Below are 71,692 nucleotides of genomic sequence, written 5' to 3'. Positions count from 1 at the left end.
TCCACACCTTCCTATCCACCTGTGGGCTAACCTGTTTTCCAGAAAAAAGGTTCTGGAAGCATTGAAGCAAAGGAGGGGACACCACAGAAGCTGAGGATAGTGTCATGTGAATGCTCCCACTGCAGTTTGAGAGCTGAGGTGGAGCAAATCCGCTGGGTGGAAGCAGCTCTGTCAGAGACAAAACCAGAAAAGAACCATTTGAAGCAGCACAAACACACAACACTCTCATACTCCATCCTCGTGAGGGAACTGACCCTAACAAAGGATGCCCCCAGAACTTCCTGCTACTCAGGGAAGTGGTGAGTGCGAAATGATATCCTATTTATTTCCCCCCTGTTTTTTTAATTGCATGACTAGAGGAAATTGGAGAGGGAGGAGCTGGAGCGAGAGCGCGAGGAGGCCCAAAAAGAAGTGGAAATGTTAGAAAAAATGAAAGAGGAAGAACTTTTGATCCAGCAGAAGCTTGAAGAAGAGAGGCAGGTAAAAGGACGAAGCCACAAAAAGGTTGTGTGCATCTCTCCCCCCTTAGGATGGCGTCTTCAGCTTCCAAAGGTTGCAAAGATGTGGGCTGTTGAACACACTTTCTTGCAGGATATTCTGCTTCAGACTGTCAATGCTTGAATGCGTGCTTGAATGGGCTTCCGTATGACTTCATGGATGCTGCAGAGTAGGGGGTTGGGAAGAAGGGTTTAGGTCTATTCCTAATAAGCTAGTTTTGAATGCATCAGGAGTTCCAGGAGTTTGAGCTAGGTGAAGAGTGGGGGTGAGAGAGGGATGAGTGAGTGAGATGATTGGTTGATGACTGAGAGTGTGGGCGGAGTGAATGCAGTTTAGACTGGGAGAGAGAGAGAGAAAAGTCAGTCCGAAGAAAGCAGGCTAGCTGTGGGCTGCCTGAGTATATTGAAGTATTTATGAGAGAAATATAAGCTGTGTGGAACCTGAACTGAGCATGTTTGTGAAAGGACACTCAGTCAGGGAAAGAGAGGCCAGCTGTGTGCTGCCTGAGCAGGTTTATCACTGAGAGATTTCTGTCTTTCGGTGCTACACCTCTGAAGATGCCAGCCACAGCTGCTGGTGAAACTTCAGGAACTACAATGCCAAGACCACGGCTATACAGCCCGGAAAACCCACAACAACCATCGTTCTCCGGCAGTGAAAGCCTTCGACAATATATTGGAATATAATATTCCTGGTGGCAGCAAACTACCCAGAGGGTGTTAAGGGAAAGATTAAAAGAAAAATCTACCCTAGAGAAAGTAAAGGTCATAACAGGCAGTAATAAGGATGAAATTGCTTCTCCTCTGAATGCTTCAGAACTAAGAAGTGACTAGTTTAAATGGAAAGACAGCTAGACACCTTGTTGGAGGAAATATAAATGGGTGTGTGTTGGAAGTGGGGTTGCCAAGTTGAGAAATTCCTGGGGATATAGGGGTGGAGCCTGAGGCAGGCATGGTTGGGAATGGGCTTCAGTGGAGTACAATGCTGTAGACTCCACCCTCCAAAGCAACCATTTTCTCCAGGGGAACACTTCCCTGCAGTCTGCAGATAGGGCTGCCAAGCCTCCTGCTATGGTGGGAGGCCTCCTGCAGGTAGCTTCATTTGCCTGCTGCCACTCTGAGTGGCAGCAAGAGAAATTTTATTTTACCCAGAAATATCAGCTATGTTACAATGTCACTTCCGGGAAAAACCTAGAAGTGAAATAGGGGAGCTCTAGGAATCATGGGAAACTCCATGGTCTTACTATAGAGTTTCCAGTGATTCCTAGAGCTACTATACATCACTTCTGAGTTTACCCTGAAAGTGATTTTGCAACATACCAGCATCACTCACTGCCACACACACTTCCCCCCCAACTCTCCCATTAGTTATCAGAGTCAACGTGGAAATCCTATCTGGAGATCAGTTGTAATTCCTAGGACAGCTCCGGGTGCCATCTGGAGGTTGACAACCCTAGCTGGAGGGAATAATAACCTTTCCTTTTGCAACTCTGTGATAGGCCTTTTCATTAACTTCACATTAACCCATGAAATGGTTGCAGGCAGAGCTGGAGCGGCTACGTGAAGAGCAGGAGAGGCTAGAGAAAGAGCGAGCAGAAGAGCTTATCTTAGAACAGAAGCGGATTGCAGAGATGGAGGTGAGAGCGAATATCAACCAGCCTTTGCCCAAAAGCTCGCAGTACACAAATGCGGGCTTGCCTGCTTCAGATCTGAGCCTATCAGTTCCTGGGCTGTTTCAGGGCTGTATTATTCACAAGGCTGACCAGGCTGAAGCCTAGGGGCCCCGCAGGGACTAAGGGTCCATCAAGTTTTATATCCCCACATAAATTACAATTAATTGATTCTTTTATATAACCTATTTTAATAAGATAATTAACTGCTTCCTTATTGAAGTGAAATAAATTGTCTCTTATATTAAAACAATTATCCATAAATTATATATTTTTAATCAATTCACTTCAAACTATTACAGTATCAAACAACTACACCCCCAAAATGTGTTTTCCTGAAGAGTTCTACTAACGCAATAAAAGTAATTAAAAAATTGTGAATAGAATTCTTCAGGAGACTCTCAAAATGAATACAGGGCTATGTACTGCGGTCTAGTACCTACTGTACCAGGGTCCGGCTGTCAGCTGTAGAGAGGCGAAAGGTTGAAGTACCAGAGGGGGCCCAAAATACCTGAAAGCCTAGGGGCTCAGCCATTGGTTAATACGGCCCTGGGCTGTTTGGATATGATTCTTGTATACTGCTCTTCTTTCAGAGCATACATTGGTTCCTCCCATTTTATCCTCTAAAAACAACCCTGTGAGGTAGGCTAAGCTGAGTGAAAGTAACTGGCCAAGGTCACCTGTGAGCTTCATGTCTGAACCAGCCATATTTTATTGATTACATCACAGTGGCCCTCCAGATGTTTGAAGCAATTTATACAAAAGTTGTGCCAGTCTCTATGAGTTCAGGTAGGGTTGCTGGCTGTGTGATGGGAAATTCCTGGAGATTTCAGGGTTAAGCCTGGGAAAGGTTGGATTCAGGGAGGGGAGAGACATCAGTGAAGTATAAGGCCATAGATTCTGCCTTCCAAAGCTGCCATTTTCTCCAGGGAACTGATTTCTGTCATCTGGACGTCACTTGTAATTCTGGAAGATCTCCAGGTTCCACCTCTAGGTTGACAGATTTAAGTGCAGGTGAAGTTTGAAATTACTTCAGAGAAACAACAAACATTTGCAATATTCTAATCATATGCACTGACCAAACAGTACTTCAAAAGGTTCTTGCAAATACAACCAAGCTGGCACTGTTGACACTTTCTCCCCTTTCTGTGATTGTGTTGGTCATAAATATTCTGTTTAAAAGCAGCCGACATTCATTCCAGTTGTCAACTTTTCTGACTCTCTCTGGAAGTCTAGAGGGCCACTTCACACATTATAAAATCCTTGTGTTTCCCATAGGACTGCCAGGTGCCTGGTGGGGGTGGGCAAACTGCTGATGGTTTGCCCCTCCAGTGGCAAGAAGCCCAGTGATCTCCCGGCACTGGCAGGCAACCTGGGCAAACAAGTAGCGCATGCACTTCTGGCCAGCGCAATGGAGGTGATGTCATCTCCATCACTGCTGGAGGTGATGTCATTGCACTGGCTGCAGAAGGGCTCTTGCGCTTCGCATAGGGCTGGTTCTTTAAGAATCTGTGTATTTGGAGCCGAAATCCGCCCTGAATGAAGTGCGGGAACACTCCCGCAGTCAGCATGTCCTTGCCGGCATGATGACGTCTCGCAGTAGCATCATCACGCCGGCAAGGAACACACGTGCAACATGCACATGAAGATCGAAGAACAGTGAGTACTGCCGCACTCCCTCCCTGCTGGTTGCTAGGCAGATCTGGCAACCATAGCTTTGGCGCAGGTTCTGTCAAATCAGAAATGCTCAGAGGGTTCCATTTTCAGAACTTAATTCCCAGGTGCGCCCAGGCCCGATGTAGACTGGATCATTGCACATGAGTGCACTTTATAAAAGAAAAAACATATAAATATACTAAATCCTATTTCATACTCTATAGATTGTTTGTGGAACCTTCAGTTCCTTTACCCCGGAATTCCTCCAGTGAGGGAAGGGTATGCTCCACTCCCCCCCCTCCGCCCCCTCCTCCTGCCATCATTCAACTGCCTGGCAGGGGGAAAGGCGGGGGAACAGGCCTCCCAGGCGCACTCCTGCGGTGGCGCAACGACGTCCCAGGAGTGATGTTGTTGCGCCATCCTGGGAGTGCGCCTGGGAGGCCTGTCCCTCCTACTGTCCTGGAAGTTGCATCATCATGGAGATTTGGGAGCATGCACACGCTTTGCACACACATGAAAAAAAAACAAAAAGGTGAGTGCCGGAACCCTACTCAGGGAGTCATTTCAGGTGGGGAAAATGGTCCAGGGATAGGGTTTCCTGTGCCTGCTGGTGGCAGGGAAACATCCAGGGATTTCGGTGCGAGGTAGCAAGCCCCCCAGAGGTTGCCCTCCGCTGGCAGGCACCCAGGGAACATGCGCTGTGCACACACTCCCTAGGGGTGTGGCGATGTCACTTCCGGAAGTGATGTTGCGCCAGCTGTGGGAACATTCCCATGCTTTGCTAATCGGCCTCATGCAAAGTGCAGGAGCATTCACACAGTCAGTGGAAATGACATCACCATATAAGCCCCAGGGTGCACGTGTGCAAAGGATACCTCATGCCTGACGCAAGGTAAGTGTTTGGGAGCTTATCCTCCTGGCGGGAGGGATGAGGGACCTGGCAACCCTATCTGGGCAGATGGCTTGCACACATGGGAATTAATTTCTGAGCAAGACTCTGTCAGACACTCGCTACCATCTCTAAATTGAATTTGGAATTGTAGGCAAAGGCTGCAGCTGAAAAAGAGACACCAGCAAAGACCTTAGCGGAGTTAACAGATAAATACGGTGCTCCCCATTTGACCCGAGTCGAGGAGATAGATGAAATGGAGCAATCTGATGTAAGTACTAACAATAACTTTGTGAGGTAGGTTAGGCTGAGAGTGGTTGGCCCAAAATGAACCGCTCTTCCTCAAGGAAGGGGCTGTGGCTCAGTGGGAGGGCATCTGCTTGGCATGAAGAAGGACCTGAGTTCGATCCCCACTGTCTCCCTTTAAAAGGATCAGAGAATAGGTGATGTGAAAGGCCTCTTCCTGAGGTCTGAATTAGCAATACTGACCTTAAGAGACAATTGATTGGATTCCGTATAAGGTAGTTACATGTGTAATGTTTCTCCATGAGGCTCATGAGAACTAAGCATACCGCGGTCTAACCCAAATCGGAAAGTGTTTTCTCCAGCCCAGAATACTTGAGGGCAACTGCTGGTCATGCAGTGAGGCGCTTGAGTGGTGACTTGTCAAAACAGGTGCCTGAATAGCAGCAACTAGAAAGTACTGGCCTGTTGACCAGACCACAGCAATAAGTCACACTTCCCGCAGTGTCACCCTCGGCCCAGCCCAGTCAAAGGTTCCATAATACTTGCCAATTGCAGAAGTCTGTGTTGCACAATAGTTTCGTTCAGTGCCAGAAGAGGGTTCTGAGACCTCCACAAACAGCCCACCATACTAAACTCTAGTCCCCAGTTATGAGATTTCTATTCAAGCTCTGAAATTTTTGACAGCTGTTCTGCACATTTGAGTCCATTGGATTAAGCAGGCCTGATTTAGACTGGTTTGTGCTGAGGCTTTTCAGCACCTCTCATTCATATCAATTTATGACCTGACTTAAAAGTATGAGTGTGAAATGCAGGGCTTTTTTTCAGCTGGAACGCGGTGGAACGGAGTTCTGGAACCTCTTGAAAATGGTCACATGGCTGGTGGCCCCGCCCCCTGATCTCCAGCAGCACAGAGGGCAATCTCAACTCTCCTCTGTCTGGAGATCAGGGGGCAGGGCCACCAGCCATGTGACCATTTTCTCTGAGGGCAACCCACTGAGTTCCACCACCTCTTTCCCCAGAAAAAAAGCCCTGGTGAAATGTATTTATTTATTTAGCATGCTTTCTCCCAGGAGCTCAGGGCAGTATACATCCATCTTACTTCCTCCATTTTACTTTTCCAACAACGCTGTGAGGCAGGTTAGCCTGAGAGAGAGGGACTAGCCCCAAATCAACTCACTTAGCAAGCTTTATGGCAGAGTGACAATTTGAACTTGGATCGCCAAGATTCTAGACCAGTTCTCTCCCCATAATGCCAACCTGGCAGTGTTATATTTTCTAGTATTCATTAAATAAATGAATAGTCTATACATACATTTTTATATATATATGCTTTGCTTCAAGTGGGGAGGGGGAGGAAAGTTGTTTATCCTCTGTTGATCAACAGATAGAACGGGACCTCAGTACAAACAGCCTGCCCCACCCCCCAAGAAGAAGGACCAATGAAAAAAATATTCATCTGCAATACACCTTTATAATAAATAGAAAACCTGTTTGGTGAACATCATACATAGAACTATATTAAAACATAACAAGATTATGGTTTATGTACTTGTTTCAAACTTCCCTCAGATTTATACAAAAAATCTTCCCGATATGTGTAATATTTCTGGGCCTGCAGATAGAGATAATCAAAACGAGAAACAGCTTCAAGCAATTTTAATTTAAAGAGGAACTAAAATGTCTTGTACAGGAGCTTTGTTGTAGCACTAAATGTATGTGGTTTTATGGCACACAGTATCAGTACAACATGGTAACACTCCATTGTAGGACATGACTCCCTAAGGCAGGTAACCCAAACTCAGTCTGAGTCTAAAACGTATAGCAAAATTGCAGGGTTCCTTGGGGACTAACTTCAGTCAGTCTGCCTGTATTCATAGATTCTCTCTATGTGAGACATCTTACACGAGAATGCTTACGTGTTGGGAGATGCAACACACTGTCATTTTCACTTCCCCTTCAAGAGGCAAAGAAAAATTTTTCAAACCCTTTGAGGAGCGATCTTTGCAGCTCTGTAGAGAGAGGAAATTGACAGAACCTTCAGCTCCATCTTTTTAAACTACGCTTCCAGGCTAGCATTGCATCTCCCTACACTTGAGCGTTCTCGTGTAAGATGTCTCGTATACACAGACTCACAAAAACCCCAATATCTGACCTGAATTTTGAGTACAGCAGTGGGAAATGTGAATCCCGGTAATAATACCGTCCGAAAGTAGATGAATGTTTAACCTCCTACTATCACAAAAACATAATTCAAACATCATGATTCCATTACATCTTTTAATAAAATCTGTATAGCACATTCACCATTTGCTCCTATAAGAGACTTCCTACATGTTCCCTGGCACAGGTCTTTGGACCTTGATGAGTGTCATATTAACCGCTCATGGCACCCTGATTTATTTACAAAGTCCAAGGAAAAAAAAGATCTTTTAAAAAAACACTTTGTTTCCTGAGCAGCAGCATTTATTTGTTCACCAAGCAGCCTGAAGGCCATTTAAACGTTGACTCCTTTTTGTTTGCGGCTCACTTTATAAGCTCCAGTGACCAAAGCAATTAATTGCTCCCTTTCTCTTTGCCTGCCTTTTAGCACGCACTGCCAACTATTGTTGAGTCAGAGGAAGAAGATGCACCAATGGAATAAAGGTTTGTTTCTTTCCTAATGCCCGTCTGCTGCCCTGGATGTGGCGAACTTCAGAACTCTCTGGATGGGTTACACTGAGAAGACGGATGGTATAGCGGGCTAAATTAGACAATGACTCCTGCCGTTGAAAAGTGGGCTTGTTCTTCTTTAGAAAGAAAAGTAAATAAAATGAGGTTTCTCCATTTCTTATTGGAAAAGTCAATACCTTAATGAACAATGTATCCTAACAACCAGGTGGAATTATGATGAGGTATGCATTCCAGAGTAGAGTTTGGACCAAGTTAGGAAAGTTGTTTGGGTTGCCAGTAAGACCTGAACAATGACCGTTGTTAGCCCCCGCAGTTGTCGGTAGGGTCTTGAATGATAACTGTATCCTCAAAACAACCCTGTGAGGTAGGTTATTTTATTTATCTAGTGAGTTCATAGCCTAAGTCTTCACAGTCCTGCTTGAGGCAATTCATAAAATAGAAATATTCTAACAAAAATAATATAACAGTACAAGCATTAAAAAATCAACAACTTGGGAGTGACATAACTAGATGGAGACAATACAACTAGCCTCATGGTATGCAAGGAGTTTCTGAGGCAGTGTGGGGATTTGACCCTGCCCCCCCCACCCAAACCTTAGTTCAACACTCTAACCATACTGGCTCTCCTAGTGTAAATTTATAATACTGTATTTTTAGTACAATTGTGCAGAAAAAACCCTGACCTGGATAGCCCAGATGAGCCTGATCTCATCAGATCTCAGAAGCTAAGCAGAGTTGGCCTTGGTTAATAATTGGATGGGAGACCTCCAACGAAGACCAGGGTTGCAGAACCAGGCAATGGCAAACCACCTCTGTTAGAGTCTCTCTACACAAGACAATCTTACACAGGGACACTCAAGTGTAAGGAGATGCAATGTTAGCCAGGAAGTGTAGTTTAAAAAGACAAAGGCAAAGGCTCTGTCAATTTCACCTCTGTACAGGAAGGTAGTTTAAAATGACAGAGCCAGCTGAGATGGTTCCTCAAAGGGTTTGTTAATTCCATCCTCACCTGTGAAATTGACACAGCCTTTGGCTGTGTCTTTTTAAACTACACTTCCTGACTAACATTGCGTCTCCCTGTCCCCATGTAAGATGCCTCACGTAGAGAGATTCTAAGTCTCTTGCCATAAGGTTATTCAACCTCTACATAAAGCCTTTAGGAGAACTCATTTGCAGCTATGGGGTTGAATGTCATCAATATGCAGATGACACCCAACTCTATATCTCGCTATCCAGGTCCCCACAGAATGCAGTGGAAACCTTAGATCGCTGCCTGACAGCCGTGGTGAAATGGCTGAAAAACATGTCGAGAGAGACTGCCATATCATGGCTTCCACAGGAAAAATAGTTGTCCTTTTGCAACTATCCCTGGGAAGATGGCTTCTCTCTCTCTCACTGCTAGTCTTGGTTCCTGCAGGCACCTCAGTAATGGCAAGCAGGCGCGTTTCTCTGGGTGCAGGGCGGCCATTTCAGCACTTTTGCCGAGGGGGGCCGCTCGTGGGTGCTGCTGGCTCAGGAGCTGCTCTGCCAGTTCCTCGGCTCTCCCTTCTTCGTGCACTGCATTGGCCTCGCCACCCAGTTATGCACTGTTCCCACATAAAGTCCGTGCCCAAATTATAATGAAGGGGGCTCTGGGAAACACAAAGGGAGAGGATTTTCAAGTGCTTTGCTATGGGATATTACTTGGCTTCCAACCGTTAGGCAGTAGTACACAATTTGACTGCCACAGACTCTGCTTTTCATGTTCTTCATGGAAGAGTGAACTTTTTCATGGTATGCTTTTATATCCCAGTAGCTTTCAGTGCATTTGATACCTTTTTTTTTGTATGCAGCACTTTAACCACTTAAATCTACACTCTAATTCTGCACAATGCCTATTCGGAGATGCTCCATCATGCCCTGGAATATCTTTTTCTTCGCCCTCCATACTTCTTTTGCATCCAGCTAGATGAAGAACTCTGAGAAATTTGAAACCTTGCTCACTGTTTTGTAATATTTTGGTTGGTCCTAATTTTTTTTTAAAAAAGGGATCCCACAACTGTTTGGGGAATTTTTCTATGGATCAACATGGCTGCCTACAACTTCGGCCTGTATGTGAGTTACTGTGGGGAGCACATGGGCTGCCACTCCTTGCTGCACAACAGCCTTTTAGCTGGGAGCCCCCTTGACTAGATCTGGAAATCTAGATCTGGAAATCTAGACTAGATCATGCAAATCTAAATAAATAAATGAACACTCTCCACTGGCTTTGATAGTGAACTGCCCTCCTGCCGAAAGCCATTTTTACAATATCCCTTAAACTAGTAGGGACAAGGATCATGCTCTCTTCAAGAAAATACAATTCTTGGGTGCCTCACTCAGAAGGAAATTCCAGATGGGTAGCCATGTTAATCTGAAGCGACAATATTCAACAGGAGTCCAGTGTAGGCTCAAGGCTGGCAGCCACTGGAAGACCTAATAGTGAGGTGAGGGAGCTCTCCAGCAGTGTCATATCATTGCAGACAGTGTGGAGACAGATCAAGATGGGTAGCCATGTTTGTCTGCCTACCTGCAGCAGTAGAAAAGAGCAGGAGTCCAGTAGCACCTTAGAGACTAACAAAATTTGTGGTAGGGTGTGAGCTTTTGTGAATCACAGCTCGCTTCTTCAGATGTGCTGTCATTTCTGCCATGATCTAGAAGGAAGTGATGTCATCATGTAGAGGAGAGCAAGAGTCCAGTAGCACCTAAAAGACTAATAAAATTTGTGGTAGGATATGAATTTACGTGAGTCACAGCTCACCTTCAGACTAACACGGCTACCCATCTTGATCTGTCATCATGTAGGCGGTAACACTAGCACTTCCCCAAAACTCTATTGTTTGACATCACTTCTGGGTCACACCAGAAGTGACATCACTGTATCACTGTCACCTGCAATCTTCCCCTTTTCCTCCTGCTGGCCCACCAAGCGGTGAAGGGGGACGAGGGCTGTGGGTGGGAGGTCTCTTGCCAGCCCAGGGGATTTGGCAGCCGTAGCAACGGCACGTTAAGGTTTAAAAATGTATGCCTGCATAAGCTTTTTTAAAAGATATTTTTAAGTTTTTTTTTTTTAGATATTTTCTGAGTTGGAGCTCACTTCATCAGATGCACTGAACTGCACTTGGTTAGGATATCGTGAATATAAAAATGTCAGCATAATTGATGGTCAGTGCACCTGATGAAGTATAGTGAACTCTGAGTCACAAAAGCTTCTGTGAGAATAAATGTTAGCGATGTGTTTCTAGAAGCAGTGTGTGTCAGGGTAAAAGCAGGAGCCGTTGATAGACCGTGGATGTGCAGAGAAGACAGTGCAAGAAGGAAAACAGGCCAAGAAGGTTGGGAAAGCTGAGAGAGATTGTGCTAAATAAATCTCTTCCTGACGCCAAGCAATTCCAGCTCCCTGAAGCTGCGTCTCATAAGAGTTTCTGGGTGTGTGGCAATTAGCTACCCAATCATTCTTCTCCGCTTTCTCCCCACCCCTCCAGCAGGCTCTCTCCCACACTCGGGATTGGTCACACGGGGACACACCTCTTGGGTTCATTCTTCTGTCAAACAATGTTGTTTTTGCCGTTTGTGCTTGTATCGCAGAGAGACTCACACACACACACACACACGAATAGGGTGGGTGGGTGGATTTCTTTACTTAGCTGATAACTGTGCTCTCATCAAGAGAGCTTACTGGAAACTGTTTCTTGATGTCCCAAGTTTGTTTTGGAAGATACTCAAGTTTTCCCATTAAAATCTGCAAGTTAGGCTGGAGGGGAGGATGCTGTCATAGCAGCAGCTATAGCCAATGCAGGGGCTCGCTAGACAGACCAAGCTCAGAAGGACTGTCCTCCGTTAGTTGCACCCTGGAAACTGGAGATGCCCCCCCCTTCTCTAGCCAAATAATAAATAGCTAGTGGGAACCATGAAGCATGGTGGTAGGAGGACAGAGGGAGCAAAGGATTACTGCCCCCCCCCATGCTGATGTCAATTCACACTTTGTCGAGTACTCAGACTGGGTCTGGGGTCCCCCTCCTAGAAGGAGAAATAACACAAATCCGCGTTGAGGTTTCTCCACAACTCCCGTGGCCTGATGCACTTCAGGACTGCAGCGCACATGGAGTTGGCGTTTGTCTTCTCCCTGCGCCATTTCCCTATCCTAATATAGTCTGGAGGGAGTGGCATTTGGCCTGTTGAGAAAACCCGTATATATCCTAGGGAACTGTTTCAAGTTGGGAAAACGGCATGGGTGGGGGAGGCTGAGATGGCCTGATCTACATCAGGAGAACTCGTGCCTCTCGGGACTGGCCTCACTCTCCCCCCCCCCACCTCTTGCAGTGGTGGCTTTGGTCCCCCCCACACACACACACACCTGTTTTGGCTTCCTTACTTCCTGGCTGCTCATGGACTACCTAGTAAGCCGGTCTCCCCCACATACACTCTGCTGGGGTGTGGGGAGGATGAGGAGAGACACGTCCGGCTCCAGCTTCCCCTCCTCGCCCGTTCTATGCTGTCCCAACTATCTGCAGTTGGTCCCCCCCCCCCAGTATCTGCACATGTGCAAATGTCCTATGTTGGAAGGGTTTTCCCAACATTCATTTTGTGTAAAGAAGTTAAATAAATCCTATACAGCAATTAACATGGAAGCAGGAAGAAAAAGAAAGGGGGGGAGGGAATGAGTGTAATCATTTTCTGTAGTGGATATCTAACAGGGAGAATTAAGGTGAGTTAAGAAGATCAGTACATGAAGAACAGAAAGTCCAGGGAGAAGAGAAACAGAGCACTGATTGAGTCCTGGGGTGGTGCAATAGTTAAGAGTGTCAGGCCAGTCCATGAAGCTTTGCTGACGCTGAGTGAAGTTTGATGGGTGGTCACTTTTCCTCAGCCTAACCTACCTCAGAGTGTCATTGTAAGGATAAACTGGAGAAGGAAGAACCATGTATGCCGCCCTGGGCTCCGTAGAAGAAGGGCAAGATCAAAATGTGGTGGGCGGTATGCTGAAATGATCCCTCTCAAAGCCAAATCAGAAGTCCAGAAAAAAGATTCCCCCCAAATGAGTGCATAAAAAGGGGTCATTTTGGAAATGCTCTAGTTTGCTTTCTAGCAGCCTTTGCGAGGGCAGTAATGTAGTGCAGCGCCAGTGGCAGGGTTTGTGAGTGGGCAGGGGAAAGGCACACTGGCCTCTGGGGGAGCACAAGTAGGAAAGCTAGAAGGGGGGGTCATGGGTATGGGGGGACCCGGGACACTCTCTGCCAGCCCCTCCCACACCATGAACTGGTCCTGCTCAATTGTTTGCTTAGAACACATTTAGGTTTAAGAGCAGAAGAGCATACCCTCGATCATGCAGAACAATAATATGTTGTGATATCCAAGATTCTTCTTCCCTCTGTCCTGCCCCTTTTCCAGCATACAAAACACAAAATATAGCAAGTGCTCAGGCACTTTTGCATAAGGAAAATTTAAAGATTACACGTGTTGCCTCTGCTCTGAGTGGGAACAGTAAGTTGTTGAATCATAGAATCATAGGGTTGGAAGGTACCTCTAGGGTCATCTAGTCTAACCCCATGCACAATGCAGAACATTCACAAATCCCCCCCCCCCCGACTGCCCCAGTGACCCATGCTCCATGCCTAGAAGATGGTGAAACACCTCCAGGATCCCTAGCCAAACCAGCCTGTGGAAAACCACCACCCAACCCCGAGGTGGCGATCGGTACCACCCTGGGCATGTAAGAAGGGCCACAAAAACCCAGCACTGATGCAACCCCTTCTGCCCTCCCCCTCACGATCTGCCCAGGCTCACAGAATCAGCATTGCTGTCAGATGGCCATTTAGTAGAAGAGACACAGAGGATTAAATGAAGCTCCATTCTTCAACCAAATGAGCCTGACCCAAAATGGAATTGGGATGAATGAGAGTGGAATAAGAGCCTTCCCTTACAAGTTGCATCTATATAATATTTGTTCCTGCAAACTCAATAAAAGGAATTTTCCTCTGTGCAGCTATTCTGTATATCTGTCTTTTATATTCACTTGGCTCATCCTTCCTCACTTTATCCTCACAATATCCCTGTGAAGTAAGTGAGGCTAAGACAGGCCAGCGGGAGACTGAGGGAGGGACATGGGAAGTGGCTGTTGACAATGGCATGAGATGCTTTCCAGGACAATCCAGAAGTGATGTCATGCCTCTCTAGGAATCATTGGAAACTCTATGGTAAGAGCACATCATTTCCAGCAATTCCTTGAGAGGACTGACATCACTTCTGGGTTTTTCCTGGAAGTGATGTAATGCAGTTGGCTTGACAGAATGCAGCAGCTTAGAATGAGAATGGAGGCAGGGGATCCCCCACTGCTGCCAGGTGGCTGGCTACCCTGGGATGAGACTGACCTATGTTCACACAGAAAGCTTCATGGCAGTATGGAGACTGGAACCCAGGCCTCCCAAATCACAGTTTGACACTAACCATTATACCACACTAGCTCTCATAATAATAAAATGGACCCTGCTGTAGATTTTTTTCTTTGAGTGTCCTCTAGAATGGTGTCCCCCCCATATCAATAATGAGAATAACTTTGGTTCCTACTTAGGGATGTTTGTGTCCTATGATGGAGATCCACAAACAGCCTAACTAGGTGCAAGAGTGGGAGATCCATGCTTGGAAGCAGCGTGGTGACATTTAACCCTTTCTCTCCATGCCGTTTCCTCCTTTTAAATTGCCCCACCCTACTGCTATTGGTCCTGCAGCAGAAAACAGATAAATATATGTGTGTTCTTTAAATGAAATAAAGTATGTTTAGCAGAACTACTAAAGGACCCTTGCAGGGTTGTTGAGTAAGAGAAGACCTTGCAAGATCATTGTGAAGATAAAATTGAGGGGAGAAAAAGGTGCACTGTTCTGAGCTCTTTGGAAGATGGTAGGATAAAATGGTAATAATAAGTTTATTACAGTGTAATGGCCTGTATTTTTAATTTAGGCAAGAGGAATAATCATCATTACTAATGGAATGGTGGAATGCAGATGTGATTCATTTTACAAAACGAATGCCAAATTAAATATTTTTTACTTAGCTTATGAGTGAGCAACAAATGAGCATGCCAAAATATTCTGTGCCCACAAAATAATCCCAGACGTGGCAGGGTGGCTTTATTATTGTACGGGGCTGAAGGGCAGTGAGTCCTTTGCATTGGGAGGCTTGGCTGGAGAGTTCGTGGTCTGCACACGAGGTGATCAGACCTCGAGCTGGGAGTCCCAGCAGGATCTTTATTCATGTCTAGAGCACACAGTAAGAGTGACTCACAGATAAAAGGGGGAACCAACTCCACTAGAAAGCAGTCTTTTGAGGAGGCATAGGAAACTCTGTCTATGACATCCTGGCCATGACAGCCCCGTAAAAAATGCAAGTCATCATTCAATTATGATGCAATGTGAACCAACCGAGTCAGAAATTAAGGCTAAGTATCTGCAGGGCATTGCTCCTGATTCTGCTGAATGTCGACTGCATTCTAGGGAAGAGTGAGCAGCCCCACGGCTCCAAAGCAAAGAAGGGGAGGATCTCTGCATGGAGAGGACAGATTGGCTGTCTCACCACATCTGATTGTCATGAGGACAATAATAACACATTTTGTAACTATTGAGAGAGCCAGTTTGGTGTAGTGGTTAGGAGAGGCAGGACTCTAATCTGGAGAACCAGGTTTGATTCCCCACTCCTCCACTCGAAGCCAGCTGGGTGACCTTGGTCAGTCACAGCTTCTAAGAGCTCTCTCATCCCCACCCACCTCACAAGGTGATTGTCTTGAGGATAATAATAACACACTTTGTAAACCACTATGAGTGTGGCATTAAGTTGTCTTGAAGGACGGTATGTAAATCGAATATTGTTTAAAAAGCCAGACCATGTCTGTTGAGAAGCTTCGAAGTGTCATTTGAGTACAACACTGGTGGTGGGGGGGGGGGGGAATTCATCTCTTCATCTGACAGCCAGAACAACTACAAGCATTATGAGAGTTTGCACTCCTGGTGTAAATGGAGAGTAACCACATTAGGGAACAGCTGAAAACTATGCATGGAACAACAGCAAAATTATTACTAGAAAAGTAAAATGGAGTAAGGGTCACTGGGGGGGGGGGGTATTTGAGAATTCCCTGCATTTTGCAGGGGGTTGGTGACCCTAGAGGTGCCTTCTAACCCTGTGATTCTATGATCCTAATGAAAATAAACTTGAATTATTGTGCAAGAGAGAGAGAGAGGAGCTCAGACATATGTTGAAGGAGGGTTGCTCTTCTGCTAGGCAAGGAACTGGTATAATCTGTACTCATGTTCACTTAATTTTGCATACCAACGTCTCCTTCCCCTTTTATTCCATTATGGCTTCAGCCTGACTGCGTTCCAGACCCGTCCAATCTTCACCTGCAAAGCTTGATTTAGCCAGGAAAGGCCTTTCTAGAGGAGCCGGAGCGTCTCCCATTTTGCTTCTAATCATGCAGTGGAATCACTAGTTAGTGCCTGCCTAACCACCTTGGACTGAGCTGGGGCACAATAACTTGGGAAACTGCTTTAGATATTAAAGGGGGCGGGGGCTGGAAAAACTGGAAAAGGGAGTTGAGTAATTCTCTATATATTTAATTAAATACATTTTGGCTGCATACAAAGATGTATTTTAATGCTAGCTAGAGGATCATGTACCTTTACCAATGGCAGTTTGGAAAACATTTGCCTGTTTCTCTTTCCAATACTGCTTCAATTATATAGACGTGGAGGACCTTTTAGGAGAGAGCTGGGGTCACACAGAAGAGAGTTTGGTGTTTATAATCAGCTGCCGTCTGGAGAGATGTGGCCACCCTGATATAGGCCATGGTCACCTTTATATTTGATTACAGCAGTGTGCTCTGTGTAACTGGGGCCTTGAAAAGGGTTTGGCTTTTTCATCCAGTCTAGAATTCTGTGGCCTTGTTGTTAATCCACTCTGGCCAAAGTGCGCTGCCATGGAGTCAAAGCCTCTCACCTGTTGCCGGTTAGTGTCCAAGCCCAATTCAAAGTGTGGAGTCTGCTACAGCAGGTGACCTCCTACCTGGGGGATGACGAAAATCAGTATTGTGCCAATGCCACAACGTCACTTCAGGTGTGAACCCAGAAGTGATGCTACCACATTGGAGGGGGAACCTATTAAGGAGTGTGAGGACAAACTCAGGGAATTAAAACTTAAAAAGTTTAACAGAGACCGTAAGGATTATACCAGTGGGAGGATCTACCTATGGAAGGAGGACCCTCATCCTAGACCTCGCAAGAGAGTTACGTGGGCGCGTTCAGTGGATGCTGGGTCTGAATATGAGACCACGGAACCATCCGAAACTGACACATCGGGTGATGGAGGCGCCAATGTGCGTTCTTTAAGGAACAGGACTGTGCCCTTTCACTCCAGGGACCGTTTTTAGGCAAACACCAGTCGTACCAGACAAGAAGAGGGCGGGTGAAGATTTAGTGTTTAATCTGCCCTCCAGATTGATCACCCCCCTGGAAAGAGCGGTCCTGAACAAAGGGTTGGGGTTTGTCCCCACCCCCAAATACAACGCTTTTAGAACGAGGATCGATTTGTTTTGACTCATTAGACAAATCAAGCTTAAACAATTTTTGGGCGCTTCTCCCTCTGCTCCTTTACAGGGAGTCATTAGATATAAGTCTTCTTTCATCCCTCCTGTCACTGATTCATTGATTGAAACCTTTGAGAAAGTTGTTAATAGGGATTTAGAAACATTAGAAAGATCCATTGGACCGTCTGAATATAATCTGACTCTAGTAGAATGGCAAGCGCTTAAATCTTTAAGGGAGGACCCCAATATTGTCATTAAATCGGCGGACAAGGGAGGTGAGATTGTCATTCAAGATACAGCTCTTTATATTCAAGAGGTGAAACGACAGTTGGATATTCGTACCGACTACTTACCAATTCCTTCCAATCCAGTAGCACAGATTCAAAACATCATTAAGATTGTGCTAGATAAGGCTATGATAGCCCATGCAATTGACGAAAAGACTCACCGTGCCCTTATAAATAAATGTCCCCGCACGCCAGTGTTCTATACACTGCCAAAAATTCATAAAGCAGGTCATCCTCCTCCGGGGAGACCCATTGTTTCTGGTTCAAATTCTGTGCTAGAACCTTTAGCCATATTTTTGGATCATTTCTTGCAACCCCTTGTTCAACTCACTCCAGCATACTTAAAGGACACGATGTCACTCATCAATCTGATAGAACCCCTTTCAGTCCCTGGCACGGCTTTCTTCATGACTTTAGATGTTAGCTCTTTATATACCTCCATCCCTCACCAGGGAGCCTGGGAGGTGGTTGAGGGGGCACTTTACCTTAGGAGCTCTCAGTGTCCTTCCACCCCCTTCCTTCTAAGTTTATTAGATATTATTTTGGAACGCAATTACTTTAAATTTGACAATCAGTATTACTATCAAGTAAAAGGGGTGGCAATGGGTTGTTCGGCCGCCCCGAGTATTGCGAACCTGTTCATGGCTCGTTTGGAGGATGAGCACATTCTAAATACAGACGTTAACCCCTTTGCAGAATCCATCATCTTTTACAAATGTTTTATTGATGACATCATAATTATTTTGACGCAGTGTGACCAGGCTGAGCCCCTTATGGATTGGCTTAATAAGATTGACAATAACATCAAATTCACGTGGCAAGGTATCTTGCAGTGTGTTAGCTTTCTCGATGTAATTATTTACAGACGCACTGAGCATACCCTAGGGGTTCATCCCTTTAAGAAATTAACAGATCGCTGCTCATATCTTCATTTTTCATCTTTTCATCCAGGCCACCTTAAAAATAATATCCCCATGGGACAATATTTAAGAATCAAACGTAATTCCACCTATCCCGGGGATTATATAACTGGGAGCAGAGATTTGGATTTTTTTTTTCTTCAGAGAGGTTATCCAAAGACTGTATTGGAAATGGCCAAAAGGAAGGCAGCATCATACCAACGCAGCCAGTTATTAATACCTAGGAATCAGACGACAGACCCTAAAATGAACTGGGCTTTAGACTATACTACCTTGGCTCCAGCTATTGTTCGGATGGTCCGCAAACATTGACATATAGTCTCCAGCAGTCAGGGATGCGAAACTGTTCCATCGATCGGTTATCGGAGAACCAAAAACCTGAGGGATTTTTTAGTGAAATTAGAATATAGGAGCGTTGCCCCTTTAAGATCCACTCCAAATGGCCATTTCCCGTGCGGAGATTGCAATGTTTGTCAGTACATGGTTAAGCTCCCCGAGATAATTGTTCCTGATACGGGACGCCCCCTGTACTCTAAGTGTTTTTCTACCTGCAGTACCTCCTACGTAGTATATGTTATACAATGTAGTTGTCCTTTGATCTATATAGGGAGCACAACTAGACCTTTAAAAATAAGGGTTCAGGAACATTTTTCCCGCATAAAAAACAAAATTGTTGAAGCTCCGTTGGTAGAACATTTCTTACACAAGCACAACATCTTTAAGGAATTGAGGGTATCAGTAGTGGGTGCGTTGGATATATCAAAACAAATTGACCATGAAAAACACCTTCTCCAGTTAGAAACTCTTTGGATTTACCGACTTAACAGCTTACACCCCAAAGGTTTGAACAATGACATAGATTTTTCCTGCTATTTGTAATTTCTTATGCAGGTTGCTGTTTGTAATCATTCATTTGTAATCATCCATTGGAGATCGGACAATGGGTGTTCTTCAATGTTCATGCTGTCAATTATGATTTGTAATGTGTGTAACTTTAACGTTTGTAATTCTGTTAGGATGATGCTTTGTAACTTTAAATTTCAGTAGATATTAAGGGTAATTGGATTGGGTTTCCTTTACGGCATTGTTCCGTCCGTATCAATTGATTGAGTCATGAGTGTGTAAAAGGATTGTGGTGACCAGTAAGTGCTGCTATCTCAATACAATGTTTTAAATGTTTGTATAATTTATAAATGTAAATATTAGGAGATACTGTTCATAATTCTTTTTACAGTCCAAACAGACATTATTGCCTGATGAAGTAGCAAACACGAAACGGGTATTGGAAAAGTGCTGGCTAAAACCCGTAGCTGAAGAAAGAGCTCAGATACAGCACCCACGTAGTCTTTTGGATCTGGAGGCCACCTTTGGGCCATTGCGCAATATATTTGAAGAAATTATTTCTCATGGACTCATGAACTTTTGAGTTTGACCAGGAGGACTTAGTTTCATACGGTTGATACTACTTGTATTATTGTTATATATGTTATACACTATATTATATGTTATATGTGTATAACTTATGTTATACACTATATTGAGCACTTTGCACTTTAAAGGTTTATAAATACTAAAATTTATTTAGAAATTGATAGAACCTTGTAGTTCTTATACCCCGGTGTTTTCTTTGTTGTGTTTGCAGTCTTGAATCTGGTGTGCCCCATCTTTAGTATAATCTCCAGATAGGGTCTGGAGATCTCCTGGGATGACTACTGATCTCCAGGTAACAGAGATCAGTTCCCCTGAGACAATGGCTGCTTTGAAGAGTGGCTTATTTTACAAAGTTCAGATTGAAGAAATCGGGGGGGGGGGAGAGCAGATGTCCCTATGGAGTCATTCCCAAATAAGATCAAACTGCTAGCCTAACGGTGGTGGAAAGTGCCCTCAAGTCATAGCTGACTTATGGCAACCCCTGGTGGGGTTTTCATGACAAGAGACTAACAGAGGTGGTTTGCTACTGCCTGCCTCTGCAACCCTGTCTCCCATCCAATTATTAACCAAAGTTAGTAATTCTGAGATCTGACAAGATCAGGCTTACCTGGCTATCCAGGCCAGGGTGCTTTGAAGGGTAGACCATAAATGTATGCAACAACAGACATTCCCAGCTAGGAAAAATATGTTTATGATGCTAATTTAGACCAGTGAACTTTTTGGGAAGCACTCGGAGAACCTTTGAGCCTCTTTTACGCCATCTGTGAGCATGAGTAAATGTTGCAAATAAGGAAAGGGGCAGCAGGGAGCAATACTGAAACCGAACACTGGTTCTGGACGCAGGCTGTATACAAAGGTAGGCTTTACAACAGAAGTGCAACAGGAAAAATAATGTAGCATTTAATAGACCATCTCCACTTCTTTATACAGTATCAAACACATCCTAGAAGCTCGGTGAAAAAGCCTTTTTATGGCTGCCTTATGCAACCGTAAACACCCCGATATGAATATCTGGGGCATTTTTTCAGCCAGAACGCAGTGGAATGGCATTCCGGCACCTCTCCCTGCAGCCCAAGACTTCCCCACCAGCCAACTGAAGCTGGAGAAGCCCCAAAGGGGCTTTAAACTTCAGCTGAGAGGAGGGGGATTCCCCCTCCCAGCTGACGCCTTCCTCCTTCCCTTCTTTCCTTCTTTCCAAATCCTTCCAAGTCTTTCCATGTCTTCCTTCCTTTCCATGTCTTTCCTTCTTTCCCTTCCTTCCTTCCATTCTTTCTTTCTTCCTTCCATTCTTTCTCTCTCTCTCTCCCTCCCTCCCTCCCTTTCTCGTCCATTCTTTCCTTCTTTATTTCCTTTCCTCCTTCTTTCTTTCTCCGGGAGGGGGTGGGGTGGGCGGCAGCTGCACCATGAGTGATGATGTCACTTCCCAGAAGTATAGTGACGGGCATGCAGCCTCCTGCCAGGAGTTGCCCACGGTGAGAGTTCTGCCACCTCTTTCCCTAGAAAAAAGCCCGGATTCTGTCAAAGAGGTGTAGCATTTAGAGTGTGAGTCTTCTTCACAAGTAGTCTGTATGTGCATACCTCTGTTTGAAAGAGCCAAATGAAACAAGGACTCAGTAGCTGGACAAATGTGGGGTTTCAATCACATGTTCAGCTGTTCATGTGTTGAATGTAACATGTGCAGGGGTCATTTCTTAGAAAAAGAGCTGAAGGAACTCATTAGCATAACTCATTAGCATATGCCACACCCCTTGAAATCACCAAGAGTGTGTCATTAGCATAACTGATTTGCATATGCCACACCCCCTGACATCACCTATTCTGGCTGTTTTGGACCCAATCCTGGCCATTCAGGGCCAAAATTGGGCCCAAAATGGCAAAAAGGGGCTGAAAAAGGCTGAAAAGGGGCCCAAAATGGTCAGGATTGGGCCGTTGCTGAGTGGGAGAGTGATCCACCACCCATCAGAGGCCCAATCCAGGCCGTTTCGGCCCCAATCCAGGCCGAAACGGGCCCAAAATGGCCGAGAGTCAGGTGTGCAGGGCCACCTGACATGTGACCTCTTTGGGGAACTGCCAGAACTGCATTCCTGTACGTTCCCCCTCGAAATGAGCCCTGAACATGTGAATTGCTCCATGCAAACATAAAGAAAATTCAAGCATACAGTATACATGGATTGAACGTGTGTCAATGGTAACTTGTGAACAGGGCTTGTGGGACTGGAGCTTAGGAGACCTGGGTTCCCCACTGACCCATGGAGCTGTCCTTCAGCCAATCACTCTCTCTCAGCCTAGCCTATCACACAGGATAAAATGCTGCCATGAGCTCCTCAGATAAACGGTGGGATAAAAATGTGAGGGATGTGGTAATATGTCCCTTGTGAATAACACCCCCATGTTTAAACAGCTGGTTTTCTTCACAATATACACACAAAGTAGCATTTGGCAAAAGGATTGGTCCTTCCCCATCCATGCGTATTGCAAGGACACTGAAATGTGAACACACAAGAAGTCACCATTTGTGTGCCTTTATGTGTATTTTGTACTCTGTCACGAAGAAGTAACATGTAAATCCCCCATCAGTATGACAGTTCACATTTAGATACAGTTATCCAGATACAAAATATAAACCACCCTCAGATCAGTTTTGAAGCACATATGAATACTGACTCACCGGTGTAATCGGCCTTGAGTCTCAGTGAGAAAGGAAGGAAGGAAGGAAGGAAGCAAGGAAGGAAGCTGTCTGCTTGGCCATCAAGAAAGGACTAGGGCCCTTTCGCCATGCTTTTGTGCAAGAACAGCTGCAATTTACACACGTCTGTGTTATTCAACATGGATGTGTCACATATAAATTTTGTGATCTACTATCCAAAATGGAATACATGACCGCCATGCAGTAAGAAGTTGTTTCTATACGCATGAAAATTTCATGGCTCTTCACTCTATCCCCTCTGACTTAACACCATACAATTTAAAAAAAAAAAAAATCTGAGAGGGCTTTAAAAATAGTTTTAGATTCTTTACCTCACGTATACAATTACCACATGGTCATAGATCCAGAGGTGTTAGCCATGTTAGTCTGTAGTTGCAAAATAGTGAAGAGTCCAGTAGCACCTTTAAGACTAACCATCTTACTTGTAGCATAAGCTTTTGAGAACCACAGCTCTCTTCATCAGATGCATGCATCCGACGAAGAGAGCAGTAGTTCCTGAAAACTTATGCTACAAATAAGTTGGTTAGTCTTAAAGATGCTACTGGACTCTTTACTAATTACCACATGGATGACTCTTATGGGGAATGGGTGGTTGTAGACCTTTAAAAATAAAGCCCTAAAAATATCAAGTCCTGTCTTTCAATCAAACAGTATTCAATGACTGAACCGCTTTACTATGTTAAGCCCAGTGTCTGCTTCAGTCTATAAAGCCAGTGCGGTGTAGTGGTTAGGGTGTTGGACTAGACTCTGGGAATCCCAGGTTCAAATCCTCACTTTGCCTTAGAAGCTTGCTGGATGACCTTGGGCCAGTCACACACTCTTAGCCTAACCTACCTCACAGGGTTGTTGTGAGGATAGACTGTAGAAGCGGAGAATGATGATATTCTGGGTTCCAATTGGAGAGAAAAACAGAGTATAAATAATCTAGAAACAGTCCCGACAGACCTGCATTTGAAGACCTAGCTGAGCAATCATTACAGGGGTTTAAGGGGCACGCGCCAGCTCAATGAGAAAGTGAATTTGTACTACTCTGCCTGGCCTGCTGCCCTTGCTAAGCCTCAGAGCAAGCTGCTATAAAAGAGACTTGTTGTGGAGTCCTAAGCAGAATTACACCTGTTGAAGTCCATCGAGGCCAATGAGCTTAGAAGGGTGCAACACTGTTTAGGACTGCACACAGTAAACACATTACATTAACAACAACACTTGTTTATATTAAGTTAACAACAACACACTTGCTTGTATTAAGTGAAATACAGAGGGCACCTTGCAGAGGGTTTTTCCCATTTATGCTCACTACTGCAGCCCACTGAACTTCACAAAAATTTTATCCTGTGTATGTGTGTTAATAGATCCTCACGAACAGCACAGTGGAGCAAACTTGGTGGTCTGTAGTAGTAGGCGGCAAATTTCCCCCCTCCCCCATTCCATCTTTGGAACCACATATTCAACACAAGCCACAGAGTTGTGTGTGTATTAACAGAAAGATTAAAATCTGATCTACACCTGCCTTCAGTTGCGACGCCACAGGCAAGTGAACCTACCCCCCTTTGCAAATGCAATCCTCTGCAGAGTTGTTCCGGTCTAAGCCCCCTGAAATCAATCAAATTAGATAGGAATTATTCTGTCTAGGATCTAGAGGAGTTAGCTGTGTTAGTCTGTAGCTGCAAAATAGTAAAGAGTCCAGTAGCACCTGTAAGACTAACTTTATTGTCGCATAAGCTTTCGAGAACCACAGCTCTCTTTGTCAGATGCATTGTAAGCTTCCGAGAGCCACAGCTCTCTTTGTCAGATGCCTCGTCAGCTTTCGAGAACCACAGCTCTCTTCTGACGATGCATCTGATGAAGAGAGCTGTGGTTCTCAAAAGCTTATGCAACAATCAGGTTGATTAGTCTTAAAGGTGCTACTGGACTCTACTATCTAAGATAGTAGAGGACTAAGATAGTCCTTTTATATATTTAGCTCTGTTCATAAGTTAACAGCGAACACAAATACATCCTGCATGCATGTGCATACACCACTTTGTAAGGAACCCTGTACATTTATTTTAAAAATAAAACCAAGAGTCAGTTGCAAGATGTGTGGTTTGAATCACGCATTCAGCTGTACACAAGTTGGATGCAACATGCAAGTGATGCAATGAAAAATGAAGTGTACACTGTACGCAGAACCCTGCTCACCTCTCACAATGAACCCACGCACACTCTGCTTGTACAGGTCTACATCTATTTGTAAGAAAGAGCCAGTGTGTGTGGAGGGGCCAGGGCTCAGCGGTAGAACATCTGCTTGGCATGCGGAAAGTCCCGGATGCAACCTCTGGCACCTCCCGTCAAAAAAGCCAGGCAGTCAGTTATGTGAAAGGTCTCTGCCCAAGACTCCAGAGAGCCACCGCCAGTCTGCGTAGACCCCATTGACCTTGATGGACCAAACAGCCTGAATCAGTGAAGGCAGCTTCACGTGCATTTAAATTTTATGGAGGGGTCACTGGTGATGGAGACTGCCCTCAAGTCATAGCTGACTTATGACGACCCCGGTGTGGCTTTCATGGCAAGAAGCTAACAGAGGTGGTTTGCCATTGCCTGCCTCTGCAACCCCAGTCTTCACTGGAGGTCCCTCATCTAATTCCTAACCAAGGAATTAGCTTCTGAGATCTGACTAGATCAGGCTCACCTGGGCTGTCCAGGTCAGGGGGAGGGGAGGGGTCAGTGGTCAGTGGCAAAGCATCTGTTCACATGCAGGTGGTCCCAGGTTCAATCCCTGGCATCTCCAGCTAAAAGGATCAGGGGGCAGGGGATGGAAAAGGCCTCTGTACTTGAGATCCTTGAGAGCTGGTGCCAGTCTGTGTACCGTGGGCTGTCCTTGATGGAAGTCGCCCGGAGCCCATTCTTGGGGAGGGGAGGATATAAATCTAATAAAATAAAGAAAAGGTCTGAATCAGCACAAGGCAATTTCGTGTATGGCTAGCAATGGAACAATTGCACTCTTTCAGTCGCATGTGTTCAGTGTAACAGGAGGGTTACTCAACAGACATATAAAGAAAAATAAATATATGCTGTACATGACCAGCGTGGATAGCCCAGATGAGCCAGAGCTTGTCAGATCTGCAAAGCTAAGCAGGGTCAGCCCTGGATAGTAATTGGATGGGAGACCCCCAGTGAAGCGCCAGGGTTGCAGAGCCAGGCAATGGCAAACCACCTCTAATAGTCTCTTGCCTTGAAAACCCCACGAGGGACTGCCATAAGTCAGCTGAGACTTGAGGGCACTCTCCTCCACCATGCTGCACACAGACTGCACACGCGTCCCCTGCAACTTGTGAACCCTCACGCACGGGTGTCAGATTGTGAGCGCGGCTCGCAAGAGACGGCAGAGAGCCCCGTTGCATCAGGCAGCCCAATCCCGGCCAGATCGCATCAGCTCCCCACCCCCCACCTCCCCTCTCCGCCGTGCTCTGGGCCGCCGCCTCCCGCTCCCCTTCCTCCAGCCCCGCAAGCTCTCCGGCCGCGCATCGCCGCTTCCCCGCGCGGCCCGGCCCGGACGCCTCTTGCAAAGACCGCAGCGGGGAGGGGCGGAGGGGCTGGGCGGCCGGCCGGGCTCTCCCCCTCCGCGCCCTTGCGCGCCGCGATGGGCTCTTCCCGGCGCCTCACATGACCCCGGAGGCGCTTTCGCTTTTCCATATATAGGAGGCCGGGCGAGTGACAGCTGCAGCCGCAGGAAGAGCGGGGATCGCGGGCTGGCAGGGGAGCCCTTCGCGCCTGGGTGGGCGCAGCGATCGCCACGGTCAGCTCTGGAGAGCGAAGCGGCCGAGAGCCATGAACGGGACCTTGGACAGCCTGTGCGACCCGGCGCTGGGCCACGAAGCCGTGTTCATGTTTACTTCGGAGTCGGTGGGAGAAGGGCACCCGGGTAAGGACGCCATTCCGCAGCGAGGACGGATTTTTGGCTCCGTGGTTTGCAAAGCATTTGCTCACGCTCTGCTCCCAGCAAACGCTCCAGGTTCCCCCGGGATCGGGCTCTTTCCCCCAGTGCCCGGCCGCTGCCAGGCCCGCCTCCCGCCCTGCCGGGATCGTGCAGGCAAAATGCTTCGGAGCAGCTCTGCTGGCTCCCGGTTTAGCCGGGAGGCGCAGGATCCGCCAAAGTTCTGCGCTAGGAAGGCTCGTTGGCGTCGCAGTTATACAGAGTAGCGATTTGCTAGGAAGCAGGTGGTGGTGCGTTCAGGGCAGCTCGCTTTGCTTCGCTGGGCGCAAAATTGCAGCCTAAGCATGTGGCCGATTCCCCCCGTTGCAGTCAAGGGAATACTAAAGTGGTGTCGCTCGAAGTAAGAATTGTTATGTAATTGTGTAGCCGGTGGTCTTTGTATGCATCTTCATTGCTGTAGTGCTGGTGTAAGCTGGTCTTCATAAGCTGGCATTAATAGTGAGAGAAGCAGGAGACAAGGGTTTTTTTTCTTCTTCTAAGTAATGGGTAATCTGTCATGAATCTGTTGCAAGAAGCCTCAAAAACATTTTTTTAAAAAAAATTGGATGAAATGATTCATTTTATCAAGTGTTCCTTTTGGTGTGACAGTAGCATGCATGTTTTTGAGCTACACAGAACTCTTCATTAATCAAAGCCCTTTCTGATTAAAACTTCTGCAAAGCCCAGAAGTCTGCATATTTGCCTGTGGACAGAACTGAGCTTGTTCAGAGGACTGGCTTCCATTTGGAGTTCCCCTTCTGGAATTCTCCAGCATGCTAACTATATCATAAAACTGTAAATCATCGCCCATAACAGCTGGGCCTAGCTAGCAGCAGGACAAGGAGTTACCATCTCTCTCTCCTCACGGGCAACAGCAAAGGGGTGGGTGGCAATGAAGGATGAGTTCGTCGGTCTTATTTTTGTAATTATTTCCACAGCAAAACAACAAGTTAAGCATGACGTTGTTTAACCAGCCAGGGGACACTTACCAGCCAGACTCTGTTTGCGGACAGCACAGTGCAAGCGAATGTTATCTGGTCATTCCCAGAACACAAGTTGCATGCTCCCAGCAGATGGGGAGGGAGGCAAATGTTCTCTTGGACAAGGCCAGGGGGATATCAAGGCTGTTTGATGTACCCAGGTGCATACGTACATCCAGAAGGCTTGCATCATGAACGACTCAAGGCTTTCCCGGCAGTTGTGCAACACTGAGCAGAATTTTCTTTTTAAGGACAGGTTTCACTATGAGAAAATAAAACACTTTCCAGTTGTGCAGGACAGGTCATGCTGACTTTTGTGCATGGTTTAACTTGGCGCCCTCTTTCCCAGGCATTAGCCACAGGCCTTGTAACACTTGCCCCAAAGTGTAAACCCACGGCCATAGAAGAGTCCCTCCTCCCCAGTCTACTGTGCCTTAGGGCTGTGTTCTTCAGCCCTATGAGTTGACGGGCCTCACAGAGATCCTATAGATCAAGTGGTAGGGGGCTACTCCCCCCCACTTTTTGGAGACTCCACACTTCTAGTGTGCATGTGTAGAGCGCAGGGGATTCCCACTCCTGTGCTTCTTTGCACACATGCTGAGAGTCTCTCTACATGAGGCATCTTACACGAGCTTTCGAGAATCAAGTTTTCTGACGAAGAGAACTTGATTCTCGAAAGCTTATGCTACAATAAAATTGGTTAGACTTAAAGGTGCTACTGGACTCTTTTTGATTTTGCTACTACAGACTAACACGGCTAACTCCTCTGGATCTTACACGAGGACACTCATGTACAGGGAGATGCAGCGTTAGCCAGGAAGCATAGTTTAAAAAGAGAGAGCCAAAGGCTCTGTCAATTTCACCTCTGTACACAGAGCCTGCAGAGATGGGCTTCAGAGGGTTTGTTAATTTTATTTTTGCTTCTGGAAGGCTCTGTCAATTTCACCCCCTGCCACTATAGCAGGATGGTGAAATGAAGTCAGGGCAGGAAAGGACTCCTATGTAACTTTGACTCTCGTCTTGTCCCTTACTATGATACACCTTTGCTCGGGCTCCTGGCCTGGACCCCAGTGAGGTCTTAACTGTGTTCCCACTTGCTTTCAGGGAGTCTTAGGTCTGGAAAGGTTGAGGCCCACTGTCTTAGGCTGAAGTGCACCACCGGTGCCAGGGTTTCTGGTGCCTGCGGCCACCCCCATGTGCACACGCACCCAGTGTGCACGTGCCCCTGGACTGTGTGATGATGTCACCACGTGATGACATCATCATGCAGTAAAGCTGGGCCCATTGGCCGGTGGGTGGCTGGGGCGGCGTGCGGAGGCTGCCCACGCTCCGCACGCCACCCTGGCCGCCTCCTGTGCCTGCCCTGTGGCTGCTGCACCCAGCTGGGGGCATGTGCAGCGGCAGCAGTGCAGGGCTGGGCCGCTGCAGCAGCTGCGGGGCAGCCACACCAGCTCCATGGCATGTGCCTCCGCCCCCAGCACCCCCTCCAGCACCCCCTCCTGCGCCCCAGTGCCCACAGCACCTGCCTCACTGCCTCAATGGTGGCACCAGCCCTGCTGAAGTGGCTCACTGCTCTTCCATCCATTGTGTTCTTTCAGAGTCTGGGTGCCGAGGTGCTGCCTGATACGGCTCTTTAAAAAAACAAAAAACTTCAGACGTTACATTGGAACCTTGAGAAATGCCATTTCCTCACCCCCTCTGATAAGCGATTCATTTATTCATTCTAGTTGAATTGCCTCTCATTTTCACCCCCCCCCATATCCATATGACTTAGGCCTGGTTTACTTCTGCAAACCTTGACTTGCCCGATCATTGAATGAATGCACATGGGGAGGGGAGTTTGAGCGGGGAGAGAGGAGTTTTACTTGCAGCACAAGGTCTGCAGCCACCCATTCACACGTGTGAAACGGCCTTTCCTTTTCTTGCTGCACTGGTCGCCTCACTTCCTCTGCTCAGCCAAACTGCACTGCTCTCAGAAGCCTAATGCTTCTTCAAAGATCCAGTTACTTCCTTGGCATCCCCAGAGGTGCCTTAATTTAGTATGCCCCCCCCTTCACCCCTGTATCCCTTCTGCCTAGATGCACAGATGTCCCCACGCTGAGCTGGCTGGACACCAACCTTCCCCCACTCTCTAATTAAAGCACGTCCGCTTAAGAACCTGCGCTCTACTGCAGGTTGCTGAATCCGCCTCCTAATCAGAAAACGTGCAGGGGTGGCTTTGGCTGGAATAGATGCGGGCCAGTGGGTTGTGATTTGGCATTAGACTTTAATTTAATCTGCAGTGAATATTCAGGTCAGCACGCAATTGTGACAAGTGCTTCGTTCTTCTCAGAAACTTGGATTCAGTATAGAACTAGGGGATTCTTTTCTTTTAAAAATTTAAAATTATTTTATTAATTTTCCAAACAAACAAAAAGCCCAGAAAGGAATACAGCCACCAACTAAGTTACAAACATGGATTACAAAAAAAAGCACATAAAAAAACCGAACAAAAACAGACAATGCTGAATCAAATTATTGACAGAGGGCTTGATCTCCAACACATTTTTCCAGAATTAGGGGATTCAGTTGAAACAACACTATCTGACTCATTCCCGTAAACACACTATGCACGTGACCAATTCTCTTTCAAGATTAAAAAAAAAAAAGGTGTGTAACTTTGGCGGGATCAAGCTCTACTAACACTTTTTAATAATAATAATAAAGGTGTCTTGTCAGTTACTGAAGATTCACAGGTGGCCCCTGGCTGCTGCTTTGGCGTCTGGAAAGCCAATGGCTCTGTTGGCGTTCTGAACACGCCCCCTGTTCCAGCCCCGAAGGATGGGAGGGGTAGTCATCTCTCTGCGAAACCTCTGATGTCTCTAAACGGGCATTTATGCCGTCTAGAGTGTCGAAATACGCAGAAGCACATTTAAGACATGCCAGTGCCATACGCTTAATGACAGGCCAGGGCACGATCTCAGGCATCTCTGACACATCTCTGACAGGTGGGGTCGGCATCTGCCTGGGTATTATGCCAATTCCTCTGTGTGCCCCCCCCCCCCCCCCCGTTAGCAACTAGCTTCATAGGAGGGTCACAGGCAAGCCCCAGACTCTGAATTAGATTGCCCGCAAGATGTGTTGCTGTGGCCACACCATCCTCCATGTTGCTCGGGAGACCAGCTTTGGTCCATCCGGTTGCTGATCCCGTTGCTTGTACAGCGCACGAATGCAGAAGCTCTGAGGAAAAAAAGCAGAAGGAATGTGCAGTTGCATCCTTTTTTCACCCAAGTTCCTTTTTGATGTATGGTGAGCAACCAGAGGGACGGTCACAGAGAAGGTGAGCCACCCTTAGGGCTTGTCCAGTTTCTAATTCATATATTTTAATGACAAATTGAGGCCCCCTGCTGCCCTGGACAATTTCGCCAGTTCACTTCCTGTCCTGCAACATTTTTTTTTGGTGACCCTCTGCACCTGATTTGCTGCCATGAGTAGTCACTCCGGCTGCTATGTGGCTTTCCCCCAGCTTTCCTGGGAACGCTTATACCCTTACTTTAAAAAAAAAAATCTTCTTTGGGGTGGGCTTTTTCTCTGTGCATACTCTTTGTTCCGTTTTTCTAGTGTTCCACCCTTATCCCCCTCTCCCACCTCCTGCCAGCCCACTGCATTGTGATTGGTTACTCTCATCTATCCAGCCTCTCTCCCTCCCCTCCTTTCCATCCTTCCTCCATTTTTTACCTTTTAAAACAAAATTAAAGTCCAATGCAGGACCAATGCAATTGCTGGTTTGAAGAGCACAGGGGCAAGTTTCTTTTTTTATTCTTTATGCTTTGGTACAGGTGGGAATATTGTATAGGGGACTAAATATCTGGGTATCAAAAATAAAGATTTTAATATCGAGTTTTAGGGAGGTGTGAACAGCCACGTACAAGTGGATTCCATGCTTTTCAGCTTGACTTTAGGGAAAGTGAGAAGTTATGGCTCCAGTGCAGAAGGGACTGAGGGCCAGTTCAGACATAAACTTGTTCAGGCCTGTTTCACAGCGGGCACCAAGCAGTGATGGGTTTATTCTTTTATTCTGGCACCTTCTAATCCTGCCCTTCCTCCAGGATGCTGTGGATGTGTCTCACAATTCTCCCCTCCATTCTAGGCTCATAACCACCCTGCAAGGTAGGTTAGGCCACAAGATCAGCCAGTGGGCTGGGTGAGGATTGGTTGTAGGTTTCAAAATCAATACAGCATGAAGTGTGCAGTGTGGGATTTTCTCAAGCATGCAATTTTAATTTGTGCAGGCTTCCCCCCCGTCCACGCCCTGCATTGGGGAACATTGAAACAAGCAGTTGGAAGGGGTACAGCCCAGTTTGCCTTTTACCACTTTATTCTGTGGAATATGCAACTCGCCCCAGGATGAGAGGAAACCAGAGGAAGTTAACTGAAGGCATGCCTATGGAGTAAGAAGGTTAAAGAAATCTCAATCCAACAGCCAAATATTATAATTACTACATATAAAAACAAATATATATCAATATACAAACATACATGTATTTATTACAGGATAATGTGAAAAACTGTTGTAGGCCAAAGTACAGAGCTTTTTTTCAGCTGGAACGTGGTGGAACGGAGTTCCGGAACCTCTTGAAAATGGTCACATGGCTGGTGGCCCCGCCCCCTGATCTCCAGACAGAGCGGAGTCTAGATTGCCCTCCACGACGCCGAGTAGCACGGAGGGCAATCTCAACTCCCCTCTGTCTGGAGATCAGGGGGCGGGGCCACCAGCCATGTGACCTTTTTCTCCAAGGGCAACCCACTGAGTTCCATCATTTCTTTTCCCAGAAAAAAGCCCTGCCGAAATACATTCTCGATTCAGTTTAAAATGATACAAAAAACTCAAAACAAGAACCTTATGCTACCTTGACCCTGACCTTGTTTTTACATTATCCTATAATAAATATATACATTTTTGTGTATATGCAGGGGTCATTTCATAGAAAAAGAGCTGGAGGAACTCATTAGTACAACTCATTAGCATATGCCACCCCCCCTGACATCACCTATCCTGGCTATTTTGGACCCAATACTGGCCATTCGGGGCCAAAATTGGGCCCAAAATGGCAAAAAAGGGGCCCAAAATGGTCAGGATCGGGCTGCTGCTGAGCGGGAGAGTGATCCAGCACCTGTCAGAGGCCCTATCCGGGCCATTTCAGCCCCAATCCAGGCCAAAACAGGCCCAAAATGGCCGAGAGTCAGGTGGGCAGGGCCACCTGACATGTGACCTCTTTGGGGAACTGCCAGAACTGCGTTCCTGCGCGTTCCCCTTAGAAATGAGCCCTGTGTATATGTATATATATTTAATAATTTTAATATTTGGCCCGTGGATTGGGATTTCTTTAACCTTTTTGTTTCTTAATTCGATTTTGTTTGGGTTAAGTCCCCCCCGCCCTTTGTCCTTTTTTAGACATGCTTTTGGGGGACAGAAACCTATTTGGGTCCTTTAGTCCCCTCCAAGAACTTCACTATACTATAAAACCCAAATGAATGAATGCCATCTCCAACACACTGTAGCACAGTTTACAACACCATCCCTTTGCAATTACTCCAGTCTCAGCCCCAAGAAATAAGCTCTGTTTATTTATTAGGTATTTATCCCATTTCTCTGCCCACTGGAAATCCAAAGCAGCTTCCATCCTTCTCCCCTTTTCTATTAGATCATCACAATGACTCCCCCCCACCCCGTGAGGTAGCTTAGGCTGAGAGAGTGAGATCATACAGAGAGCTTCTGAGGGAGCGTGGAGATTTGAATTTGGGTCTTCCAGACCTTAGTCCGACACCATGACCACTACAGAGTAGTCTAGAGTAACTGCATTGGTTTGCATTGTAAGGCTTTTGTATCACAATGAAGCAAATCAGCCCAGGTTGTAATTTCATCAGTTGGAACAGGGGTTCATTTTCATTATCTGAAATTGTGTGGCGAGAGAATCATCTGACGCATATTTGTTTTTGCAGTTATGCTAATGTTTTCCCCCCCATCCGATATCTAGCGAATGTAAAGTAAACCTTAGACAGTTCAAAGTTGGATGGTTGTGCAACAGTCTGGCATGCACATGTCTCTGTTATGCAACTGCCAAGAAAAGCACGCAACAGGTTTTGGGCAAATATTTCAGTTAGGACAAGTTAGTTCCCATAAGTGACTGTTCGGTATGATTCCTCCTTGCTTTGGCGATGCCAAGTTGGTGTGTTTTAAAATCTGCCACTACCCCAATTTCATTTAGATTACTACGTCCTTCTCCACCCAAGCTCCATCTTCGTTTGAATTTCAGCAGAAATGCCAGTCTTTTCTCTCTGGAATGTAAAACGAGATCATGTTTCCAGAAATTTCAGTCCATTGAATGAAAATGACAGAAGAGTTACTCTACTTGAAGCCAATTCATTTCTTTAAGCTCTGATGGGAGTCACTCCACAGAGGATTGTGCTGCTCAAGCCATAAATGCAGCCTGGCTGTTACCATTCAGTTGCCTCTTTCAGGCCCGTTCCTGCTCCTTTCCTAATCCACCTTGCCACATTTCCTCTCACTTTTCCTTTTTAAAAATCCCTTCTCCTTTCTCATTTTTTTCAGGCCTAGCTCTCATTGAGGTGGTGAATGGGGTGTGAACTAAAAAAATTGCATTTTTTCAGATTCAGGTATCTAGAATACCACTTATATTCTGTATTCCCAATATTCAGGTCAAAAAAATACCACTATAGCATTCTGATTCAGGTTTCATTCCGAATCCTGAATATATTCAGCTCACTATGGGGGAATATTTCCAGGGGGTGGAGGGGCTGTTTTTCAAGGAAACTACACCAAAATTGCAGAGATCCTAGGCCTGCCTGTCCACTAAAGACCCCCCAAGTTTCAAGTCAATTGGGTCAGGGGGGCTAATCCTGAGCCCCCCCTGAAATGGTACCCCCCAGCCACTCTCCATTATTTCATGTGTGGGAAAAAAAACAATATTCCATGCTTTCTCCAGGTCAAAGACAGAAACCTAAAAAAGAGCCTTAGCCAAACACACACGAGCAATCATGCTGGCCAGACCTCCCAATGTGAGCAGCACCAACAAAGCCCAACAGAACCAATGCCAAACCAGAGGATCTCAGCAGAACCAACCTGGGCCGATTCCAGACGGGCACAAATAAAGCGAGTGCTTTCGCTTTTTCAGCGACAGCACTCGTAAATCCCCGCAATTTCCCATCCTGGCTTACCTGCGGTCCATGGCGCTCGGTTGCGCTCTATAAGCGGACGGTGTGAACACCGTATTGCGGGTTTGCACACTTCTGGACACTTTGTCGCCGTGGAGAGGCCCTCCCCTTTCCCTCCTTCCTTTGCTGGCCAGCCGGCAACAATATTCCCTTAATTTTTTTTTAAAACCGGGCGCTATTTGCGCAGTCGCACATTTGCGCACATCAAACTGCGCAAATGCGCACAAATGCACAAATGCACAAAAGCACACAAACGTCGACGCTGTGTATTCGCATACCTGTGCGTTTGTGCATTTGCGCAAAACACATAAAAAACCAAAAAACCAAAAACAAAATGCGAACCAATGAAGGCCCCCCGACGTCAACTGTGACGGGGAGGAAACAACCAATCCCGGGTACCTCAGTTGGCCGTGCGAACATCCGGAAGCGGGACGGCACGGGATGCTACGAGTCAAAGAGGATGGAGACGAAAGTGAACGTGTGGCCGGTAAGCGATTATCTCCGCAGAAAAACCGCAATTTCTGGCCATCTGGAATCGGCCCTGAAGCAAGAGACACTGTTACAAGCCCTACAGAAACAGTGTCAGATGCCAGGTGGAACCTGGGGCCATTGCAAGCCCAACAGAACCAATATCAAACCAGAGAACCCCAGGACCCAGGCTGGCAAGCCGGTATTAACAAGGCAGCCAGTCAGACCTGGCATGTGGCTGGCAGGCAAGTAACATTGCCTCCCATCTCCCTCCTCCGGTAGCCTGGGCAAACTTCAGAGCGGGGGACAAGATTTTGCAACCTATAAAATGCAGTTCCTGGATATTCTGGAATATATCTGGATAATTCAGAAATGTAAATACTAGTTTATCTGAATATACCCAAATAGACAGTTAAATCCAGATATATCTGAATAATGCCAAATAGGTGTTTTCAGGTATATTTTAAAACAGGATATATTGAATCACACATTGGTGAATCCAGATTATGGATCCCTTTACCCTGGTGGGATATACCCTGTTCCCAGCCTCTGCCCCCGCCACCTCTGACTTGGCTGGGGGGGGGAAGAGGCAGGGGAACAGCCCCAGGAGCCCCCACAGTGTGCTCTAGAGCATTTGTTGCGGTGGTGGGAATGACGTCATTCCTGGCACAACAAGGAAGTGCTCCAGAGCATGTGCATGCTGCACGTGTGAAGAAAATCCTCTGGATGCACATATTCCTTCCACACACCCATCCTCCAGTTTGGGCTCCTGGGGGACCTGGCCACCCTAATCTAGACTGAGATGTGCAGAGGGCGGCTGGAGGCTCACCCAGTCAAAGGCTCCTTTCTGTGGAAAAGTCCTCTTCATGTAGAAATGAAGCATGTCAGGTATAAGATTAGGATGGAGCCCATCTCTCCAACATTTCATTTTCTGCATGAAGGGACTAATGTAGGGAGTCTTGGAAACACTCGCTTGGAACTCAAGAGGGTATAGCCCAGACATAGATTTGTCCTGTTTATCGTTACAGTAGCAGGGGCCTATTTCCACACCTTCCTCTAGACGCAAACTGAGCATGGCAGAATGAAATCTAGGCTGCAGGAACCCTGCTTCCCCACACCTATATTCTATCTATATACAGAATATTTTTGCATAGAGAATCATTCTGTTATGCGAGCCTCTACCGGCAGTGGTACACACTAGACACGACAAGACTCCACTCCCGATATGCTGTTTGTAGGTGTTAGGCTGCTTCAGAGCAGACAGACATTGAAAAACTCAGTGAGGCAAGCCATCCTAGCTGGACAGCAGTTATGGAAACTCAAGTTCAACACACACACACACACTCACTTTTTAGCAATTATAATTATGGATTAAGTGCAGATTCCTAACTTGTCCTACAATGTGGAGTGGTTTTACACTAAAATGGATAAATCCAATTTGTACTATATATGTGTGGGATTCAAATGTGATCAACTCCTTTCAGTTTTTATCAGTACATGACAGGGAATATCTAAGGATAGTGTTACACATGCAGCTTAAAGCATTTTTTTTGCTTTAATTGCTCTTTCGTGGCACTGACCAGAAAGTTCAGTTGCATAACAAATGCCCCTCTGCATTAACCAGGGTTGCCCTCCAGCATAAAGAGCACAATAAGAACATTAAAATGCTCAAAATTCTGTAAGAAGACTTAAACCAAAGTTGTCTTGCGGGGGATTGTACAATCTCTCTTCTGTGACACACAGCGAGTGGGAACAGCAACCTGGGGGCAGGGTAGCATACGGGAGCATTTCCTATTTCTGACTGTAGAGTCAGATTTCTGAGAAGTCACTGGTCAGCAAGTTAATATTGGCCAATCCTCTCAAGTAACACCATCCACAACATGTGGATCAATATGCAGGTATGTGGTGGTAACTGTATGGCTGTTATTTAAAGTCTCCCCAACCCCTACTTCAGGTTTTCATTGGTGAAGGAAAAGAGGTCCAGAGAAATAGGGTTAGCAAAGCTGAGTCTCAGGCTGTCAGGCTAGAAATAAAACAGTCACTCACCCAGGCTGAAGGAGCGATACAGGCTTGGGAGATGCAGAAGGAACTGATTTCAGCTATCCCCAGGGCTCATTTTGAGGGGGAACACGCAGGAACTCAGTTCTAGCAGTTCCCCAAAGAGGTCACATGTCAGGTGGCCCCGCCCACATGAGTCTCAGCCATTTGGGGCCCGTTTTGGCCTAGATTGGGGCTGAAATGGCCCGGATAGGGCCTTTGATGGCTGCTCAGCAGCAGCTTGATCCTGACCATTTTGGGCCCCTTTTCAGCCATTTTCAGCCCCTTTTTGCCATTTTGGGCCCAATTTTGGCCCTGAATGGCCAGGATTGGATCCAAAACAGCTGGGATAGGTGATGTCAGAGGGTGTGGCATATGCAAATCAGTTATGCTAATGACACACTTCTAGTGATGTCAAGGGGCGTGGCATATGCTAATGAGTTGTGCTGATGAGTTATGCTAACGAGTTCCTCCAGCTCTTTTTCTACGAAATGACCCCTGGCTATCCCCAAGATAAAGCTTGCGTGCCTTACAATATGGAAACGCAGAAACAGAACAAGAACCGAGAGTCCTCACGTGGGGGCTCACAACTCTGCTATAATTTTGTGCTTAAGACTGTGGTTCGCAAACTATTTGGAACCCACTTTTACACCTACTCTACTTTTTGAGGCCCAGGGACGCAAGCTCAGGGGGGGGGGTGTCAAGTTAGATTCACCAGTGATGGTGTGGGTCTTACAGGCAGAGAGGGTAAGCTATTACTTCCCACATAAAGCCAGATCCTTGGGGATGAAGATGAGATAAAGGAGCAGATTTGCCCTCTTTTTTCCTTTCTCTCCAGCTAAACAGTCCGAGCCTCATGGTCCAGTTCTGAACTGAGACCCAGAGTTTGAGAACCACTTTCTTAAGGGATCTTAAGGGGCTAACAGCACCACCTTAAATGCACTGTGAGATATCCAGGGATATTTCCCCCACCCCCCCTTGTCTCTGTTTCCATGGTCTGATCCGAGGTCTGATGGAGACGTATTCCGTCTTCTGCTTTGGTGGAGTCTTATCTCTGGAACTCTTGAGAGAGGCAAATAGATCACAATATGGAAACACAGAAACAGAATGAGAACTGGGAGTCTCGCTACACAAGATGCCTCGGGGCGCGTTCATCAAGTGTAGGGAGACGCAATGTTAGTTTTAAAAAACAGCTGGTGGAGATCGCTCCTCAGAAAGTTTGTTCATTTCATCTTTGTCTCCCGAAGGCGCTGTCAATTTCACCTCTCCAGTTTAAAACAGTGTGAGATCACAACCAGAGGGCAGCGAGGAATGGAAATAGGCTGGAGCTGCCTTCCAGAGCCAGGGTTGGACCTGGAGAGGTTATAACGGACTGAAGTTTCTCTTCTGGCATTTCAGAGTTCCTTCACACAGCTCCAGTTTATAGCAAAGCCTTTGCCCTGCTGGCTCTGTCTTTATAAACTACCCTTTCCGGCTAACATTGCATCTCCCGAGTCCCGACACATGTTCTTCACGTCTGTGTAGAGAGACTACGAGTTGTGCCTGATACTGGTTGTTATTATCGTTATTTATTTGATTGCCAGCTTCTCAACCAGTGCCTGTAGCTATGTTTTTAAACAGCAGAATCATAAGTAGCACTTTTGTTTTTAACCCACCCTTCTTCAAATTACCACTGGGGCACTCACATTTTGGCCTTCCAACAACATTGCGATGGAGGTTAGGCTGTGAGAAAGGGTCTGCTCCATGATCCATAAGGAATTTGACCGCCACTCTTCCCAGTTACAGTCTAACCAGCTGGCCTGCACACTATCAGCTACGCCAATTAAACAGGCAACAATGTTTATCTGCATGCCTTGAAAAGTTTCACAAGTTGATTTCTGCACATAAAGGTACCGGAATCCACGAAGTAATCTTCATAACGCCTCATACTGTGGCTGGAGACACAATGAGTTTTTCAGAAAGTCAAAGAGAACCATAGTCCCCATCCTACATGTTATTTTATGCTTCCTTTTATTGATCGGTCATTGTCCGTGCTCCAGAGTTGTTCTGTAATGCTTCAAAACCAGTTTTGTCAGACAGCACATTTGGACCCTCAGCCACCCAAACCTGGAGGTGGGCAATGCGTCAGTCATAGAGTGAGCAGAGAGAGATGAGTCCAGCCCTTCTTTTCCGCTTTCCTCCAAACCCATGACCAAATTCTAAGCAACCTGTACTAGAGTTCCCTGTCTGAGGATATAGCCTCACAACATATATTTGTGAGTGCATTTCCTTCAGTCGGATTGGGAACTCCAGCCAAATGGCCCCACTAGCACCACTCCGTTTGGCTCTCCAAGTTGTCTAGGTGCTTAGCAACTGCCCCGAGTCTCTTCCCAGCAAAGCTGCACCCTCATACAGTCACTGTACATGTTACTTCTTTTATGAGTTCTCCACAGAGCCAACCCGTGCTCTACGCAGACACACATTACCTCGGGGATTGGCTTCTATTTGAAAAAGTATGCAAATAGGCTCAGAAAGCTGCCACCGGGGGAGGAAGAGCTCCAGGCTTTCTCTCAAGCTTTTTTCTCCATGCAAAAACAGTACAGGGAAGAGAGTTTCCCCCTTTCTGCTGCTGCTTGTGCACAAAATACCTCCACGTGGAGCAGCAGAAATGTAAAAATGTCTCCCCTCTGCACTCTTTTTGTTAGTGGATAATACTTTCCCTCCCCCATACTTTGTAAACTACTCAGACTGGGCGTTAAGTTGTCCTAAATTGAATGTTGTTGTTGTTGGAAAATTCGTAAAAGAAGTAATGTGTAGAGAGACTGTCAGCCCTCTCAACTTTCCTAACTCTTGGAGAGGTTTCTCTCTTGCTCTTTCTTTGGCATGCTGTCACCAACTGGTCATTTGAGGAATTAACTGCCAATAGTTCCAGCTTTCTTATCACACTAAGGCTGTACCTAGTGCCCACGTCTCCTGCTACCCAAAGACTGGTTACCATAGGGACGGCTTGCTGCACACGCACGCTCCCAGGAGACTGGCGATCAAACAACCAGTTGCCTCTTTTTCCCTGGTGCCTGTTTTGAATAGCATGTTTAAACAGTTGAGGTCTATGTGGTATAGTGAACTACTACTGGCATTTGAATTAGTAAAGCATTTATTAGAAGTAAAAAGTCCACACACACCCTCTCTGCGCAAAACAGACTGAGCAAGGAAAACAAAAAAAGGTACAAACAAGCAGTTCTCCTGTCCCTCACACAATACACACCTGAACTGGGCTTATTTTAAGGCAAGCTCTTTCACTTAGAAGTTACTGTTTGCTAGAAGCTTCCTATTACCGTGGAGCTTTTATCCAGGCGGGCAGCACTTAGCAATGGCTGCCATCAAGATGTAGCCCAGGTGTGAGAGATCCTCCAGGTGTCATCAGCCAAAATGGACCCCTTCTACCTCCATACCAAGGAATTGTATCTCCTCTGTTTTTCAACCCCTTTGTGGGTCAAAAAAACCACTTCCTGAAATATTCAGGGCGATGCCATGTAGCCTATTGTCTCTGTGTCCCTTCTAGGTGTCAGTTCCAGTTAGGGTGTGAACTGAACATCTCATTGTCCCCAGCAACCATGGCTATTAGCATTTCCACATCTTTGATGGTTGGTACTTGAGCAATACTTGGGAGCAATCCCCCCCCCCCCCACACACACACACCGTTTTCTACTAGGAGAGAGAAAAAACTTTTAAAACGGAATGTAGGAGTTTTGTCTTCAAAGTAAAAAAGTATTTCTCCACATGAACCATAAAGTGGAGGCATACATCTCCTAGCATTCATGCATTTATTTGTTTGAGGTCAACAACCATTAAGAGCCCTTAACATACATTTACAACAGTCCCAAATAAAATTCCAGCATATAAAATGTGAGGTATAAGAAATACATAATATGATTTAAAATATATGTTAAGATCATTAAAATCGTTGAGATCATGCCAAAAGAAAGGAAGAAGGAGATCTCTATGGCTGCTTCCACACACGTTGGATAATCCACTTTCAATACTCTTTAGTGAACTTTTGAAACTCATTTTCCATGTGTGGAACAAAAAATCCACTTCAAAAGGATTGCAAAAGTACATTGAAAGTGCATTATTCAACGTGTGTGGAAATGGCCTATGTATGATCCTGTTGCTTGTTGTGGAATGTTATCACCTGAGCACAAAACTGGGCTATTAGCCTGGAGAGAGTCGAGTTTTCATCTATTAAAAGTTTCTCCAAGGAGGCCTTATCTGCAAAAACTGTTGGTCTATCAAGGAGGGGAGAAATAGTCTTTATCTCGTAGTTCTTTGTAAAAAGGGCAACAAAAAAAGACATGTTCCAATGATTCCACTTCACCTGAAGTGCATATGGGATCTTTTTATATCTCCAAGCATCTATGAGACGCCCCTCAGGAAGTCATGTCCACTTGTGCTTCAAAAAGGGAATGTCCACTGCACGTTCCCAAGTGTTTGGAGAGGCACAATTTTCTGCACAGTTGACCTGAAAAAAAGTCTGGTGTAAACAGCAACACAGCAATCATAACAGAGGCCTAAATAACAGAGGCCTCCAGGTGGTGGCTGGAGATCTCCCGGAGTTATAACTGTTCTCCAGGTGACAGAGATGAGTTCCCCTGGAGAAAATGGCTGCTTTGGAGGGTGGACTGCTTTGGAGGGAGGCCCCTCGCTTTGGCAAACCCCACCCTCTCCAGGCTCCACCCCCAAAGTCTCTAGGAATTTCCCGGCCTGGACCTGGCAACCCTAGGCCTAAAGCTCTCCTTTTCTGACATTATATTATATTCTGACAGTAAATTATGATTGTATGTTATGATTATATATTATTATATTATGACAGTAAAAGTGGTGGCATGCTCTTGATGGCTTGAGAATTGTGTGGGGTTTTGTTTTGTTTTTAAACTTTATTAAGGACCACCACAGACATTGTGGTTTTCATAGAATCATAGAGTTGGAAGGGGCCACACAGACCATCTAGTCCAACCCCCTGCCACCCAGTGCAGGAGGCTGGAGAGTTTTGCCTCTCTCTGTATCTTCCCAAGCATGCAGACAGAGACAAAACTCTCCGGCCTCCTGCACTGGTCATCAGTCTGTGGTCTCAGCTGACCTGTTTACTTTAGTATGTTGTTGGATTTTATGAGTCTGATGGGGAGTGAACACTTCTGTTTGGCATGAGGCTTTTTGCTACATAAACTGATAAGAACTCCTTCCTTGCCTACAAAAGTCTGAATTGGCCTTTGGAGATCAGCATGCTGGAGAGAAAAGGTGGAAAGGCACTTTGGAAGCCTTGCTTTGCTACAGTTTGTCCCCAATCATAAAATCAATGTGGCAAAGAACACACCTTCCATTCAGTTCAGGTATCATCTTCTTGCTTCTTAGGGTCTGGCTTCTCTTTGGCTTTGATTCCTTGGCTTTCTTTACAGGAATAAGCTGTGCATCACAGATTTCCACATGCTGAAAAGAATCAATAAGGCCACCTTTTCATCCTCACAGTTTTGTGCAGCAAACACAGTCCCCATCACCCCATGCTAACTTTTCAATGCTTGTCTCTGCTGCTCTCTTTCAGACAAGATATGTGACCAGATCAGCGATGCTGTGCTCGACGCTCACTTGAGCCAAGACCCAAATGCCAAGGTCGCTTGTGGTAAGAAATCGCTCCTTTTCATCTCATCGGAGAGCTATTCTGACATCTGCACTTGCTAGCAAAGGGGTGGAATGGGGAGGATCCATATATTGCCAAAATCCTTGGCAGACGTTTTTTTAGTAATAAGAAAACAATATTTAAAAAAAAGAAAAGAATTCTATAACATAATTATATGAATCAAAGATAACTATAAATTACAGAATATGTAAACTACAAAATACTTCTCCCCTCCATCTCCTCACTTACTTATATTAGAATACATTATATCAAATTACAAATTTAATAATTACTCCATTTTGCTGATAATCATTCATTTTTTAAAAAAAATTCAGCTACATAATTCAAGAAAACTTCCCATTTTTTCCTGAAATTCTAGGATTGGTCTGTTGTGTATAGAAGATGTTAATTTTGCCATTGATGCATAAATGCATGGCAGAATTTTAGAGAGCGGGGGTGGGGGGATCTGCCCACCCCCTCCAAACCTGTCCCAGGTGTGCTTGATTTGTGTTGTCACATAGAAATCAAATGGAGCCTCATGGGCCAAACCAGAAAAGGCATTGGACGTTCTATGCTTGGTTTTTAAAATTCATTGATGGGGTGGGCAGATCGGCAGCACATTGTGGAAGTGTGGGAGCAGGGGTTAAGCCTTCCCCTCTGCATTATTTTTCCGATCTGAAATGGTCCTGGGAAACCATTATTTGCCCTGTAGGGGAAATGTATGAGTACAAATGCAGCACCCATAGGTTTGCTCCAGTGAGACAGATAGTGCCCCGTTGGGCTATTTCAGATTGAGAACACTGGTGTGGTAGGGGAAAGGTTTAAGCAGATTGCTGCAGTCCCAATTTGAACTGGGGTTCCCCATGCCCAGTAACTGAGAGCTAAAACACACGAGACGAATTACACGAAGACGCTCAAGTGAAAGGAGACGCAATGTTAGCTGGAAAGCCGAGCTTTAAAAGACAGATTGGAAGGCTCTGTCGATTTCACCTCTGTACCAGAGTGGGAGATGGCTCCTCAGAGGGTTTGTTTATTTCATCTTGCCTCCCCAAAGGCTCTGTCAGTTTCACCTCCCCTGCTGCAAATAAACAAACTCTCTGAGGTGTGATCTCCCCTGGCTCTGTAGAGAGGGGAAATTGACAAAGCCTTCCGATCTGTCTTTTAAAACTCGGCTTCCCAGCTAACATTGCATCTCCCTTCACTTGAGTGTCCTCTTGTAATTCATCTTGTGTGTTTTAGCACAGAATTTCAAAAAACAGTGTGAGCTTGAAGCACAGAATTCCTTGAATCTCAGCTCGTTTGGCCCCAGGATGGGGTCAATTCCTACCGGCATAATTCCATCTGGATTTTGTTGCTTTGTCATGCTTGAGCAGAACAAAGAGGTAGAACCCAAAAAACTAGCATTCATATATATTCAGAGATCTGTGAAGAAATAATTGAGGATGGAGTGAGGGGGAGAAATGAGAGAAGGCAATTTCCCCCCTTTCACCCTCTTTCTCTGTCATCAGTTCTTCATTGGTGCTTAGCTGAAGGGTTCAGAGGGGAAAGCAAAATATTCCCAATGCAACTGAGCTCGTGCTGGCTGGATCGTTTTTGTATCATTCGTGTTCCCAAGCCTTGTGGGGGGTTTCCTTGGGTTTAAGGGATGAATGGAAAGAAAGGTGGCATGGTATAGCCTGATCTCTTCAGATCTCAGAAGCTAAGCAGCGTCAGTACTTGGATGAGAGACCACTAAGGAAGACTCTCCAGAGGATAGCATGAAAACCACCTCTGCTTCTCACTTGCTGGGGTCATCATAAACCAGTTATGACTTGATGGCACTTTACACACACACACACATAGGGGATGAATAGAGTTGTTGTTTTTAGATACATTCTTCTTTGATGGTGGAAGTGTGTGTGGGGGGGCAGCAATAAGATTTCTGTTTCAATCTCCATTCAATCACTGGGTGACCCAGTCTCTTACAGTCTCTCTACACAAGACATCTTACACAAGAACGCTCAAGTGTAGGGAGATGAAATGCTAGCAGGGAAGTGTAGTTTAAATTAAGTCCAATTTACCTCTCTACAGAGCCGGCAAAGATTGGTCCTCAGAGGGTTTGTTAATTTCCTCTTTGCCTCCCAGGAAAACTGTCAGTTTCACCTCCCCTCCTCCAATTTCACAAACCCTCTGAGGAGCAATCTTTGCAGGCTCTGTAGAGAGGTGAAATTGACAGACCCTTAGGCTCTGTCTTTATAAACTACACTTCCTGGCTAACATTTGAGCGTTGTTGTATAAGATGTCTTGTTTAGACATCTTGCAGTTTAAACTTGCAGTTTAACCTTCTGCACAGGGTTGATGTGAAGGTATGCTAGAGGATCTGGGAGAAATATGTATTGCTCTGAGGTCTTTAGACAAAAGGTGGTGGAATAAAATGTAACTTTAAAAATTTTATTTATAAAGTGAAAGGACTGTAAAATATTTTAGTGAAGATCTTGTGAGACACGAGTACCAAAGAGCACAGAATGTTTCTATTTTGGGAAGAATTCTTCATCCAGCCTAATACGATTGCCCCACCTGTTTTCTCGTAGAAACGGTGTGTAAAACTGGAATGGTGCTACTCTGCGGGGAGATCACTTCTCGAGCTGTGGTGGATTACCAGCGAGTTGTACGAGACACAATTAGTCATATTGGTTATGATGATTCCGCAAAAGGTTGGTGGGAAATGGAATGATGTCTGCTTCAGTGCCGCATAGCCCTTCTGGCCAGTCAAAGACTGTAGAGTGAGTCCATCTTGGCATGTTTTGCTAGGAGAAGGCAAAACCCCAGTGCAGTAGTGCCTGAGGAAATGCTCAGAGACTTCCAGAAGAGAAGCTTCAAGCCCTTCAGGAACAAGGGCAAAACTATTTATCTTAGAACTCTCTCAGTAGAGAAGCCACAGACCTCATTTAATTTGGGGTGCTCTGTAGCATCCCTGCTATTTTTGCTGGAATTTGCTGCTTCTGCCCATAATGCCGTGCCCTGCAAACCAGCCTTGAGGTGGGATACGGGAAGCAGACAGTGTTGTGATGTTGGGACACGAGTAATTTGTCCTAGATGTTATGGAGGAAGAAAGGGAAAATAAATGAATTGATTTGGCACAAATGAATTGAATCAGCACTCTACTGGTTCGAATCCCACCACTGCCCTGAGTTCAGTAGGTGGCCTGGGGTCAGCCACTCCTCTCAGCCCATCTCCTCAGTTGTATTGTGGGGATAATAATAACACTAACTTGTTCACTGCTCTGGGTGAGGCACTAATCGGTCTAGAAGAGCAGTATATAAGTGCAGTTATTATTATTCTTGTGATGGTGGCCACGTATCTAACACAATATGTTGCTTTGGCCTTAGCTCAGTGATTCCCTAACTCAGTGATTCCTCAGTGATTCCCTAACTCGGTGCCCATAAATGTGTTTCCTGACACCTGCTTGATTCCGGAATCCTGGGGGGAAGGTTCACAGAGTCTTGAATAGAACAGAAAAAACAAAGCATTTCCGATTACTCCTGCCCTCTAAATTGACTAGCAAAGAGTGAGCTCTTCCCAGGCAGGTGTGTCCCGACAACGTGCTCTCAGCTTGGCCGTAAACCCAGATTCTTGGCCTTGGAAATGATCCCTGATCCCACTTCCCATCCTTGGCTGCAACTGACCCACAGTCATACACATGGACAACTAAATGTGTTGCTTTGGCCACAACACTTCTTGCAAACCTTAAAGCTGGTTTCCTGGGCTCAGCATTACTGAGCTGAAGAAACAAACCTTCCCTTCTCACAGGAAAGTGAAGCCAAACAATGAGTGATTCCGCACACGTTGGATAATGCACTTCCAATCCTCTTTATAGATCGTTTGGAACGGATTTTTTCATGTGCGGAACAAAAAATCCACCTCAGACGATTGATAAAGTGCATTGAAAGTGCATTATCCAACGTGTGCGGAATCAGCCAATGTCTTCTCCACAAGGCAAGTGCTCACCTCATGGCAGCCATTTTGTGGTGTCACCATTACCCTTTCTCAAAAGGTCCCAAAGGCTCCACAAGGTTGGGAGATCCCTGCCTTAGCTCTTCAGATTCCACTTTATGAATGGCAGCAAAAAGTAAACTAAAAAAGAGTATGAATGAGAAATATGGAGGGCAACAACAACAACAACAACAACAACAACACACACACACACACACACCAAAGGCAACAAGGCTGAGATGATATGAATGAACACAGGGACATTAAGCAGACAGAGGTATGCAGGGCTTTTTTTCAGCAGGAACACGGTGGAACGGAGTTCTGGAACCTCTTGAAAATGGTCACATGGCTGGTGGCCCCGCCCCCTGATCTCCAGGCAGAGGGGAGTTGAGATTGCCCTCCACGCCGCTTGGTGGCATGGAGGGCAATCTAAACTCCCCTCTGTCTGGAGATCAGGGGGCGGGGCCACCAGCCATGTAACCATTTTCGCCGAGGTCAACCCACTGAGTTACACCACTTCTTTTCCCAGGAAAAAAAGCCCTGGAGGTATGTATTTTAAGCGTTGGTGTGTTTGCACCAGCTGTTGTCCTGGAATACCACACAAACCAACCTGCTGCCATTTTCACCTGGTCAATATTTACATTTATTTAGAACATGCCCCTCCAGATACCTGTATTATTTGGTCGCAGAAAAACGAAGTGCTCTACTAAAGGGAGCCCATGTCCCTTGGATGTGTTACCCTCACTTTTGAACAGACATTGTAGGAACATCTGATCTGGTAGTTGGTTAAAGTTCCAGCAGATCTCCTCTGGCGCAAGCACCACAGCAGGAGTGGATCTGCTCACTGCCTGGGGAGGTCTCTCTCTCCCAAGCAGCTGGCCAGAACCCTCCCTGTTCCTGAAGAGTTGCAGCAGATGGTTCTAGGAAAGGCTTGGTTTCAAGTAGCACGAAAGAGCAATCGGAGCCCAGCAGATTTAATTCTGAGAAATGAGACCAAGCTGCCACTTTTCTTGGCAGACTGAGAAGCTTACTCCTGACTGGTTCCATTGCTGTTCTTTGCAGCTGAAAGAGCTGTAGCAAAATGTTCCAGGAGAAAGAGAAATTGCTTCTCCACAGGGTGCAAACACAACCATTAATAGCCCTTCCCTTTATTAGAGAAATGCCTTTTCAAAGAGTAAAGATAATCCCTTGCAGGCGACTGATTGCCTTTTGGATCCTGAATACTTCCTGTCTGGAGGGTTAGTGACTAATTTAAAGGGACCAAGCTAAACATTACATTTTCCCACCAAGTTTGATATGGGTTTTCCTGACCCAACAGTGACATCTTATGCAGGGACGCTCACGTGAAAGATCTGACACCCGTTCTCCCATTGTGGATACACATGCACTGCTAAGGAGACCGAGTACACTTGAATATAAGACCACAAAGAAAGTAAGTCACTTGAGCATCCCTGTGTAAGATGTCTTGTGTAGAGAGGCTCTATATTCCGAAGTGCTGCTGAGGCTGGGTTCGGATTGGGAACGTGGCATGCGGGGAAGGAGGAACTTTAGTCTTTCTTCCTGTGCCATTTTCCCAATCCAGAATGGTCCTGGCAGAGGTGTTATCTGCCCCACTAGGGGGGCTCCACATACCAACTTGACAGGGGGGGGGAAGTAATTTCCCACTAAGAGGTTTAATGAATAGAAGTATTTTACGCCATAAAGTTAAAATAACACCTGCAAATTGCTTGCAGATCAAACTAATATTAAAGGGACAGCCGGAGGGACCAGTTTAAATCTTGGCCACCCTAAGGGTTCCTAACAGTCCAAACAAGCTGGGTCAATGACATTTTCTATTTAATCAATTTGCTTCTTGAACCACATCGCTGTCTTTCTTACATTTTGTGGGGTTTCCTTTTCAGTCATCACTTAAGGGCCAACCTGGATGACACTTGAGATCTGACTTACAGACATACGTGACGTCCAGGAACTAATGTTCCCAAGTTGGGGTTGCTGTAGCCTAGTGGTTAAGTGATTGGGCGGGGAATCAGCACTCTGCAGGATTGAATCCCAGTAGTCATGAATCTATCAGGGTTGGGTAAGCCACTCCTTTCAGCCCCGGATCCCCAGCTGTATAGTGGGATAATAACAACTGTGATATTGTTCACCATTAGACTGTCTAGAAGGGCAGTATGCAAGCATGTTGTTGCTATTCAGCTAGGGAGTGGTGGGGGGCTTCCCGTGCTGCTTTCCTTATCTGAAACACCTGCGGGGTTATGCTATAGTGTCAGCTTCTCCTGTCTTGCATTTCTGAGCTGAATCGGCCCTGGCGTGCTTAGATCCCTGACATGTATGTCAGGTTGGGTATCCCCAACCTGTGCTTTTTTAAAATTATATTTTATTTTCTAAACAAATAATAGGGTACAAAAGGGGGGGGGCAAAAGGAACAGGGATAACACTTATAATTGAGGAAAAATTAAGATACACCTTACAAGGACTGTTTAAAAATACAATATAACAACTCTATAACATGTATACATCACATTCAGATTATAACACAAACTTAGATATTTTGTCTCTCCCTCTTAATAAATCTCATTATTTAAAAAATCCTACAAGATATCTTGCATTATATTTTTAAATATTTTGATACCATTGTTAGTTATTACACTTATCTTACATCCAGACTAATTATATATAAGATATTATAACATTCCACAGGGTTTGACTACAAGACTTGCAACGTTCTTGTAGCATTGGAACAACAGTCGCCTGATATCGCCCAGGGTGTTCATCTGGACAGAGCTGAAGAAGAAGTGGGTGCTGGGGACCAGGTAAAAAAGTAATTCAGCAAATCAGATTTATGGCTTCAGAACATAAACTACATTCCCTCTCCATTGTACTGGGTATTCAGCCAAAAACAAATAAGCTATGGATACTGGTTCATATAGTATGGCCATTTCGACACGTCTTCTCCCCCTCCCCCAAAATAGTACAAAATTTATGGAATGATGCACCTTCATGGCACGATTTCCCAACATGACTTTGCTTCGTGGCGCGATGACATCAGAAAAAGCACCATGAAGCAAAGTCATGATGGAAAATCACACCATGAAGGCCCATCGTTCTGTAAGTTTTGCGCTATTTTTCGGGAGGGGGAGAAGACGTGTCAAAACGGCCTATGTTTCAAGATGTTTTCTTTGGGAGGAGGGAAAGCATCACTTCATGGATCCACAGTCTGGATTACTGGATAATATAGCTGCTTCTCCCTCCCTCCCTAAATACAAAGAATTGTCAAGTCAAAGGAGTCTGGAGACAAAGTCCTATGAGGGAAAGGTGAAGGAGCTCGGTATGTTTAGCCTGGAGAGGAGACAACTGAGGGGTGATATGATAACCATCTTCAAGTACTTGAAGGGCTGTCATATAGAGGATGGTGCCCCAGAAGGTCGGACCAGAACCAATGATTTGAAATTAAAAGAGTTTTTGGCTAAACATTAGGATGAACTTCCTGACAGAGCAGTCCTTCAGTGGAAAAGGCTTCTTTGGGAGGTGGTGGGCTCTCCTTCTTGGGAGGTTTTTAAGCAGAGGCTGGATGGCCACCTGACAGCAATGTTGATTCTGTGAACCTAGGCAGATCATGAGAGGGAGGGCAGGAAGGGTCACATCAGTACTTAGTTCTCGTGGCCCTTTCTTACACACCCAGGGTAATGCTGATTGCCACTTTGGGGTCAGGTAGCAATATTCTCCAGGCCAGTTTGGCTAGGGATCTTGGAGGTGTTTTGCCATCTTCTGGGCATTGAGCAGCAGTCACTAGGGGTGTGTGTGGAGGGGGGGGGGTTAGTTGTGAATCTCTTGCACTGTGCAGGGGGTTGGACTAGATGACCCTGGAGGTCACAGAATCACAGAGTTGGGAGGGGCCACACAGACCTTATAGTCCAACCCCCTGCCCAGCGCAGGATGAGCCTAAAGCAACCCTGACAAAGATTCATCCAGCCTCTTCTTGAAAACTGCCAGTGAGGGGGAGCTCACCACCTCCCTAGGCAGCTGATTCCACCTTTGAGCTACTCTGACCGTGAAGAAGTTCTTCCTAAGGTCCAGCCGCTACCTTCCTGCCTGTACCTTCCAATCCTATGATTCTATGAAAGGCAAAAAAGGTGCAGGACATGGTGTGGCTGTGATAATGGAGATTTGAGTACGGGACTTTCTCGAGGTGCCCTGATCTCCACGGAGGAAGGGCAAGATATAAATTTACCAGAGAGAAAAATTGGTGGAGTGAGGCCGTGAGGAGCTTGGATGGAAGGAATGGGAAGCCAGTGCCAGAATCTGGTGAGGGATTTCATGTGGCCTGAGCATGGAGGGGCAAATAATTCTGGCAGAGGTGAGAGGACTAAAGCATGAGAAACACATGGCTGCCAAACAGGAAGCGTAGTTTTAAAAGAGAGTTGGCGGAGATTGCTAATTTCATCTTCACCTCTGGGGAGGTGAAATGGCCAAGAAATTGACAACTCTAGGAGGCAAAGATGAAATTAACAAACCCTCTGAGAGCAATCTCAAAGGGCTCTCTTTTTAAACTACCTTTGCATAGAGGGGAGAAATTGACAGAGCCTTTTAAACTATGCTTCCTGACTAAACTTGCATCTCCCTACACTTGAGCATCCCTGTGTAAGATGTCTTGTGTAGAGAGGCTCTTAAGTCCTTTGTCAGATACATCTCCAGCATATCTGCCATGTGTTATGAATTTCTTGCTGCAGTGTGTAGTGTGCCTCTGAGAACATGCAGACTGTTTTGTTGACTGGTTGCTAGCTGCTTATCTTGCAGGTGTTTTGGTTATCATTTCCTGGCTGGCCTGCAATCGTGGCCTTGAAGTTCCAGCCAAGACCACACCAACCTCATTAGAGACTGAGTAGATCTCATCCTTTCCCTCCTCCCCTCTCTCCTGGCTCCCTGGCTCCACGCACCAAAATCCTAACAGTTTTTCTTTCCCATTGGGGGGCGGGGAGTTTGCCCTATAATTAACCTTGCTTTGCTGTCTTGCGTCACTTCAGCCAATGATCCTGTCTGACCATCTTGATCCTGGTATTCTTCTTTAATAAAGTAATGTTAACTCCTACACCTGAGTGATGCAGTGAAGTGCTTAGGGGGGAAAATACCTGGCAAGACCTGACATCCTTCTGATGAGTTCCAGTAACAGTAATATGCCCATTGCAGAGGCTGGGCACAATGGGCCTGTTTGGGGTTCCCACTCTTGCTGAGCTGACCTTGGGACTGTTGCTCTCTCTCACCTTGAGCTACCTCACAGGGTGGTTGTTTTGATAAAAAAGAACTGTGTATGCCGTTCTGAGACCTTTTGAGGAACAGTGGGATAAAAATTATTTATTTATTTAGTCCGTTTTTATCACCACTGTCCCTTTCTCCAAGGAGCTCAGAATGGTATACGTAGTTCTCTCCACTCCTCCATATTATCCTCATCGAAACCTTGTGTGATATAAGTTAGGCAGAGAGAAAGAATGTGTAACTGCCCAAGGTTACCCAGTGAGTTTCATGGTGAGTGGATATTTGAGATCAGGTTTTCCTAGTCCCGGGCCAACAATCTAACCAGTACACCACACTGACTTTCAAAAATCTTAAAAATATACTAGATAGTTTCTGGATATTAGGGTAGCACACTCACCTGGATAGCCCAGGCAAGCCTGATCTCGTCAGATCTCAGAAACTAAGCAGGGTCAGCCTTGCTTAGTAATTGATGACCTCCAATGAAGACCAGGGCTGCAGAGGCAGCCAATGGCAAACCACTTGTTAGTCTCTTGCCTTGAAAACCCCACTAGGGGTCACCATAAGTCAGCTATGACTTGACAACACACTCCACCACCATTAGAGTAACAGTTTGATCTAATTTGGGAATGACGCCGTTGGAGCATTTGCTCCCCGACTCCAATTTCTTCAATCTGAACTTTGTAAAATAAGCCCCCGTTACAACGAAAGACACCATAAGTCTCTGGTACCTTTGCTCCCAAATAAAAGGCTGCCTTTGAATTTTCTGCCACCTGGAGGAAGAACATACATATGTGCCATCAAGTCACAACCGAATTTTGGCGACCCCCATCAGTGGGCTTCCAAGGCAAGTGAGAAGCAGAGGTGGCTTGCCATTGCCTTCCTCTGCAGAGCAGCCCCAATCTTTCCTGATGGTCTTCCAACCAAGGTCTGACCAGGACCAACCCTGCTGAGATCTGATGAGGACAGGCTACGCCATGCTACCTTCCTTCCTTGGAGAAAGTAGAGACTTTAAAATAATATAAAGCAAAGAGTATTCAGGAGCTTCATGATGTTGAAGGAAGGAAAGAAAAGCAACCTTATGCCAGGATAGAAAAAGAGGTCTCATATCACAGGACTCTTTGAAAGAGAATAAAGAACAGAAAGTCCTCTTTGTCAAGTTGTGATGAACTTCAGAAAATTTCCTTCCCGCTGCAGGGCCTGATGTTTGGCTATGCGACAGATGAGACAGAAGAGTGTATGCCACTGACCATTGTGTTGGCTCACAAGCTGAATGCCAAACTGGCTGAGCTGCGGCGCAGCGGGGACCTCCCTTGGCTTAGGCCTGACTCCAAAACCCAGGTCAGTTTGGAACAAGACTCTTATGGTGGGAGGGCAGTCGCAATGGGTTGGAGAAATCAGAGCTCAGTGCGGGATAGAAGTGAAACACTGTTAAACTAAGGGCCAAGCTAGACGTGCAGGTTCCCCAGACCCGACTCGAGTTCCCTGCAGCTACATGGCAGCTTTGGGGAGTAGCTGTTAAAAATAAAGGAGACCCTAAATGGCTTCAGAATGTTTCCGTGGGGGAGGAGGGGGCTCCTTCAAGCCATTTCTCCATCTCAAAATAGCAGATGAGGGAGTTTCCCCCCATTTTATCTGCTCCACGTGTATTCTGTGCATGTGGAGCAGTAAAAATGGGGTAAAATCTCCTCCTACGGTATTGTGACATGGGGAAATGGCTTGAGGGGGCATTCTGAGGCCATTTGGGCTCTCTCTTATTTTTTAATAGCCTGTTACAACCCCTTTCTTTCTCCTGGGTAGATTTGGTCTTTAAGCCTTTTTATTCTTGCCCCTCTTGGTAGATTGCTGCCACCAGGAATGAAATTCCAGAATAACTTAAATGTCTCCTTTTAATAACGTGCCCAGGGGTCAGGCTTTTTCGTGGTACTATGTGGCCCTGAGAAAAGGAATGGGATATAGGAATGACAGATACTCTAGAATATAAAAAAAACAAAGTAAACTTTTATTTTTATAAGAAGCGTATCAGTTTCATATTATTTCTAAAACTTGATGGTTTCAAAGAGTAGGTCTCAATTCTTAAAGTTACTTTTCTTAAACCCAGTCACACAGATCTTTTCTCAGGCTTCACGCACAGTTTGCCTGCTTCTGATATTAATTTCTTTCTCAATTACAAGTAAAACCTCTTTTCAGGTGCACACACAGTTTGCCTGCTTTTCCTGACTGAATGTTCTTTCCCAAACACACAGTTCAGGCTCCCACACAGGTTTTATTTCTCTCAGACAACATACACAAGCTCAGGCTGCACACAGCCGGCCTCTCTCGCCCTGACTGAATCTTTTTTCTCCACTCTCAGTCCAAAACTGCCTTCACTCCGCCCACACTCTCAGTCATCAGCCAATCATCTCACTCCCTCATCCCTCTCTTTCACCCCCACTCTTCTTCTATACCACACCAAGCATTTAAAGACACACACACGCATTTACTTAAAATCATTACATAGCCATTTACTTTTTAACTGCTGTATGGCTACAGAAACCTGAGTTGGGTCTGGTTAAAGGCGAGTCTTTTGGACGATGGTGAGGTAAACGGACAATGGTCTTGTCCTGTGGTAGAGGATTAAGATAGGTAGCCGTGTTAGTCTGTAACAGTAAAAAGGAGCAAAAGTCCTGTAGCACCTATAAGACTAACAAAATTGGTGGTAGGGGATGAGCTTTCGGGAGTCACAGATCTCTTCTTCAGATCAAGATGGGTAACCATGTTAGTCTGTCTGGAGCAGTAGAAAAGAGCAAGAGTCCAGTAGCAGCTCTAAGACTAACAAAATTTGTGGTAGGCTATGAGCTTTCATGAGCCGCAGCTTACTTCTTGCTCTTTTCTGCTGCTACAGACAGAATAACACGGCTACCCATCTTGATCTGAAGAAGTGAGCTGTGGCTCATGAAAGCTAATACTCTACCACAAATTTTGTTAGTCTTAGAGGTGCTACTGGACTCTTGCTCTTGTCCTATGGTAATTCCTCATTTTTTTTTCTTTCATCCATCTTCAGGTCACAGTGCAGTATCTCCAGAAAGACGGCATTGTCATTCCTATGCGCGTCCACACTATTGTAATCTCTGTGCAACACGATGAAACCATCTCTCTGGAGGCCATGCGCAAGGCCCTGCGGGAGCGTGTCATCAAGGCTGTGGTGCCAGCCCAATACTTGGATGAGGAAACGGTTTACCACCTTCAGCCCAGCGGTCGGTTTGTCATCGGCGGCCCTCAGGTTTGTGTGTGTGTGGAGTTCACCCAGGGAACCTCTACGAGAAACATAGGCTGAAGCCCACTGCTCCACTGGTGTCACCCAAGGAATTTCTCCTGCCTTACTAAGATCAGCAACTGTTCCAGTCCACCTGGCTGCATCAGCGGGAGAGATGAGAAAGAGAAGTCTCAGCCATCCGCTTGCCTGGGACCAGCTGCCATTTGGCGTCTCCCTTTTACAGACCTGCTCTCCCTCACGGCCATTCTTCCTAACTGCATCAAATGAGATCCCAGTGCCCCTTGCACCAGCCCATCAGATCCAATGCCATTTGACTTCTCAGTGCTCCTTGAATAGCATTAGAGGCTGGTGAGGTGCCAACGTCTCCTCCATCAGAGCAACTGCCACATGTCTACGCCCCTTCACTCATTTCGCAATTGTTTTAGGACTACCATGTCAAGTAAACACAGCCTTAAGTTTAGCAATCACAGTTCTCGCAGTCTTATCAGGCAAGCTCAAAACTTCGGGATATTTAAAAAATAATCTACCACAAGAAGGAATGGGGAGGAGCCATACTCAAAAATATCTACGTCCACTTTCCCCCATAGTAATTCAGGAATCCCATGTGGTATAAGTGGCTCCTTTTGATTTTTTGGTGCTAAACACATGCAAGATACAACCTAACGTAAAAAAAATTCCAAAAAGGTATTTATTATGGACATGCACAAAAACATAAGGCCTCCATACACAGATGGTGATACAGTCCAATGACCAACACCAAGACAGACTAGACGCGTTTTGGCTCTAAGGCCTTCCTCAGCAGTCAATTGTACAATATTGATAATAATCAAACACACCCACGCATTCAGAAACCAATATAGAAATGCTCCCGATGCTTTATCTAAAAATGTAAAAAGGGAAAGTTGGGGGGAGGAAAAAATGTATTTAGTGTTGGGGTAAAGGTCGGTGGCAGAACAATCAGCAACCTGCGATATGCAGATGACATTACACTGCTAGCAGAGAAGGTTAAAGATCTGAAGACTCTAATCATGAAACTAAAGACAAGTGAAGTATTGGGGCTTCAGCTGAACATCAAAAAAACAAAGATCACGACCAACACTAACAAACGAGTCCATATCAAGATAAACAATGATGAGATCGGCGTGGTTGACAACTTTGTCTTCCTAGGTTCACAAATCAATAACAGGGGTGACTGGACACCTGAAGTAAAGTGGCGAATCACACTTGGACGCTCAGCAATGGTCAGCATGGATTCAATCTGGAAATGCAAAGATGTCACAATAAGCACCAAGCGCTGACTGGTCACAGCCATTGTGTTTCCTATAACAACCTACGGATGTGAGACATGGACCTTAACAAAAATGGACAGGAGAAAAATTGACTTATTTGAACTGTGGTGTTGGAGACGACTCCTGAGGATCCCTTGGACAGCAAAAGTAACAAACCAAGCTGTCTTGGAACGCATAAAACCTGACATGTCTCTGGAGGGGGAGATTACAAAGCAGAAGCTCAGCTATTTCGGGCATGTAATGCGGGCCAATTGATTCCAGTGGGGTTAGACTAGACTTATCTGCTTAGGATTGTGTGGCTGGTCTTGGGGCTGCTATTTTATACGGGGCACAGGAGTCTTTTAGAAATACCTTTTCATATCGCCTGGCACCTTGGTTATTTGTAATGTTGTTTGCCTTTTTAGGATAAGTTTGATTGCTGTTTTTTATTGTTATTTTATTACTGCGTACCTTTTAGATGAGAAAGCAACAACTTTTAAAACTATAGAACTCACAGCCCTTCCTAATTATGCTAATTCAGAAATGTCAATTGGTAGCAATGGGACTGGCTTTCAGGAGCATATTAAATGGATTGACCTTCCAAAAGTATAGTGGGCATGTCTGTTCAAATGTGGGCCTTAAGATGAATTAAGTAGCCGTGGCTAAAGAGAGGACCACTGTAAATTTCCAGGGTATTTACCACTTTTGTTTCGTAACATTCCAAGTCTAATGAGTGGTTTGTGCTGTAACATTACAGGGCGATGCTGGAGTTACTGGCCGGAAGATCATTGTGGATACTTACGGAGGATGGGGGGCTCATGGCGGCGGGGCCTTTTCGGGCAAAGACTACACGAAGGTGGATCGGTCGGCAGCATATGCGGCCCGCTGGGTTGCGAAGTCTTTGGTGAAAGCAGGGCTGTGCCGTCGTGTTCTAGTCCAAGTAAGGAGCCTTTTGACCTCTTCAGAGGCTGTGGGCAGAAACGGGAAGTGGACCGTGTATAGCTACACCCCTTCATTCTTCCCCAGTAATAGCTGTTGTAAATATGTGACTTCATTGTGCGTCAAATGTTGTTTATTTAAAAACATTTACATCTTGTCTAGTGAAGGCAGTGCACACAATAAAAAGAAAAAAATGATAATATGATCAAAAAACCCATTAAAAACTAAACAATAAAACCCAGAAGCATAAAGCACACTTTCCTCATACAGCACAAGTTTACCATGCACACAGTGGCTGCCATTTGTGAGGAAAATTTGTTTTGTATCAGTAGAAGTTAACAGGAAGAAGCGGGGTTTGGGAGGTAGCCGAAGATCTGCTCTGACGTCTAGATCTGGGCTTGAAAGAAACAGCGTTGTGTAAGGAAGATATAAAGTCCTATTTGACATTTGTTTCAAACAAGAGTTAAAGATATATGGGGTGAAGGAGAGCCAGGTGGTATAGTGGTTAGACTATGGATTAGGACTATTTAATAAACCAGGACAAGTGGTCCTTGGCATCCTACATGAGGAAAACAAAAATAATGTTGAGGTTTGAAAAAGGCAGTTGGGACAGAAAGAGGAGGAAAGACAGCTGAGGTTGTGAGGGAAGATGAGGCGCCCACCGAGTAAGCAGTCTAAAGAAAAGCTAATGAAAAGCAGTTATTGGAGATCAAGGAGGAAGACAGAGTTGAATTATCAGTGGGACAGAATTAACAGTCTAGTGGAGAAGAAAGTACAAAGAAATAGAGAAGTGGTGGAAGAAAGGCCACATAAAAGTGCTTAAAGAAAAATCAAGAACACAAAAGAGGTCTTGAAGCAAAATGGACAATAGAAAACAGCCAACTTTCTGGATTTCTGGCTGGGAACCCTGGCTCAACTATTCAGTGAGAGACTGAGCAGTTATTGCAAAATTGTTTCTCTGGCCCAGCATAGGATTGTAGCAGTGGTAACATCAGCTCTGGACTGGTTGCCAGGCAGCAAGATACGGTGTTTTCCAGCTTGGGCCTGGGGACTGCGGAGTCATTTAGCATCTTGTTCTTATACAAATAAGAACACTTCTGCTCTTAAGGAAGGCAGTCTAATCTGTTGATCATTTCAATTTGGAGGGCATACCACCTACCCAACTTTACAAAAGTAAAGAGCATTATAAATTACGTAGAGCTTCCTTGACGCTTATACTTCCCTGGGACTTTGGGAAGCTGGTCTCTTCTCCAAGGGCCAAACTAGACAACACCATTATTTCAGACCCAGCCACAGAGCTGTGGTGCTATTTTAAGAGCTAGTTTTTTTTTTAATTTTTCAAAATGCTGCAGGAGCTCAATCCTCATCCACCTCTTCTGCTTTTAAATCAGCCCCCACGCCATCTTTCTACCTGACTGCCACATTCCACATTCATAGATCCAGAGGAGTTAGCTGTGCTAGTCTGTAGTCACAAATTAGTAAAGAGTCCAGTAGCACCTTTAAGACTAGCCAAATTTATTGTAGCAGAAGCTTTCTAGAGCCACAGCTCTCTTCGTCAGATGCATCGTCAACTTTCGAGAACCACAGCTCTCTTCGTCAGATGCATCGTCAGATGATGATGATGTTGATGATGATGATAACAACAACCGATTTATATACTGCCCTTTAGGACAACTTAGTGCCCATTCAGAGCAGTTTACAAAGTATGTCATTATTATCCCCGCAACAAAACTCCCTGTGAGGTGGGTGGGACTGAGAGAGCTCCAGAGAGCCGTGACTAGCCCAAGGTCACCCAGCTGGCTTCAAGTGGAGGAGTGGGGAATCAAACCCGGCTCTTCAGATTAGTCCCGCACTCTTAACCACTACACCAAACTGGAGAGAGAGCTGTGGTTCTCGAAAGCTGATGATGCATCTGATGAAGAGAGCTGTGGTTCTCGAAAGTTTATGCTACAATAAAGTTGGTTAGTCTTAAAGGTGCTACTGGACTCTTTACCACATTCCATATTGAAATTCATGCGTGTTTGCTGAGTTGCACATGAAATGTTATTGACTGCCATCATCATCGATGCCTATGCATTTATGAACCAGGTTTAAATGTTGTGCCTTCCCCCCCCCCCCCAAACGGAAGGTCGCTTATGCCATCGGTGTGCCTGAGCCGCTCTCAGTCTCGCTGTTTACTTATGGCACCTGTCTAAAACCCGAGAAAGAGTTGCTGAATATTGTCCACCAGAATTTTGACCTTCGACCAGGAATAATTGTCAGGTAAGTGCTCTTGTGCTGCATCTTGAAATTTAAAAACTTCAAGTGGTAGATTCCCCTCAGCTCTCCCTAGCTAGCAGATCTGCTAGCTAGGAAGAGCTCTCTTTTCAATGGGAGACTGGAAGTCTGGGATTTGGCTCCTCCCAACTTTCACACAATGCACATGGGACATCACGGGAAAAGTTCACCTTAAAGTGGTGGTGAAGAGTGCCCTCAAGTCACAATTGACTTATGGAAACCCCTGGTGGGATTTTCATGGCAAGAGAATAACAGAGGTGGCTTTCCATTGCCTGCCTCTCCAACCCTGGTCTCCCATCCAATTACTACCCAAGGCCAACCCTGCTTAGCTTCCAAGATCAGAGGAGATCAGGCTTACCTGGGCGTATCCAGGTCAAAATAGAAGTTCCTTTAAGGAGACTTGTATTTATTCAGTTCTCACCTTAAAGAGAACTGAATACATTACAAGTCTCCTTAAAGTAACTTCTGCCTTTCCAGAAGTGGAGCAGTGATTTATGATTTGGGAATCTAATGCGAACAAGTGTATTCCAAGAAACAAGCTAATGCTAACACATCCATAAATTTGTCTTAGAGAGTTGTGGAATACAGATGTGAAAGACTGAATATAGAGTACATAGAATAGAATATAGAATATAGTTGCGGAATATAGAATATAGATTATATGTCTATATGTATTTGACCTTATGTTGCTCTGAAGAGCTCAAGGCCTTGTGCACGGCTCTTCTCCCCTGTTTTATCCCCACAACAACTCTGTGAGGTAGGTCAGATTGAGAGAGAGCAACTAGCCCAAGGTCACGAGTGACTGTCATGGCTAAATAGGGAATTGATCCAGTCTCCCTCTAGAGTACCATGACATGAGATGTGTGGTGGGGGACACACCTTAAAATGCCCTGTGGGCCCCAATTCTGCTTCCAAGCACAGGAGTGTCACCCTTCCCTCTTGCACCATTTTTGTAAGCAAAACGGCTGGGGAGTACAGTTTCTCCCACTGCTGGGGTCCATGTGATAGGCCAGGAAATGTGTGATTTTGAGTCAGGGGACCCCCTACCCAATTCAGGTTGTGCATCTTGTATAATGAGGACCTAACCCTCCAACCAAGATACCAGATTGGCTGAGGTTCAGCTTGATGCGTCTTGATCAAAGGCTGCTGCTTTCGCAAACATGTAAAAGCTTATTGAGTATCTATTATTGTTGTTCTGAGTAACGTTGTTTATAGTCTGCCTTTCCTGCTAAGACTCAGGATGGATTACACGGTGCAAGGCAAATACAATAAATGGCTGGGTTAGCCAATGAACAATGCAAAAGGATTTGGATAGCAGAAATCTGACAACAGGCAGAAGTCTGAAAACAGAGCTAAAAACCAAGCATAAGCATGACAATTAAATGATGCAGAAGCTACACAGTAAGAGCATGCTTACAGCAACAGACAGTATGCAGTAGTACAGTCTACAGTCCCTGTTCCTTTGCCAGAACTACTACTTCACCATTTCCTTACAGTACAACCCTCTTAACCTGCATAAAAAAGGCCTCTAAGTCGATTCCTTGTATCCTCCTTCTGCTGTTACCTTTTTAAGGCAGCTTTCTCACATGCTGAATAATACAATTTCATTCTACTTTCAATGCACTTTAGCAACTGTTAGCAAGTGGTTTTTCCCTTTCCACACAGTAAAATCAAGTTGCAAAGTGCATTAGAAGTGCATTATTCAGTGTGTGTGAAAGCAGCCTTAGCATGGGTTGTATACATTCCATGAGGGACCTCACTCTTACTTAAGACTTAATAGTACTTAAGACAAAGCATCATTTTCACAGAGCTAACGAAGAGTACATTAGTTGGTTACAATTTTATACTATAATAATAAGTAAATAAAGCAAGACTCATGAATATCCTTTATCTTTTTCTTTTTTAACTGAACCATTAGGGATCTGGATTTAAGGAAGCCAATCTACCAGAAGACTGCCTGCTATGGTCACTTCGGCAGAAGTGGATTCTCTTGGGAGATTCCTAAGAAACTGGTCTTTTAACAGTCGTTGGGACACCCCTTAAGCTTAACTGGGACAAGGTTCCATTACAAAGGGTGCTTCCATTGACCATTTTCTCAGCTGGGAAAATAAACAGAAGAAAAATATTTTCATGGAAACCGCCATCATTTGTACTCTCAACATCTTGCCACAAAAAAAGAAAGAAGATGGACACCATTTTTCTTTTTTCCCTACTGCTGCTAACTTTTTTGGGTGCCACTTACAAAGACAAAATACAATGGACACAGAAAAAAATCTTTGCCTTCAAACCAGTTCTGCTAAATCCAAAGGGAAAGAAAGATTCCCTCTGGTTCAAAAAGCTCACTCACCGTTGACTGGATAATGAGAAATTTTGGGGTGCTGTTTCCAGTCAGTACTACAAATCTTTGCTGAGCTCTTGGTATGGAGAAGGGCTATTGGCCTGTCCCTGAATTTCATCTTTGGCAAAGGATTTTGTCACATTTTTAAGTCCCCCCCCCCCCCCCCGCTGTCCGTTATTCTAAAGCCTTTGGGGAAGGCTTTTGTGACAAAATGTACTAAATGAGGCACAGGTCTGGTGCCTTTTATCCACACACTTACATATTGGTAAAGTTGCCAGAGCCCATTCTAGACAGGTCTGTCGTATGCATAAAAGGCTAAAACCATGTTGCTAGCAAGTAACACACACCTACAACATGCCCTCCAGCCATTGGCTGAGCTGCTGTGATGTCATGAAACTTTTGTGACATTCTAATGAATCAACATTATTGAAACAGCATAATTTCTATAAGGGGCTTGAAAGGTCAGTTTGATGGGGAAATCAACCCATGTGAGTACAGGAAAGTCTGTAGTATAGGCAGGGAGGGATAACAATGGCAAAGATGTGGGGGGAGGGGGCTGAGAGCTGGGAAATGGAATAGGTCTAGAAGCAGATACCTGGAGGATGTGGCCTCACAAAGTAGCAAGCTGAAAAACAGGAAACAGATGGGATTGATGGGAGAGAAAAAGGAGCAAGGAATTGACAAAATACTACACCAATAAAAGAATCTAGAGGGGAAACTTCCAGACATGAAACATTTGGGTCATCAAGGCAGTTTAGATGGTGGAGTGACAGTGGGTCAAGGGGCGAGAGGGTGGAGAGCTGGGGTGGGGGAGGTGGTGGCTGTGGCCTTAGATTTTACTTTGGCTCAAAATTACCAGCCACATTTTTGGTTGCAGGTCTTTAGTTTTTTAGCCTTTGGTTGAGTCACTGCCAGGAGGGGCTCAGTGGGTGTCAGTTCCCCCAACACAGCAGATACTTTTGAGAGGGAAAAGTTCTCCATAGCTCGACCATTAAAGGACCAGAAACCTGGTCCGGAATGGGCTTTGGCACTTCTGTATATCAGCACTTCAGAATCTTATTTCAGAGTTTTATTTTACTCTGTATGTGAAATGAATGTATTATATAAATGATGGATAAGGATGCCCGGCTGGCATTTACTGTTGCCAAAAAGGTTCAGTATTGTGAACACAAGTTTGCTAGCCGTGCTGCTTTTCGAACTTGGGAACAGAATACCCAATCAGTGCCTTTGTACATGAACTTCTTTGCGACAGATTTCAATAGTTCTCCTCCCCCAACCCGATCTATATTCTCCCCTCCTCTCCTCTGTGATTATAGCAACCGTTTGGATGTCGAAAGAAATTTCGTTCCTGAAGTGTTTCTCCCTCTGTTATTGTAGGCTTAAAAATAATTTCAACTGAATAGACACTGGAATGCCATCTTCTAGAAACAATCAGGCACACAGGGCCAACCCTAAATTTCAGATAGACATAAAAAATCTGACTGCATTCCGATGTCACAAAGAATTTGTTCATGAAGTAATCCTCATGCATACCAACTTACCGCCCCCCCCCACGCTCTTCTCATGGAGCCACAATTGATAACTTGATTTTGGGGAAGGGGGAGTCTTCAATTTAACTTCAATTTGTTGTGATGTAAACAAATTGGGGTTGTATTTGTTTCCCAGTTACCAGGATTTTAAACCTGGATTAAATGGCGGTTTGGAATCATGATCTGTGGGCAAAAAACAAATCTCCATTTGTTGAAGAGCCAGCAGTGAGAAATCACAATATACTGGAGTTCAACTAAAGACTTCGTAGTGCACAAAATCTTCGGTTTCAGGTTCATGGATGAAAGGATCCCGTGGAAGATTTCCAAACACACAATGGTCCCTGTACAAGCGCTGAAATTATTTCTCACTGTCTGCTTTATCTACTGAAAGTGATTGTACCCCTCTGGTTTTTCCTGCCTGCCTCAAAGTGCAAGGTATTTGTTCTGATACAATTTCAAAAACAAAGGAAATAAAATCTTGGAAACGGTCTGTTGTACATCCCACAGTTCCATATGCATATTGTTAGACCACATTAAACCACTAGGTGGTGCTGCAGCCCTGGTGCTATTTACCACCTAAAGACAACCCTGTGGTTATATATAAGGCTCAGTACTGCAGGTACCTGTAATTTGTATGTGAATTTAAGTCAACCTCCTTTTTTTTCTTTAAGTATTCTTGGGGGGGGGGGTATCTCATCTTCCTTTCAGCTAAAGAGGGCACATTTTCCTTTCCATTCCAAACCAGTTGTCCGCCACTTTGCTCAGCAAACTTTTTCTAACTTGAGTGGCTATTCTGAAGGAATCAAGTTGGAGGAAATTGTCAGACTTTGCTGAGCAGAGTGGTAGGTAGGCCATAGGCCGCTATTGGTGCACTATTTCCCATGCATACCAAGCTGGCAACATAACCTGTGCTAGTCTCAGGTTTTTAAAAAAGAACAGTGCAATCCTAAATAGTGTTGAAGTCAATGGACTTAGAATGGTATCACTCTGTTTATGATTGTACTACAAATTAGGGTTGCCAGCCTCCAGGTGGTGACTGGAAACCTCTCAGAATTACAACTGATCTTCAGGCCACAGAGATCAGTTCACTTGGAGAAAATGGCTGCTTTGGAGGGTGGACTCTATGGAATTATACCACGCTGAGGTCCTTTCCCTCCCAAACCCTGCCTTCTCCTAGCTTCATTCTCCCCCCTCCAAATCTCCACGAATTTCCCAACTTGGAGCTGGCAACCCTACAAAATAGTTGAAAGTTAGTGACTTGTATATGACTCACTGTTACCTGCACTAAGATATTCCATCTGATTAAAGATTTCAGGCAGTTAATAGTGCAGAAGAGAGGTGCTTTATTGTGATCATACCAGGTCATTGCTAAAACCAAAAGAATCTCTAATCTTAAAAAAAAAATACACAGCAATAAAATACCTGTAACTCATTTCTCCCACCATCCCCAACTAAAGAAAGAAATGATACCTGGGTTGATTAACAGAAGGAGGATGTGAAAAGGAGAAACTGGTTGTCTCCAGCCCACTTGTCCTAACTGGAGGAGTTACCAGTAGATGAAGGAAAGGTAAAGGCGATTGCAATACAAATGGACGGACCCTTTAATCACCTATTATCCTTCTCATATAGGATTTATTCACCAAAGAGGGATGGGAAATCAAAGCAGGACACGTGTATAAAAACTCAAACTCAGGCAACACAACAGGCAACACAACAGAGCAATTCCAGAAAAAGAGTTCTACTGTTCTAGGTTCGTTGACATGAATGGATTTAGAAGGGTATAACTCTGCTATAGATTGGACTGTTAAAGCAGAGGTGACAAAGGTGGTGAGAGTCTTTGGCTCTCTCAGGCCTTTTGCGAGTATCATACTCGGGGCTTATTTCTTCCACCTTGGCTGGCTCAGCGTGATGGTAAGTGGTGCTGTTCTTGTGGCAACATGAGAGACCAAAGGTAGATTGGCCTTTAAAACTATTGGCTGATGGCTTGGGGGTAAGCAGGACAGGCTGATGGCTTGGGGGTAAGCAGGACAGGCTGATGGCTTGGGGGTAAGCAGGACAGGTCTCTCGCTTTGGTGAAAGACCTCCTGCCCCCTGCTGGCTCCCTCCATGGCCACTCAGCTGGTCTGCATGGAAAAAATGGGGGGGGGATGACGACACGGGGGGGGGGGGCAATTGGTGTCACCAGCAATGCCATAACGGCACTTTTGATGCCACTCAAAAGTGATATCATCGCATCAGGAAACACTCTATCATTTGCCCCAAGTTTTACGGTTAAGCCATAAGAGTTCGCAGCAAATGCTAAAGCATTGCCCCTATGCAATGTCACTTGTGGCGCATCACCACGTTGCCAGAAGTGATGCAATCGTGTTGACAGGTAGCCCACCCCAAGGTGAGTCTCCTGCCAGCTGCCAGCCTCAGGCTGGTAACCCTACCTACGGGTACATACCTGGGCAGTCCAGTGTGAGACAAGCAAGGGCTGCTGGCGCCCCTCACCGCCCAGGAAAAAGCGACCCCCACCCAGTATGAGCCAGTAGCTCCGATTTTGCACTAGATGTGCAGGTGGGAGCTGTGGCCTGTGGGGGAGGGGCCAGGATGGGGGAGGGGCCAGGAGCAGGCCCTCTGCCTCTTCCCTCCCCCTTGCATCGGGGTCAGGGGTCACAACTGAACAGGGGATCAGGTCCTTCTCCATGGCCATTTTTGCTCGTCACATTTAGTTCAGCTCTGAGCTCCAAGTCAGACCGCTGGTTCATCTGGCTCAGAATTGTCTCCTTTGACAGTTTCTCCAGAGTCTCCAGCACAGAAAAACAGGAAGTGCTGTGTGTAATCCGGGAGACCCAGGTTCGAATCCCACTCGGCCATGGGGGCTTTCCAAGTGATCTTGGGCCAGTCACACACACTCAGCCCAACCTACTTTACCAGGGTTTGTGAGGCTGAAATGGAGGAGGGGAGTATAACCTGCTTGGGCCCCCCAGTGCCAGAGAATACAGGAAGTAAGCCAATATTTATCTATCTTTCACAAACCCTGAGACTCTGTAACTGGAGATCGGTCCAGTGACCACCTGCACATAAAATAAATGCTCTTCCATGTATGGCTTCCTATGAACAGATTCAGTCTATGGGGAATGTCTCCTCTGCTACCTTAATTGAAATGAACAGAATCCATGCCAAAGCACAGTCCTTATCCAAGCTGAGGAGGCCGCATGGCTGTCAAAAATGCCTCTGGATCTCTGTGTGGGTCGGCTTTCTCCAAGGTAGTGCAATAGCCTGGAAATGCCTGCTTGCAATGACCTATGGACTGAAGACACCTGCAGCATTCTGGGCTCACTGATTGGCTATCAAGTCATTGATTACCTTAGCCTGTGGTAGCAGCAGATGCCCTCTGGCATTCTCATAGCAGATGCAATCATGCAACTTGGCCAGTGGAATGCCCCTTGGTGGTGACAGAGAGTACCCTCAAGTCAGAGTTGACTTATGGCAACCGCTGGTGGGATTTTCATGGCAAGAGATTAACAGGAGTGGTTTGCCATTGCCTGTTTCTGCAACCCCGGTCTTCGTTGGAGGCTTCCCATCCAATTACTAACCATGTTCGACCCTGCTTAGCTTCTGATATCTGACGAGATTAGGCTCACCTGGGCTATCCATGTGAGGCTATGCACAGGAGGAGAGTGTGCTCAATAGATTTCTCACTTACCCACCAGTGGAGGGCAATCTCCCTGGGATTTGCATCATTGTCTGGTGATCTCCCACCACCAGCAGGCAACCTGGGCAAGCGCACACTGGGCACGCTCCCAGCAAGGCATGACAACATCACTTCCTCAAGTGACGTCATCGCGCTGGTGGCGGGCATGCTCCTGCACTTTGCAGGGGCCAATCTGGGCTCCCAACAGACTGAATTGGCCCTGTACAAAGTGTGAGACCATGCCCGCTGCTGGCTCAATGACGTCACTTCTCAGAAGTGGACAGGGACTTGCCTACCCTAGTGCTTAAACCCTCAGCACCCAGTGGGGCAGTTAGCAGATCTCCAGAGCCATTCCAGCTCAGCAAAATGCACCAAGGTTGTGATCCAAATTGGGCCCCACACAAATGGAATTGAGTTCCCTGCATAGAGCTGGAAGCGCATAGCTTCCACGTACTGCCTCTGTCTACTGCAGGGACTTTCAGAACATATGAATCAGCTGTAAGAGGATGAGTACAACAAGGCCCTTAATCCAGTTGTGGGTTAGGAAAGCCAGCTGTGGGTTAGGAAATTTCTGGAGATCTGAGGGCGGGACCTGGGGAGGTGTGTCTAAGAAGCTTTTCTGTCCAGTAAACTCTTCGCCTGCCCTTCCTCTCGCACACTGTCAATTTGTCTCTGGCCTGAGGTGGGGGAGACAATTGAATTCCATTGCGGAAGTTCTAGACAATTTAGAACTTTGGTGTTGCCCTGGTGACACACAAACAAAGCCATCCGCTTCAGTTTGTCTGATCGGCTGAAGTGAGTAGTCAGGGTTCCTGTTGAGGAGGCTCCATCTGCCAGGTAAATTCACCCTCTTCACCTGCTGTGCCCCAACCTCTCTCTGCCCCTGCCTTAACAACATTTTTTTTTAAAGTTAAGGCTGGCTTAAGATGGTGGTTCCTACCAGAGCCTACCAGGCTCTGCAGTGTCTGCAAGCCCAAGCCAGCCTTCTGCCTGCCTGCCTACCTGAGCAGTGTGACACCCCTTTACCAAGTATGTGCTGGAAATCCTTTACATTGGTATTGGCAATTCTCCTCTGGATGGATCCTGTCATGGCCTCCTTTTCTTGTTGGCCCACCTGGTGGATCCAAGGGGACAGGCTTCACAATCTTTGCACAGTTGCAGAACAGCACAAGATAGTATCAGGTGCAGTTCAAAGACAATCTGTCCTAGATTCCCAAGGTGTAGATGAGTCCCAGTTCAGAGCACTGGTTCATCTGGCTCAGAATGGTCTCCTCTGATGGTTTCTCCAGGGTCTCCAGTATAGAAAAACAGGAAGTGCTGTGTGTAATCGGGGAGACCCAGCTTTGAATCCCTACTCTGCCATGGGATCTTGGGCCAGTCACACACTCTCAGCCCAACCTAATTTGCTCGGGTTTGTGAGGATAAAATGGAGAAGGGGAGCACAGTATAAGCTGCTGGGGCCCCCAGCAAGGACAAAGTCAGGGAATATATGAAGTAAGTCAATATTTATTTATCTTTCCCAACCCCTGCAACCTGAGACTCTGTAACTGGAGACTGGAGGTGGAACCTGGGGAGGTGTGACTAGGATACCTTTCTGTCTAGTGAAATCATTGCCTGCCCTTCCTTTCCGCACACTGTCAATTTGATTCTGTCCTGAGGAGGGAAAGACATTTGAATTCCATTGTGGAAGTTCTAGACGGTTTAGAACTTTGGTGTTGCCTTGGTAACAGAAAATCAAAGCCATTCACATCACTTTGGCTGATTGGCTAAAACAGGCAGTTAGAGTTCCAGTTGAGGAGACTGCTTCTGCCAGGTATATCCACCCTCCTCATGCACCCTGCAGCATTCTGGGCTCACTCATTGGCCATCATGTCACTGATTACCTGAGCCGGTGGTAGCAGCAGGTGCCCTCTGGCATTCCCATAGCAGATGCGATCATGCATCTTGGCTAACGGAGTGCCCCCTGGAAGCCCCGCATTCCCTGTGTGCTTTACAGTCATTCTGAACCTACAACATCCATTAAAGATTTGTCTCGAAATATAAAGAGGTATTTCCCTTCAGCACGGGAATGGCTACATATTCCAATAGAAAGAGGTACTGGCATGGGCCGAGTGATGGGAGAAGCCCGAGAAAAGGAACAGGATTGAAGTCCACGGGCACACACAGTTTGAGTGAGCTTGCTACTGAATACCACGTCTGCCTTGAGCAGATGTCTGTTGTGGCTATGGGGTGCCTCTCTGTGTGTGTGCAGATCAGAGCAAATGAGCATATGCGGGGGCGGAGGGGGGGAAGGTAGAGAGAAGCTGAGTGCCGGGATCCACCTGGCATCGTTGCCCTCTGCACACTGCCCAGGAGGCTCGCTTTCTCTTTCAGAAGGAAAATGGAAGAAAGGCCACCGATGGCACAGCGCCCAAAGTCCAGATGGGTAAGTGTTCCACACCACCACCCAATGCACAGAGAGGGTCTCTGAGTTCCCACCCAGGGTCCTGATCCTATTCCACACCATGGCTCCCCAAGCTGAGGAATGTTGGTGGATGGAAAGAGACAGAGGCCACCATCAGTGTTTGCAAAGGGAGGGTCTCAGAGTGTGTCCTCTTCTGAGCTGCAGGGGCACATGACTCTCCTTGACTTTCCAATAACAAAATACCCGTGGGGCCACTGCTGAGCAGGCCCTACAAGAATGGCAGCTATAGGACAAGCTCGCTCTCTGCATTTTCTTCCCTATCACCTTCCGTATCGTGGAGAACATCAGATTTTCTCACACCAGTGGTGTCATGCCTAGAGCCTATAACAGGCCATGCCTCCCTTCTGGGTTTTAAAATGTAGGCTGATGGTAGTGAAATACTCCAGGTTTAGAAGTTAATTGAGATTCAGTAATTCTATTTCTATTTAGATAAAAATCAGTTTAATGTTTAAGCCCAGACCAAGGTAGTGATTTCCCACTGAAAGCAACATATATATCCCCCTTGGATTTTTCCTTGGCACAAAAGCTACAGGGAGGGGAAATGATGTGTTGGTTTCTGGTGACCCAGCCTAATTGGCCCATAGCAGCAGTGCCCAACTGTTGGGGCCCTCTCGGGGCACCTGAGCCTATGGTGTCTTCCACATGGGGATGGGGTCTTGTGGCTTCCCCACCGCTGGTGCAGCTGCAGAGAGAGCACAGGAGCAGCAGGGCCTCCACACAGCCAGCATCCCTCCAATGGTTACTTAAACAGGGTCTCCTTGCGAGTTGGGGGAATTGGCATACAAGGAGAATCATCGAGAGAGGGAACTAGCAGGATCTCCACTTCTGTATACGAGGATTGTTCACTCAGAGGACTCTCAAGTAAACAGGCAGATGTTCATCAGGAATGGTTTTTATTAAAGAAGCAGCAAGAGAGCAATCACACAAAATACACACAACATAAACACAGAGAGCTAACTGAGAAATCAGTGAGGGAGAGGGTGAGAGATTTAGGGAAGGACTATATTTACTAGTCCTGGGAGAGAAGAAGGTCTGTGGAAGTAGCAGTGAGGTTGGCCAGCATCTCATGGAAGTGGGGGGAGGGCTCAGATGTATCTGGGGGTTCATGCATGGGTTCATAACACACACACTGAGCACATGGCTGAGAGCCCAATTATATTGCAAAACGTATCCTGGGGCAGATATCCCCCCCATAGTTTAATGGCTGTCTGTGGAGGTGAGACAATAAAATGGGAAAGACTTGATTATGCCTTCCTGGGTGGAACTATAGGTTTAAAAAAGTGATTGATGGCTTGTGATTAGCGGAAAGGAAGACTCATCAGGTCCCTGATTAACTCCAATTAGGAAGGAGGAAGGAGGAAGTTCGACAAGGTGTGAGTGATCAACCCAGGAACTCCTGGAAGACTTTCTGTCTTTACATCTATGCATACCACCAGGGTGTGGAGCTTCTAGCTAGTTCTTCCTCATGACTCATGTTCCAATAATTTTCCATCTCCAGCTGGAGTTGGGAACTGTCCTGCCTAAGCTGTTCTTTAATAGTGTGAGGGTATGACTTAACTGCTAACACAATTTCTCTGCCTTAATCCCTCAAATGTGGTTTCCCCCCCCTCCCTTGGGCCACAACAGCTTTTGCAGTTTTTTGTTTTTAATTGGCACAAGAATATCATCATATCTACATATCATTGTAATAATCGGTGCAGCAGGTTCTCTGAATCCCAGTCTTTCATGTTTCCCTTGCAGTGTTATGCCTTTTCTCTTATATCACCACAAGAGAAAGGGCTGCAGGTTTACTTTTTTAAAATGTGGAAATTCTCACTCCCTGGGCATAATTTTATAAAGGTCTATCATGCCTGCC

General features: G+C 45.8%; 2 protein-coding genes across 3 annotated transcripts in view; both read left to right on the top strand.

Annotated features, from left to right (window-relative positions):
- The window catches only part of DYDC1 (DPY30 domain containing 1), a 12,234-nt gene extending 4,468 nt beyond the window's left edge, over positions 1-7,766 (top strand). The window contains exons 3-6 of one of the 2 annotated variants that reach the window (XM_054983714.1): positions 358-480; positions 2,039-2,134; positions 4,867-4,983; positions 7,546-7,766. In XM_054983714.1, coding sequence (XP_054839689.1) covers positions 358-480; positions 2,039-2,134; positions 4,867-4,983; positions 7,546-7,599 — 390 coding nt within the window. In that variant the 3' untranslated portion in view covers positions 7,600-7,766. The remainder of the gene's footprint in view (positions 1-357; positions 481-2,038; positions 2,135-4,866; positions 4,984-7,545) is intronic. The other variant, XM_054983715.1, reaches the window with a different exon arrangement.
- An 18,484-nt stretch (positions 7,767-26,250) lies between these two features.
- On the top strand, positions 26,251-64,180 carry MAT1A (methionine adenosyltransferase 1A). The gene is made up of 9 exons (XM_054982494.1): positions 26,251-26,464; positions 42,791-42,868; positions 45,436-45,558; positions 49,538-49,650; positions 53,285-53,428; positions 55,131-55,349; positions 57,369-57,551; positions 59,679-59,812; positions 61,746-64,180. Exons 1-9 carry the CDS (start codon positions 26,371-26,373, stop codon positions 61,846-61,848), a joined length of 1,191 nt encoding a protein of 396 aa, XP_054838469.1. The 5' UTR covers positions 26,251-26,370; the 3' UTR covers positions 61,849-64,180.
- Positions 64,181-71,692: the final 7,512 nt, after the last annotated feature.

The sequence above is a fragment of the Eublepharis macularius genome, chromosome 6 (assembly GCF_028583425.1).
Source record: "Eublepharis macularius isolate TG4126 chromosome 6, MPM_Emac_v1.0, whole genome shotgun sequence".
Taxonomy (NCBI): domain Eukaryota; kingdom Metazoa; phylum Chordata; class Lepidosauria; order Squamata; family Eublepharidae; genus Eublepharis; species Eublepharis macularius.
Note: the sequence above shows the minus strand (reverse complement) of the source record. Positions and strands in the feature narration are given on the sequence as shown.

What these genes read in the sequence shown, in the direction of transcription:
- MAT1A (XM_054982494.1), top strand. Translation starts at nt 26,371, where the DNA reads ATGAACGGGACCTTGGACAGCCTGTGCGACCCGGCGCTGGGCCACGAA. An exon ending in TTGTCATCGGCGGCCCTCAG is followed by an intron (nt 55,350 to 57,368) that starts GTTTGTGTGTGT and finishes GTAACATTACAG; the next exon opens with GGCGATGCTGGAGTTACTGG. An exon ending in CGACCAGGAATAATTGTCAG is followed by an intron (nt 59,813 to 61,745) that starts GTAAGTGCTCTT and finishes CTGAACCATTAG; the next exon opens with GGATCTGGATTTAAGGAAGC.